The sequence below is a fragment of the Rhododendron vialii genome, chromosome 3a (assembly GCF_030253575.1).
Source record: "Rhododendron vialii isolate Sample 1 chromosome 3a, ASM3025357v1".
Lineage (NCBI taxonomy): Eukaryota > Viridiplantae > Streptophyta > Magnoliopsida > Ericales > Ericaceae > Rhododendron > Rhododendron vialii.
In genome coordinates this window covers 19,366,125-19,438,213 of record NC_080559.1, presented here as the reverse complement: position 1 = coordinate 19,438,213, position 72,089 = coordinate 19,366,125, and the positions used below count along the sequence as shown (strand labels likewise).

At 39.2% G+C, this 72,089-nt stretch overlaps 2 protein-coding genes and 3 pseudogenes across 4 annotated transcripts; all 5 read left to right on the top strand.

Moving 5' to 3' along the window:
* The first annotated feature begins 14,467 nt into the window (after positions 1 to 14,467).
* Positions 14,468 to 32,144, top strand: LOC131321424 (uncharacterized). 2 transcript variants are annotated; one of them, XM_058352437.1, is made up of 11 exons: positions 14,468 to 14,684; positions 15,455 to 15,512; positions 16,228 to 17,145; positions 17,249 to 17,373; positions 25,178 to 25,387; positions 25,483 to 26,455; positions 27,343 to 27,816; positions 27,902 to 28,230; positions 28,845 to 28,943; positions 29,049 to 29,174; positions 30,024 to 32,144. In XM_058352437.1, the coding sequence occupies exons 1-11, from the start codon at positions 14,550 to 14,552 to the stop codon at positions 31,809 to 31,811; spliced, it is 5,235 nt and encodes a 1,744-aa protein (XP_058208420.1). In that variant the 5' UTR covers positions 14,468 to 14,549; the 3' UTR covers positions 31,812 to 32,144. The 2 variants fall into 2 exon arrangements, with proteins under 2 accessions (XP_058208420.1, XP_058208421.1); XM_058352438.1 differs by lacking the exon at positions 15,455 to 15,512 and having other exon boundaries at positions 14,545 to 14,684.
* An 8,574-nt stretch (positions 32,145 to 40,718) lies between these two features.
* LOC131321422 (elongator complex protein 1-like) lies at positions 40,719 to 50,856 on the top strand (annotated as a pseudogene).
* Positions 50,857 to 51,566: 710 nt separating this feature from the next.
* LOC131321423 (small ribosomal subunit protein uS8z/uS8w-like) lies at positions 51,567 to 55,135 on the top strand. Of its 2 annotated transcripts, none has more exons than XM_058352435.1 (4): positions 51,567 to 51,716; positions 53,924 to 54,070; positions 54,187 to 54,347; positions 54,897 to 55,135. In XM_058352435.1, exons 2-4 carry the CDS (start codon positions 53,938 to 53,940, stop codon positions 54,993 to 54,995), a joined length of 393 nt encoding a protein of 130 aa, XP_058208418.1. In that variant the 5' UTR covers positions 51,567 to 51,716; positions 53,924 to 53,937; the 3' UTR covers positions 54,996 to 55,135. The 2 variants fall into 2 exon arrangements, with proteins under 2 accessions (XP_058208418.1, XP_058208419.1); XM_058352436.1 differs by lacking the exon at positions 51,567 to 51,716 and adding an exon at positions 51,775 to 51,826.
* Positions 55,136 to 59,558: 4,423 nt separating this feature from the next.
* LOC131319518 (KIN17-like protein) lies at positions 59,559 to 61,238 on the top strand (annotated as a pseudogene).
* Positions 61,239 to 62,716: 1,478 nt separating this feature from the next.
* On the top strand, positions 62,717 to 62,830 carry LOC131321455 (small nucleolar RNA snoR100; annotated as a pseudogene).
* Positions 62,831 to 72,089: the final 9,259 nt, after the last annotated feature.

Below are 72,089 nucleotides of genomic sequence, written 5' to 3'. Positions count from 1 at the left end.
TCCCTGAACAAAACGTGCCTTTTACTCCAAGAAAAGGGCAAAGGCCTGAAAAATCCTTCTTCTTTGTATAAAACTTTGAAAAAGGGCAAAGAAAATTTCAGTTCCTGCAGTATTCAGGCCATTCTGGGCCCCCCACAGCTGCAGACCAATACTTCACCAGGCCTTTCTTATCATTTTATTGGACCTTGCATAATTTGTGGGCCCTCTAAATCCTCTGAGGTTGATCTCTCACGAAGAAGGATCCAGAAACTACGGATCAACCAGACCTGGATGAGCTGCTTGTGAGCAGCTTGCTTAGGTCTGCATGAATCATTCACCAGCAGCTCCAAGGGCTGCATGTGCGCCACCTATCTTTGGCCTTACTTTATGCTGAAGGATGGGGTCCACTCAGACCTTGAGCTGCTTGTAAGCAGCTTACCCAGGTCTGCCCAGCAAGAACATTCTAGGCCTTTGAGCTGCTTGGGATGTCTCCATGCATGGCTGCCACGTGTCCTTGGTCTGGTTGAGCTGCTTGCGTGCATGGATGCTTGTAAAAAAGGGATATTTGGGCCCACCAAGGCCAAAAAACGCAGGCCTGGTTGAGCTGTTTGAGCAGCTTGCTAGGGAGAAGCTTCTAGGCCTTTGAGCTGCTTGTGAGCAGCTTGCTTCCCAAGCATGACTAGGCAGCTTATATGGCCTTTTTGACTTGGTCAGTTTTAGGCCTAAATAAATCTAAAAAACTGGGCCCAGACCTGAAAAATGAATCTTGGCCTTATTGGGCTAGATAGGCCTGAAAAACTAGTCCGGGCTTTGATTAGTTGGGCCAAGGCCTAAAAATGGGCCTAGATCTGAAAATCAATTTGGGCCTTGACTAATTAGGCCATGCTCCAAACATTATGTGGCCTAATCAATTTTCAAACTCTCTCCTGCCTTTCCAAACTCAATTTGGCCTAGTTATGGCCACTTTAAATTCTTCCAAAGGCCCAATTCTGCAGGTGACTGATTCATAAGACTTCTCAAGGCCTGAAACTACTTCCAAGGCCATTCTTTTATTCTCTTTCTCATTTTGGCCGAAAATGGGTGTAAACACAGTCAAACTCCAATCGATGTTCATGACTTTCCTTCAACAATCACAGAGCTGTTTCTTCGGTGGATTTCCGAAGTATTGTGGAAGGCTTGAGGAGTCAAGGCAGCGGCAATCAAATACGGGGTGTGGTGAACGAGGAGTCGGCAATCATCTTAGGTCAATTGTGAGGAGTCTCAATTGTGAAGTAAGGTTGATTGTAACCACACAAGTTAAATATAGTATTCGATTCCTTCTCGTGGTTTTTACCCATTTTTGGGGTTTTCCACGTATATCCGTGTGTTCCTCATATTGTGTTCTTTTCGTATTTGTGGTTATTTTCGGATTGGAGTATCTCGTAGGAATTTCATTTGGTATCAGAGCGGGTCGCTCGTAATCTGTAGGAAGTCTTGTTCCTGAGTGGATCCTGAGTTACGATGAACACCAATCTGAATATGCATCACCCTTCCAGTCGCACACCAATTTTGGACAATGAGAACTTTGACTACTGGAAGTCCCAAATCAAAGCAATAACGAGATCTGCAGACGAGGAAATATGGAACTTGTGCGTAACAGGGTACACACCTCCCACAAAGGTTGTGGATGGGAAAACTATTCCTAAACTAAGCTCTGAACTGTCTGATAAAGAAAAGGCTGTGTTGCAGGCTAACAACCGTGCCTTGGACATACTTTTTAGTGTTGTGGATGTGACAGAGCATCGAAAAATCACAAATTGCAAGTTTGCGAAGGAAACATGGGATATACTTGTCACGTGCCATGAGGGAACCTACGTGGTCAAGCAATCAAAGCTACAGAGACTTACAACTAAGTTTGAAATGATCAGAATGGAAGAGGAGGAAACATTCAATCAGTTCTACTCCAAGCTGATTTCAATCGTCAACAGTTGTGAAACCTTGTGTGAGCCCATTCCTTCATTTAGAGTTATTAAGAAAATTTTAAGATCTTTGCCTGACCGTTTTAACACAAAAGTCATTATGCTTCAAGGTGAACAGAAGCTTAAGGACAAGTCTGTCGAAGAGGTTGTTGGGATCCTTCAAACCTATGAGGCAGACATTTTACAATCTGAATCTCATAAAAATAAAATGAAACCTTCGGCTAAGCCGATTGCCTTTTCAAGTTTTCAAAGAGATAATAATGATTCAGATAGTGACTGTGACCTTGACTTTGAAGCTATGGCCTTATTTACCAAACAGTTTTAAAAACTTTTCAAGAAGAAACCCACAGAAAATGAGTTTAAAAATAAAAAAATGAATAACGGAGGAAAAGGCGAAGCTTCTAGTGAAAAAGGGAAAAGGGGGATAAAGGGACCGCCACCTGGTCCTAGGTGCTTTGAATGTCAGGGATATGGTCATTTGGCCTGTGAATGTATCAATAAGTTGAAATGGAAGACAAACTATAAGGCTAATATTACATGGGATGACGACAGTGACTCTGAAATATCAGAGGGAGGAAAAGAAGAACACACAAATTTTATTGCATTTGGTGCATCCTTACACTCTCAAATTAGTGATAAACCCATAAATAGCTTTGAACAAGGGTCTTCAGATGATAGTGACAATGAGGATGGCGGTGAGTTTGAAGGTGTAGATGACTTGAGAAAGTCGTTTGATAGGCTATACCGCGATAGTGTTAGGATCAACAAAGTGAACCTCAAACTTACTAGAAAGTGTCAAGATGTTAATGTGGAGCTGTTGAAAATGGAAAAACAATTGGGTGAACAACAAGGACTTCTTTTGTCGGTTACGGAAGAAAGGGATAAGCTTAGAAAGGAAGCAATTGACCTCAGAGAGAAAAGTAGTGCTTTGGGAGAACTGAACACTGTGTATGAAGGCAAAATGGACAAATTGAAAAATGAGTTAACCAGTGCTAACTGTTTACTTGAACGTTTGAATGCAGGTTCTAAGGCTTTGGATGACATGCTCAATAGTCAAAGATCACCTAGTGACAAGTCTGGACTTGGTTTCTATGGAACACCACTTCTCACAAACAGAGAGAGAACGTAAATGAGAAGAAACCCATGGAGGTAACTTCTAAAATTAATGTTGCCCTTGTCGCTCAAATTTATGCTAAGAAAGTTCATAGCATTAAAGCTGTTAAAAATCATAAGTTCATTCCCACATGTCACTTTTGTAATGTTAAAGGTCACATTAGACCCAACTGCTTTAGACTACATGGTTATCCTTCTTTTGCTAATAACAAGGTTAAGTACAACAATATTGTATACAATAAAAGAATAAACAAACAAGGGAATGTATCTGGGTTAGGAGTCATGATTTGCGTTGTATGGTAGTGCATACAGCTCTTAAAGCCCGTGACTCTCACATGTGGTATCTTGACAGCGGCTGTTCGCGTCATATGTCTGGAGATAAATCAGTTTTTGTCAATCTTGAAAAATATAACGGTGGCATAGTAACTTTTGGTGATGGTAGCACTTCAAAGGTTGTGGATAGAGGAACCATACAAGCATCGGGTCTAACTCACCTTGAGAATGTTTTATATGTAGACGGATTAAAAGCAAACTTGATTAGTATAAGCCAGATGTGTGATTCTCATCATGAAGTTCGTTTTTCCAAAAATGATTGTTATATTGTAGATGAGCAAGGAAATAGTGTCATGCATGGTACTCGTACTCCTGATAATTGTTATGGCATATTACCTGATAATGAGATAACCTGTCATTCTATTCAAGTAAGTGACACTGAACTCTGGCACCAACGTTTTGGTCATATTAATTATAAAGACTTATCTATATTGACTAAACGTGAATTGATTAGAGGTGTGCCGAAGCTCAGCAAGCCAAAAAATCATATTTGTGGTCCTTGTCAACTCGGTAAGCAAATCAAGGCTGCTCACAAAAAGACCACGGGGATAGCTACTAAGAGACCTCTCGAGCTTCTTCACATGGATTTGATGGGTCCTTCCAGAGTGGAGAGCATTGTAGGTAAAAGGTATATTTTTGTTATTGTAGATGATTTTTCTCGCTTTACTTGGGTTAGGTTTCTTCGTGAAAAATCTGAAACTTTCTCTATTTTTAAAGTTCTAGTCAAACATGTTCAAAATGAGAAGGAAATGAAAATCGGCTGTATTACTCGTATTCGCCCAGATCATGGAAAAGAATTCGAAAATTCTGAATATGCAAATTTTTGTGACGAACTTGGTATTAGACATGAATTTTCAGCTCCCAAAACTCCGCAGCAAAACGGTGTCGTTGAGAGAAAAAACCATGTTATTCAAGAAATAGCGCGGGTTATGCTTCATGCAAAAAAAATTGCTCGCAGATTTTGGGCCGAAGCAGTTCATACTGCTTGCTATGTTATTAACCATGTTTACCTTCGTCCAGGTACTTCAAACACTCCTTATGAGCTTTGGAAAGGTAAGAGACCAAATGTTAAATATTTTAGAACCTTTGGGAGTAAGTGTTATATTATGAGAGACAGAGAGAAACTTGGTAAATTTGACTTTCGTAGCGATGAAGGTATCTTCTTAGGATACTCCACAGATAGTAGAGCTTTTCGTGTGTATAATAAGCGTACTCAAAGCGTCATGGAATCTATAAATGTTGTGGTGGATGAAAACCCACTTATTGAAACTGATAATGGTGCTAATGACTTGAATGAGCCTCTATTTGAACAGGCAATGGATGATGTGCCAAACTCTAGTTCTAACGACAATGAACATGATAATGAAGAGCCAAAAGATGAGGGACAAGACAGTGATGAGGAGGATAGTGAACAACCTGATGAGGAGCAAAAATTGGAACCCTCAGCTCGAGTAAAACTTAATCACCCAACAAGTCAAGTCATTGGAAAAGTCTCAGACCCAATGAAAACTCGGAGGCAAACTCGCGATCAGGTATCATATACTTGCTACCTCTCATTAGTTGAACCTAAAAATGTGAAAGAAGCCTTAATGGATGAATGTTGGATTAATGCAATGCATGAGGAGTTGCACCAGTTTGAGCGAAACAATGTGTGGGAATTAGTCCCTTGACTATCACACACAAATGTTATTGGCACGAAATGGATTTTTAAGAATAAGTCTAATGAACAAGGTGTAGTTGTCCGTAACAAGGCCCGCCTAGTTGCACAAGGTTACACTCAAATTGAGGGAATTGACTTTGACGAGACGTTTGCACCTGTAGCTAGGTTAGAATCCATTCGTATTATGCTTGCTGTTGCATGTTGTCTAGACTTTAAATTATTCCAAATGGATGTAAAGAGTGCTTTTTTGAATGGTGTGATCAAAGAAGAAGTATATGTGGCTCAACCTAAAGGGTTTGAAGACCCTCATAACCCTGAACATGTGTATCGTTTAAATAAAGCATTATATCGGCTGAAACAAGCTCCCCGTGCTTGGTATGATAGATTAACTACATTTCTCCTAGGTAATGATTTTGTTAGGGGGAGTGTTGATAAAACTCTGTTTGTTCAGCGTAAAGGTAAACATATGTTAGTGGTTCAAATCTATGTGGATGATATTATTTTTGGTTCTACATCTCACTCCCTTATGAGCGAATTTTCAGATTTCATGCAAAAGGAATTTGAAATGAGTATGATGGGTGAACTTACTTATTTTCTTGGGCTACAAGTTCGACAACTTGATCATGGAATTTTTGTCTCCCAAACAAAATATGCTCTTGGTCTTGTTAAGAAATTTGGATTAGAATTTGCTAAACACTCTCGCACACCCATGAGCACTACCACGAAACTTTCTAAAGATACTGATGGTCTCTCAGTTGATCAAACTCTGTACCGTAGTATGATAGGCAGCCTTTTGTACTTAACCGCTAGCCGCCCTGATATAGCCTTTAGTGTAGGAGTGTGTGCTCGTTATCAAGCTAATCCTAAAGAGTCTCATCTTACAGCTATCAAACGTGTCATTAAGTATGTGAGCGGTACTGTAGGGCATATTTGGCTGTCTAGAGATACTAATGCCAACCTGGCGGGTTACTCCGATGCCGACTGGGCTGGTTGTGCAGACGATTGTAAGAGTACTTCTGGGGGTGTTTCTATATTGGGAACAATCTCATAGCTTGGCTAAGTAAAAAACAGAACTCGATATCCTTATCTACAGCTGAAGCTGAGTATATCGCAGTAGGGAGTGCGTGTACTCAATTACTTTGGATGAAACAAATGCTAGAAGATTATGGTCTGCCTCAAGGTATCCTCACCCTTTATTGTGACAATACGAGTGCCATAAATATCTCTAAGAATCCAGTTCAACATTTGCGAACAAAACACATTGATATCCGACACTACTTTATTCGTGATCTTGTTGATGAGGTCATTGTCTCTCTAGAGTATCTAGACACTACTAATCAAAAAGCTGACCTTTTCACCAAACCCCTTAATTATCTCCACTTTGACTATCTTCGCAAGTTAGTTGGGGTCTGTTGCATTGATTGAAATCTTTCCATCAATTCTGTTTTGCTTTCTTTCTCTCCTTAATTTTCTTTGGCATATTTTTGTTTGTCTTGTCAATATTTCTTTTATCTTTAAAAAAAAATATCATATGTTAAAATTTTTTTTTTTGTGTTTTGGGCTGCACTATCTATCAAATTGCTTTCATTAATTTTCCATGAGCATAGACATTCAGGATAAGGCATGAGCATCCGATGTGTTGTCTCTATCTTAGATACATTTAGATGGTGAGTGTTGCATACTACATGGACATGTGTTTTCCACCATCTCACGGAAATGCTAGATTGCCCCTTTTCTCATGCGGTTAGTCTCATGTACGTGGCTATGTTCTCGTGTTCATCCCTCTTTGAGATTGACCTATGGCTACCATTCCCTCTGTGCTGTTATCGTTGTATTTGCTCCTCTCCTAAAAAAAAAAAAAAACTCCTTTCGGGTATTAGTTTATTCTCTACCTATCCGGGCGTTCATTGAGTAGCCGGGCAATTGGAGTGAGGTATTCTCCTTCTAAGCGTTTGCGTAAAAAGATGGATAGACCTTGTGAAGGTATGCTTGTTGGTCCACTTGCTTAGTAACCAGGCAATTGGAGTGAGGTACTGTCTCTCTGACTGTTCGTGTCAAATGGCAGCGGGGTAAGAAAGAATTCCTTTGTTTGATTATTAAAAGAAAAAGCAAAAGCAAAAGAAACATTATTATAATGAAGAGGGGGAGTCTGTTCTTGAGGGGGAGCATTGCCTTCTAGTCTAGCTGAACCACATTGTGGACGTAGCTCGGTTTGACTTCTTGAGGAGGAGTCGTCTTGAAACTCCACGTGTACATGAGAACCGACCCTTATGTTTAATTGAGCTTGATATGATTTCCGTGATACACACACACTTTGACATTCGGCCATGTTTTGTGTTACATTCGTCCTCTCGATATCTCTATGATGAGGCATTTCATCGGTTGTTCATGTTTTGCTTTTGATGTGTGTGTTGATGGCTGTTGATGATCGTGATAAGAGCAGGTGTGTTGCTCAAAATTTACGGACGTTCATATTGATAGTCTTGCATACAAGTATTTGTTTCTGGGCCTAAGCTTTGCTTCTATTGCACTCAGTCAGTTTGCCCATCTGCATTTGGTCATAAGCTACTTTGTCTTCTTTTCACTCATACAATTCATAATGGACGGTTTTTATTAACTGCTTTTTAATAATAATAATAATAATAATCAGAATCAGAATACCTAACAATATTTTTTTGTGATTCGCATTTCCTTTTTTATTTTTCTCACTTTCCATTCTCTCTTCTCTTGCTGACTAAGCCCTATCCCTGGTATGGAAACCCCAATCCTCCATGATAAGCACCTCTCCAAAGAACAAATCCTTCCATATTTTGTTTTCCTAAATTGGAACCCAAGCCTCTTTTTTAAATCCTTCCTTCCAGTCACATTCCCACGCACCTCTGGTTTCTCTCTTCCTTCCTTTCTGTTGTTTGGCTGTCCTCTGTGCATTTCATAATAGTTTATTAACATGTCGACGGGTCGTGCTGCAAAAATCACAGGCGTAAAGTCTTCGAGATCTCAAACCTCCCTCATGCGTCACCGTTTTCAGAATATGGAATGCCAACTAAGGTTTCAGGACTCATTCGTGAACCGCACTGTTCATCTTGAGAGGCCTGTTGATTTCTCTTCTTTGCCGAGCTCCTCATTTCCTCTCTGGCTCTGAAATCAGCGGTGGTAAGCTCTTACTACTCTAGAGGGTATGGTTAATCGTTCTTTGGTTCGGGAATTTTTCAATAACATTTATTCTTATGATGAAAACTCCGAGTGTCTGTCCTCGTGGGTCCATGGTTTTGATATTGCGGTCAGCCCATCTATTTTAGGCTCTCTTGTTGGTCTTGCCCTGTTAGATGAGTATGTTTATCCTTTTAAAACTGTCCGTCGGAGTTTTAATTTGACTACCAAACAAGACATTTCTGTTGATCTCACAAGCCGTTCACTAAATTGGGAAAATGGGGTAGTGCGTCAAGGTCTACTTACTCGTGATTTCTGCCTTCTTAACTTATTTTTCTGTCATAATGTTGACCCAAATTCTCATTCTTCTGAAATCTCACCTTCACGCGGCTTCGCACTTTAAGCTATTTCAAAAAATCAAAAGGTTGACTGGTGTCGTGCAGCTTTTATGTCTATCACTAAGTTTGGTTATCGTAACACGAATATCTCTAGCGTGCTTCCTTTTGGGATTCTTATCTCACATCTCTTGTTGAATAATCATGTTCCCGAATATATTGGTGATGATGACGGTGTCCCTTCCTTGTCCCTTTCTCCTTTCATTGATTCTCACATTGATGTCTTAAGTTCTGCTCATGTATCCGCCAACGGTGATGGAGTTGCTGAGGCTACCGATGATGAGCCGCATCATGGCCGCACCCTTGATCCAAATTTTGTTAACCTTCGGGGTCAGTTGGCTGCAATTGTGGCTACTGGTCGCCGCCTTGAGGAGATTGTGACCCACATGGAAACTCGTCAAATTGCCATGCAAGATGAACAACGTGCTTTTTATCATGCTACTAATCTTCGCCACACCGCTACTCAATTGCACGAAGGAGAGGTCAGAGAGTTCATCCGGTACACCCGTCTGTTCTTCAACAAGCACCCAGATTTCCACCCTGCTCTACCCCGTTAATTGCAATATTGTTCTCTCTGGCTATATGCTACTAGTTGCTTTATCTTTAGTCGATGTTACCTTAGTTTCTTCTTTTGTTTAATCATTGGTTAGCCTTGCGTGGCTGTTTTGCTTTGGAGACTTACCTGTCTTTAGGATGGCTTACTGGCCACATTTTTTTTCCTTTAGTTGTGTTGGATCTTTCTATGAGTTTTGGATATGGCTTTATGGTTTTGGTTTCTGCATCTTTGTTGTGTTATCAGTTATGCTGTTATTAATGCTCCCTTTACCATACTCTTCTTGTTATTGGGCACAACTTGTCCCATTGGCCTCCAATAATTATGTGCAGGTTTTTAACCTTTGTCCTTCCAAGACAAAAAGGGGGAGTAGAAGCATATTTCTCTAATCCTTGAACTTGGTTGAGTTGTGTTTGCAGAGTTTGCGTTTGCAGACGATTAACGACTCAGAGATACAGTATTATATTTTTGTGGTTTTGTCATGAAAGTGCCAAAGGGGGAGATTGTTAGCAGATAAACTAAGGTGGAGGAATAATCGTCAAAGCAGAGAAAAAATTCAAGAATAACGATTGTTTCGATCATCATGTACTATCAAACTCACATAGAGAAGCTTGACAACGAACAAAATAATGAGCACTCAAATTCTCATCGCATTAGAACTAAGACACTTGTTCATGTAATCGCATACAGAAATTAAAGAAAAGATAAGAAGTATACTTCGTCAAATAATGTGTCTTCCACCGGCAATCCTCAATGATCTAATCCCGCCGAACAACAATAGAAATAGTCAGAATAAAATCAATACTTGGTATATAGGAATCCTCTTTGAACAAAACTCCATAGAGGAAAATGAATTATAACTACAACAAAGCCAATGGCACACACAATAACAGGAAGATGATATTCCAACATAATGAATTGATCACTCTTTCAAGGCCTCATATACGTTCGTGGTGGAATGGCAAAGCTCTACAGGGAGCGCAAAATCATCTAGTGCTTCGTCCGTCGATATATCAAAATATATGATCACCCCAAGCGTAGGGCTAAAACGTCACTTGAAGCATAATAATCCGGAAGTCCGGGATCGTACCCAAGAGAATATCATCATGGCTCGATTAGATTTGTAGAAATAAGATTCACGGCCTTGAGACGGCCAACTTTAGGAATCGTTTGAATAGTTTGAAACGGATAAAATGTGCACTAAAAGTGTTTTTTGAAAACGATTTAAACTAAGTGGTCAGGTCTAGGGGATTTCAACACCCTTGATTTGAATAGCTCTGTATCTTTTATACCCAATATAGTCTTTTATAATCAAAATAAAAATATTAGTCTTCACTAATACCCGACGTAATCCTTTATAATTAATGACTTGCTCTTTTATACCCCAGACAATAAGGACAAAGGTTCTCTTAGAAAATATGACATGATCAATGTTAACAGAAAGATTGATTTTGCATTATTGTTTATTGGAATTATTAATTCATCTTGATTGGGTGTATAAAAAAAGTAAAAAATTATTTTTAATAAAGTAAAAAGTAATCTAAAACATACTTATTTTCCGCTTATTTTTGTTTCATTGAATATTATGAACAATATTTTTTATTCTTTAGATTCCTCTCGTTATGATGAACGAATAATTGACGAAAAAATTAAACACAAAACAAAAAATGCGGAAAAATATGAACAAAGATGAAAAAGTAACTCAAATGTCACTGAAATAGGCCGTTTATTTTTTTTAAGTGGCATTTTAAAAAGTAATTCAAAATTAATGAAGAGTTTAGGTTGTATGTTAAAAGAGGAGAGAGACGTCTAAGACAGTAAAGGAGGAGAAAGTTGTTGGCTTTTAAAGAAAGGGGTAAAATCGTAAACTTGCAAAGCCTTACCATGTTTTGGTCAATATTTATGGGACGTGCCATGTTTTTGTGATTTCAGAACTCAGTACCCTCAGGTGGTGATTAATTCCACCGAGCTCCACTATCCCGTGATTCTCCCGAGAGAAAATCCATGTGAAAGGCAGGAAGACGAGGGAAGGACGGTGGGGGACGATACGTTAAAAAATTAGGTTAAAAATAGGGAAGTTGGTTTTGGTTTGTGCCAAGTAAAGCGGGTCGGGTTGAGTATGACTTGGTCTATATTCGATCCGATCCATTTTAATCCGTTTAATATTGACCCATATTTAATCTGTTCATATTTAATCCATAATCCGTTTTAACCGGCCCAAACACATCCAAACCCGCTCATTTGCTAACTTTATTCTCTAGTAATAAAAAATTTAGTAAATTAGAAGCCAACCCTGCTTTTTAGGTTCGTTTTCATCCCAATCCTCAAATATTTTTCCGAACCTGTATAGGCTCGGTTATGCTGCATAATGACATTTATATCCCCAAGCCAAGTCGAAGCCCTCACTCTCTCTAAATGCTCCGACATCTCATCTCTCGCCATCCACAACCACAACCGAGACCTCGACTGCCAACACCTAGAGCCAGATTAGCATCATCGTTGACTTCTCCGATGAGTCCGTCTTCGCCCGCGGCAAGTAGAGTCGGATCCAACAAGTGCAAACCGGGCAGCGATGATCATCTGCTGCCATATCGAATCGGCGTCGGGCAGCGAGATGGGAGGCTACGCAATTCGTAGGCGAAACTTAATTTTCCACCATATGGTGAGAGAGAGAGAGAGAGAGAGAGAGAGAGAGAGAGAGAGAGAGAGAGAGAGAGAGAGAGAGAGAGAGAGAGAGAGAGAGAGAGAGATTTGAAAATTTTGAAATGTTTCTTTCTGAAAAAAAGAAGAAGAATTGCAATAGTTTTCACTAGAGTTTAACAAGTTGAAATGATAATAGTTTGATTTCGTGTGCGAGAGTTTAACGAATGTATCTATGAGAACTGTATTTTTTTCTATGAGAACTGTGTATTTTTCTATGAAAACTGTGCATTGTCTATGAGAATTGTGTATTATTTATGAGAACTGTATATTTTTTTAATGAGAAATGTGTATTTTTCATTTGAAATGGCTATGAGAACTGTGTATTTTCTATGAGAATTGTGTATTTTTCTATGAGAAATTGTGTGTTTTAGTGTGTGGTTAGACAATTTGAACGGTGTATTTTCTAGTTCACATAACCATTTCACATGAAAACTGTCTATGAGAACTATGTTTTTTCTATGAAAATTATGTTTTTTCTATGAAAACTGTCTATGAGAACTGTCTATGAAGCAATTTGAACGGTATATTTACTAGTTCACATAGCCATTTCACATGAAATTTTTTGTTTTTGATGTGAAAATATAGGTGTTTGTACTGTTTCTCTAATGAGTTTTATTATTTGATTTTATTATTGACTATGTTGTTTAGTGTGTATTTGGGGTTATGTGAACGGTGAATTTTAGGGTGTTGGAGCTATGTGAACTATGTATTTCTTGTGTATTTGGGTTATATGAATTGCGTAGTGAATTGTGTGTGTTGGGGCAATGTGTATTTTAGTGAATTATGTGAATTGTGTGTATTTTTTCTATGAGAATTGTGTATTTTTCTATGAGAACTGTTTATTTTTCTATGAAAATTGTGTATTTTTGTGAAAACTGTCTGAAAATTGTGTATTTTTCTATGAAAATTGTATATTTTTCTATGCGAATTGTTTATGAGAACTGAGTATTTTTTATGAGAATTGTGTTTTTTCTGTGAGAACTGTGTATTTTCTATGAGAATTGTGTATTGTCTATGAGAATTGTGTTTTTTCTATGGAAACTGTATATTTTTCTATGAGAACTGTGTATTATCTATAAGAACTTTTTATAAGAATTATATATTTTCTAAGAGAATTGTGTATTTTTTATGAGAACTATGTATTTTAGTGTGTGTTAAGGCTATTTGAACTATGTATTTTTCAGTTCTCATAGCTCAGTTCACATAACTGAGCAGTTCTTATAAAACTAACTATAAGAATTGACAATTCTCACAGCCAAAGGTATTTTTCTCCAAAGTTATTTGAGCAATTGAATTGTAATCAGTGTATAGCAAGGCTTTGGCGCACATAAAACTAACTAAAAATTCAATTACACGAAAAATACACAGTTCCCCTTAGATCATTTATAACTATATTTGATTTTGATTACCTTTTTGTTTTTGTTCAATTTTTTTTCGTGTGTGTATTTTCTATGAAAATTGTGTATTTTTCTATGAGAATTGTTTATGAGAACTGTGTATTTTTCTATGAGAACTGTGTATTATCTATGAGAACTGTCTATTAGAACCATATATTTTCTATGAGAACTATATATATTTTATGAAAACTGTGTATTTTAGTGTGTGGTAAGACTATGTAAACTGTGTATTTTTCAGTTCACATAGTCCAGTTCTCATAATCAGTTCACAAAGCTAATTCTCTATGAGAACAGTCACTTCTCATAGCCAATTCTCATAGAAGTGACTATGAAAACTGGTAGTTCTCATAGAATTGACAGTTCTCATAGCCAGTTCATATAACTAAGGGTATTTTTGTCCGAAACAGTTTTCATAGGGACAGTTCTCATAGAAATAGTTCTCATAGACAATTCTCATATAAACAGTTTTCATAGAATTTTCTCATAGCAAATGGTATTTTTTTAATCCTTCATAATTTCATATTCAATATGGATCTTGTTTAGTAGATATCGTCGATTAGGTTCCAAAAATATAATTTTTAAAAAAAATGAATATCTACAACAAAAGATATGACTTTTTGAAATTTAAACAATGTTTTAATGGTGCACCAGTGCTCATGGAGCATTGGATAATTTTTCTATACTAGATGCTCTCTAGTTCGTTCTGTGCGCTGATGCGCGTGAAGGGGCAAGGTTGGAATAAAAAATATAAATAATTGTACATTACTAAATGAAGACCGAGCCTAAGTTTTTGGGCCGGCCTAAAAATTCCCCTAAAAAATTTCATAATGCTCTCATGTGACGTGTTTACGTGAAGATAATCGGGCCATCTGGGGACCGTGACGCCAGGAAAAATTTTGCCAAGCAGTATCACGTGGTGCCTGGTCAGTGTATCCAAGTCATCAATTATGTTTTTGGATGATTCAGATTAGAAGAGAGAAAAAAGAAAGAGAAAATGTTGGGGTAGGAGGTAAGAGAGGATTTTAATCTGAGCCATCCAAAAATGTATTGGACGGCTCAAATGTGCCGAACGGTACTGCGTGAGATATACCCACCCGGCACCGAAAAATTTCTAGTGACGCCGGTCGGAGGACACTGTTCGTAATTCAATGACCAAATCAAGGGCATATCCGTACTTCCGCGTCATTCTCTCTTGAACCCATCCACATCCACATTTTCCTCTTCATTTTTCTCAGGCATTAACCGCCATTTTAGAGAGAGAGAGAGAGAGAGAGAGAGAGAATTCAGTGGGTGGGGGGAAGAGAGAGAATGGAAGAGTGCGATGAGCTGACGATGACAGATGTAGCTACTATGCCCCCAACAACAAACCCTAGTCCCAATCTTACAAGGAACAGTCCATCGAGAACCAGAGAGGAAGGCGAGCTCTCTTCGTCTGAAGACGACGTAACTTTCTTCCCAAACCCTAATCCGTTTAGCGTTTTTGCTCTAGCTCTACTTCTCTTCTTTTACGGATTGTCCGTACTTTTAATTGCATGCTACACATGTATGGTGTGTGTTACGACTTTTGGTGTTGATTATACTGGGTTTTCTTTTTCACTCTGAGATAGTGTTCAATGGTTTATCCATCTGGGGTTTTCCTCATTGTCGGGCTAAAGCTCTGTCTTGTCCCATTTAATTTTTTTGAACCCATATCAATGCGTGGATTTTACTTTCATGGAAATTATTCTTAGGCATATTTTATTTTGCTTCACTGGGTTCTGTCGGTTTTCTAGTCGTGTACATGTCTGTTGATAGATGTTTATTGTTGGTTTTGGAAAATGCTAATAAGAGCCCAGTGGGCTTTTGTTAGGGTTGAAAAAGTATATTGAAATGTGTGAAAAGTGTGTAGAAAAATGTAAAAAGTGTGTTCGAGTTTGTGTTTTTTTGTCATTTTGTTTAGCTAAATGTAAGCCCAGCGGGCTTGGGCTTCTGATGGTAAGACCCTTCTCTTTTTGTTTGTTATAGTATCTCTTGCTTTGTGACCTTTATCATATATCTGTCCATTTTACTCCTTAACGTTGATTTCATTTTTGGTGATGCAATATTAATATAGATAAGTGCACTCTTACTCCATTCATTTTAGATTGTTATCCCTAGAACCCTTGTGATTTTTTGTTCACGGTGCTAAATATGTGAATTCTACCTCACGGTTACTGGCTGCTCGTGCCTTACAGTTCAGCGGTACTACCGCTGCCAAAGAGGAGCCCGTTCCAGTTGAAGGCAACAAGGCAGGTAGGTGCCATGGGCTGTTCTACCCCAATACTTTCCGTTTTTTGTACTATTACTATTAGGCTGAATCTATTCATTCTGTTGGTGGTTGGCTGGATTGGACAATTGATGTAACCCATATAACCGTTGATTCGTAAAATATTTTTCGAATATATACCATGATATATACCCCAATACTGTATTTTGCCAGTTTAAACTCTTTAATTAAAACACATATGTATGCGTAATCAAAAGCAAAGACTAATTCAAGATACGAAGGAGTTATCGAATTGAAATGAGCTTTTCCAGAGGAAGGTGAAGGAACTGAAAGTCCTAATTGTTAGAGAAAGGAGGGAGGCAGTTATCTTCAGATTCTTCAAATAGAAATCCGTTAAATGCACTCCCTGGTTTCTTTGCTAATTGGACAACTCAATAGCTAGATTTCTGCTGGTACTGTGCCCCTAGTGGCTAGTTCTGTTGCTTAGGTTGACTTGGTGAAATTTTTGATGGCAGTATGACTGTAACCATCTAATTTCTGGTATCAATCTTGTTTGCTTCGCAAAGATACTTGGTTAACTCTTGTGCTATATTTATGTATGTTCTGTAATTTGTATTGCTGTAGCTTGTTAAGAACGGTTGGCTTAAGAAAATGGGCTGTTTCTGTAGTTTTGCAGTATTGAGCAGGTAAGCAGTAAGCTGTGACAGTGTCACTAACCTTTTGTTGGATGGTACTTTGCAGGAAGATGCAATTCCACAGGCAATCCTAAAAGCATTGGTCATATACCTTCCAAACCTTCTGTACATCCAAACAGTGAAAAGATCACTGAGAAGAATCGGGCAACATTTGTGCCATTTGTGATAAGCTTCTCAGACGATGACAGTGGCAGTGAGTCTGGAGAGTTCAGACAATCAAAAGTCTCAGAAGCTAAAGGCAGTGCACAAGGAGTGGATGGGAATCGAAGACCACCTTCTTCTTCCATGCTTAAATCACAAATGGTACACCAAACACCAAAAAATGAAGGCAGTTCGATGCCCAAAAAAGCAGCTTTGAGCCTCACATTTGTCTCATCAATGACCAAAATCAATGGACCCAGGAATGGCGGACGCTCATTGGTTGAGCAAAGATCTCATGTTAGAAATTTTAATACCCTCAACAAAAAGTTAGCTGCCCAGGAAAATGGAGGTAACCACAATATTCATTTGAACACTAGTAAACTACAAGACCTTCGTCAGCAAATTGCAATAAGGGAAAAGGAAATAAAGCTCAAGTCTGCACAACAAAGTAAGGAAACAGTTTCTGGTTCCTCGAGGGACTATAACGTTACAGACCTAGGCTATGAGGCATCCAAGAAATGCAGAGTAGCTTCTGCCATACCATTTGAAAACAGAGATCCAGACAAGAAGCGCCAAAAACTTAGTGAACCAAATCCAAGTCAGCTAATTTCAGATGTCTTGCAACAACAGCCCCATGTGCAGTCAGACGTGCTATCAGAAAAACGTGTGGCGGAGAATGCTGGTCAGCATGGCATTAATGAGCATTGCCATCGAGACGAAGGGACTTCTCTGGGCACAATGCTTAGTGGAGAAGCTAAACAGAGAATGCAAGGTGTTACTCATTGCCCTCTTTCTTCTGGCGAGCGATCTACTGATGTGAAAGGTGGTGAAAATGCTGCGAATTTCTCTGGATCCGCTATTCCACCCTTTACTTTTTTGTTGTGACCCTGAGGAGCCTTACTATTTTGGTGCTTATGGCTATGCAGGTGCTGATGTCATCATTAATGGCAGTCACTGTGACCAGAATACTAAGCTGGTGGATCCTTCTATTTCACTAAAGCAAACCGGAATGATAGGAAATGACATTGCCAAGACTTTCTCAAAGAAATCAGTAAGTTTTTTTTTTGATAGGCAAGAAATCAGTAAGTTACCCGACAATCGACTGATCTTGCTTAGGGTTCTTATGCCTAGCACTTTTCTTTGGAATTCTGTCAGATCCTTGAGGACTTGCAACATGTCTGATGCTCAATTAATCGTTTTTTAAGACCTTTTTATTGTCTTCATTAGAAGAGTTTTATTCAATGTCTGCCTGCACTTTCGGGATGAAATTTATGTCAGATTGTTATTGCTGTCCCCTTTAGTTTTAAAATCTCTGGTCTTGACTTAGGGGTTTTATACATTTCTCTGGAAATCTGTCAGATCCTTGGGGAGTTATAACCTTGTCCAACGCCCATTTAGATATTTCAAAACCTTTTTATTGCCTTGACTTGCCCAGAAGGAGTGTTATTCAAGGGCTTTCTGCACTTTTGGGAAGAAATTTATCTCGACAGTTATAGTTGTCACTATTAGTTTTAGATAGCTGGTCTTCCTTCACGACATACTAGGTAATTTATGTATGTTTAGGGGAATAATCCCAGATATGCAAATTACATAATGGCTATGCTCGATCTTTAGATGCAGGGGACTGCCCTTGTCAAAATACAGAACATAGCCACTATTTAAACATCGTAGCTTATATCCAAAGTTTTACATGGATATGTGTGTGTGTGTGTATGTATATATATGTATGTATATATATATATATATATATATGTTTCTTGCTTTTCTCTGCCATGACTGAACTGCAAATGAATTCAATGTTAAATACAATGAATGCTGCTGAGAAAACAATTTTTAATGCTATAAAGTAATTTTATGTTGTGCTAAATAAAAATTCTCTAGTAAGAAAATCTGGAATGGAATTTTGATCTCCTTTAATATATTCGATATCAAAATCAAAAATACTTAAAATTGACTGCCATCTAGCAAAGATTTGTTTACTAGCAATATTTTTAACATCTTTTTCTAAAACATACTTTGCACTTTTGCAATCAATTTTGACTAGGAATTTTTGGTTTAATATATCATCTTGAAATTTTGAAATACATAAAACTAATGATAAAATTTCTTTTTTAATAGTACTGTAATTGCTTTGTGTTTTATTCCATAGACCAGAATGGAATCGGACATAGAAAGCAGGACATGACCATGGTGATTACATAGCTATTGAGCTATTGGATCGACTTAATTCTCTGATTCTCAGAGGAGGGTTTACTCTTTGTTGATCAAAACTTATCCTGACTGTACCATCTAAGTATTGTTGAATATAGTCTAGATCAATTATGTCATTTTGGAGTTTCTGTGGGAAACTCTCATTTTCACTAAGCCAACTGGTTGGTAACTGGATATCATTCCAGGAAATGGTTTTGGGTACTTGTACATTAGCATTTGTGCTACCTTGTATAAGTACAGTTTTATCTTTGGGACTTTTGACTAATGCATGAATATTTAAATTAGTTTTCATACATTTATAGTAAATACGGTAAATTAATGCAATTGACTGACTACCTTCAAGCATTTGAGTGATTGCTCCGGCAGTTTGAATATTTAAAGTTAATGCTTTCAAAATATTTTTATCTTTTAAACTAAGGGGTAAATCGGGGTAACAGTTAAAATAAACTGGACCATTATGTAGACTTGACTCCATTAATCCTAGGAGACTATCACTATAGACTGTGAATCTACTATCTCTTAAAGATAATAAAACTGAGGAATTTAATCCTCTTCTTGTTAATGGTTTAATTGCAACTTGTATTAATCCTACATGAATATAATTATATCCTCGTTCAAGGTGACGTTTGACTGATTGTTGACTAAGGAGAGAGCATCTCTCTTCTTGTTTAGTAATGGCATAAACATGTTCAGCAGTTTTAGTAACTTGATCAGTACGAAAAGCATCATCTAAAAAACTTGATTTATAAATTTCATATATATATATATATATAACACATAATGACACTCCATCTCAGCCATCGATTTCAATGGTTGAGATTAAAACTTAACCCACCTTCTCTCTCCTCCCACTAAAAAGGTTAACGCCGTTCTCCTCACCTCTGTTCTCTTCTTCCCCACGCCTGTTCTCCTTCATCGCCGTTGCCGTCCGACAAGGTGCTTCCTTCTCCGACGATGAGGCTTGCTTCTCCGTACTACTAATGCTCAACTCTTGGGCTCTATCTAATCGAATTTAAATCAAGGATTCCAAGTTCAGTTTCACCAATAATACAAGCTTAGCGGTTCGTGATAGTAAGTTGATGAAGGATCGGATTCCAAAATATCTAATTTTACATTATCGTTTTAATTTTTTTTGTGAATAGAACTCCCAAACTAAAAAGCTGAAATTCATAACAACAGAAACACTTTTGGGGAATAACATCAAACACTTGGTGCCCATGTGCATCCATTTCATGAATCCCAAAACTAGATGAAACAAATTCACCCAAAACACCCTAAACAAATTCACTATGCGTCAATATCAACTAAATACAGATACAAATGATTCTGAAACATCTTTGATTCAAAAAAGAAAAAAAAAAAAACTAATTCTTAAACCCGCACCATCGGCCATGGTGAGAATCATGATGACGACATCAATGGCGAACGGAATTTCTCTAAGATTCCTTGACCACCAGAAGCTTCAGGCTCATCGAAACCCATTTTTTCCCCACGAAGAAGGTCCCTGACTCCTGAATCACAGCAATTGGATGAAGGCAAGACCGAGAAGTTGTTCGGTGGAGCAGCCATGTGCACAAGGCATGGGAGGGCGAGTACGGAGAAGCAAGCACCTCCTTGGACGGCGGGGGCGGACGGCGGTGGTGGTGTGGCTCGACGAAGAAGAACAGGCGTGACAGTGAGAGAGCATAGAGGTGAGGAGAATGGCGTTACTTTTTACCAGGAGGAGAGTTGGCGTTAGTAGGAGGAGAGAGAAGGTGAGTTAAGTTCTAATCTCAGCCATTGATTTCAATGGCTGAGATTGGAGTGTCATTATTTGTGTTAAATTTTGTGTGGATATATATATATATATATATATCTTTCAATGGAGCAGATGAAAGGGTTTAAGTGTAAAATTCCCAACCTATCCCCCAAGACTCCACAAAAGGAAAAAATGGAATTTCGCTCCCTTGTTACCATCAATTACCTGCATCGCATCTGGGTAGTAACCGTGGATACTCCATGTTAGGCAAAAAATTTGATGACTTTGCTAAACATACTCTCACTTGCATGAAAAGAAATCATGAGTTTTTATTAATTGGTTTGGACCCATTCAAGATATAGCATCTATCTTAATTACATCTCTTTAATAAAAAGAAAATCCTTTGATTCCGACTATTCTTTATCGTCAATCTCTTTTCATGAGAAAGAGAAAGGGGAATTGAGTTCTATTTCTTTTAGGGGTTGTACCAAGATAAAAATCTAGGCTGCCTACGTACCCATGGTTTGGGATCAAGCCAAACGTAGTTCATGTTTACATGATTTTTTTTTAGCGAGCCTATGCGACTCATTTAATAATTTGGTAAACCTTCAAGATGCATTTATAAAATTTTAGGATTTGCGGGATCATTGTAAATAGAGAGCACATCCCAACTAGGTTGGCACCCACTCCTTTACCAATCACATGCCAATCCTAAATCTTTTTAACTTTGTGACTACCCCCATTTGAGTAGGTTGCCTACGTATATGATTGGTCAAGTCCAGCTTGAAATGGGAATAAGTTTGAATCAAAATCAAGTCATCCGTAGTTCTAAATCTGGAATTTAGTGAACATTTGGGATTCACAATGTTTGTGATTGTGCCCATTTAAATGGGTTGCCTACTGGTAGGTCGTTTTCACACCAAAAATAAATAATTAAAACTGAGCGAAAACCTCAATTCAAATAGAATAGTAATTTAAGTCCAGGTATCGTACCACGAGGATCAAGAGGCTAAGTTATTTATTTCTAAAATTGATTCTTAATTCAATTCAAGAAAGAGTGATTGGAGTTTGTTTCACTAAAATTATCTAAGTAATTAAAAACAAGGGAGATGTAAAATTCAAATATGGAAAAAGGTCTTAGGGTTTCGAATCCACCCTAACTTCGTAACCAAACGATTATGTTAATTTAAGAAACCGACTACCAAAACGACATTGATTCACTAAAAGCTACAAGCCCTAGTGATATCGCCAAGAAAATTGCATGTGATTGAAAACCGGACATAATCTATCTTCGGTTGGCACGAATCGTCTTCGATTTTATAACTAATTAATCTAGGCACGATTCGTCTTTCCTAGGCATAGATTATTCTAATTCTCAATTTCATGCACAAAGAATATCGGTGTATAACTATGTATTTGCAATCACAGAAAACAAAAACATAATACTAGATTGGAAGAATAACAGTGAATCATAAAAACAAGTCTCAATGTTATACAACCATCGTTTCGGCAATCGAAATCCAAAATCAACATAAAAACATAGTTACTTGGTTAGGATTTCATCTACACCCTAAGAAAGATGATTAGTTGCCCACGGACCGGAGAGAATCAGAAGACGTTGGGTTAATCTCCATCGTCAGTAGGCTTTGCGTTCAAAAACCCACACCTCGAAAGCTTGCTCTTTCCATCCACGGTGAACGATTTTCCACGGCAGTAAAAAACTGCTGAAGTCAGTAGCGTAATAGGCCTTATATAGTGAGGGTTTTAAAGCCTTAATTACTCGAAAGGTTCCTTAGGCTTCATGTAATGACAAACCAACGATCCTTCTTTAAACTCTTTGCATTTTAACCCCAAACTTCTCTTAACTTCTGCTTTTATCCAAAATCTTGGACAGCGGGCTCGAGCAACCTATAAACATAAAAAGGACAAAATAATTATCAAGTAACTAAAATAAAAGACTAATAAATGTAGTTTGGAGAGCCAAAATATGTATATTTTGGCACTTATCACTGACGTATCCGAATTCAATTCGGAATCGAGTCTAACATAGTTCCAATTTTGGAATTTGACTTTTGTTGGTGAACATTTGAAGTTCCAAAAATTTGTGACTGCCCATTTGAATGGGTTGCGTATGTATCCGAGTTTGATTCAAAATCAAGTCAACGGAGTTCGGAAGCGGACATTTTAAGAATTAAATCCCTCATTTACAGAAATGATGAATTTAAATGAAGTTTAGCTCCCAGTTTCATTCTTTTTTTTTCTTTCTGGAGCATGAGGAACAAACAGTTTTGGCGTGCAATTAGAAAAGTGATTAGCGTTTGATGGAACATGTCTCAGCTTTCCAATTTACTGACTTAGCCATATTGGTTCAAAGAATCATTCTACAATGCCAAAGTTGCGCATTGGCCACTGTTATGAACAAAGCTTAGTATAATTGATTTCAAATCATTTTGGGTTTGGAATTCCTAAGTCCACTAATGGCTAATTTGTGGACCAAAGGAGATAGACCACAAGGGTTGATTTAAATGCCAGAAAAGGCTGTCATGGCAAAGTTCCAGGTTAATTTGGAAAGTTTTTGTAGTCTTCAAAATGACCATTTATAATTTGAGTCTTAAATTTCAGGTTTCAAGGAGCCTTTTGGGAGACCTTCAATTTAAGGTCATGAATAGGGCACCAAACCATGATCATTTACGTACGAGGTCATGCATAAGCAAGGCCATGCGAATTCAGCTCTATATATAGAAAACACGAGCACTTCAACTCGAGTTCAAAAGAGCAAAATTATTTTGGCCACCAAGGGCTGAATTTAGAAGCCACGTGGGGCAAATGTTGAAGCCCTTGAGTAGCAATTTTCTGAGGCCGCAAAACACCGTCTGTTATATGGCCACATGGGGGCGTAACGAACAGGTTCTTTAGGACCGCAACACGCCGTTCATCATATGGCCACATGGGGGCGTAATGAATGGGTTCTTAAAACCACAAAATGTTGTTCATCATATGGCTACATGGGGGCGTAATGAATGGGTTATTAAAATCACGACATCCGTTCATCATATGGCCACATGGGGGCGTAATGAACTGGTTCTTAAAGCCACAACATCCCATTCATCATATGGCCACAGGGGGCGTAATGAACCGGTTCTTTGCGGGCTTAAACAAACCACCCTCGGATTGGATTCCTATGATTCATTTGATAAAGTATTTTTGATGGAGAAAATGGAGACTTTTTGGGAAAGAGTGCGGGAGAAAGAGAAGGGTTGAGAACCTACAAAGTCTGATGAAGATACACAAAATTCTTGTGCTTGCTTCATTCCTTGTCCTCCACTATTTTCTTCAATGTTGAAGACTTGGAATTTGCTCTCTTGAGTTTCACTCTCTGTATTTTTTCTCTAAGTGAAGCTTTCCTCTGTATTTTGTCCTCTCCGAAATTCTCCCCTTTGGCTTTGGTCTGCTATTCCTTTTATGGAGGAAGGTTGTTTCCACTTTCCATGAGCAGGAAGTGGACGAAGTGGGTGGTTTGTATTTTTCCCACTTTGTACATGGATACCATATATCCTTGCATGACCTCTTTTTTTTTTGCTTCAACATATACATACGCGTGGGTGTATAACTAGATTTTGCTAATCTTCACAACTCCATTTGTCTTTAGCATGCCCCATCAAGGACATGTTTGTTGACCCCATTTTTTTTGGTAAGTGCAAAATATCCACTACACACATTGGCTAATAATGTCTTGGGCCAGGTAGCATAGTTAAAATTGACGGCTCAACACTCCACCTTTTGTTGATTTTTTCCCCTCCACCTGATTGCTGCTGCTTTCTCTTCTGAACCATATAGCCATAGGGAATAGCCGGGTTCTCCGAGACAATCTCGGTTCCAAGGACATTCTCTCCTCTTTCCGCACCCTACGTCTGATCTACTTTTGTTAAGCCCAACAATTGATCCAGTAGGTAAGTGTGTGGATCTTTTGCGATAACATCCGAAATTCCTTATTATCTTGGATCCGAGATAAACACATGTAATTTTGTTGCTGAATTAATGTAGATCTTATCTTATTGTCAGTTTCATGGAATTTTGGTTGGTTACGTGCCCAAAAGAGCTATCATTTTGTTAGCATTAAGTGTGGATTTGTTGGTCATTTTGGGACAATCGATCAGAATTGAATTCTGTTTATGTACATGTTTTCATATCTAGGTTAGGTTGATCATAACCCTTCTTCGCTTTTCAACTTTCCAACTTGAGACCACATGACACTGAATCAGTTAACATCTCTAAGAGCTACAAATTTGTGAGTGTCCTGCTTTTCTTCTTCTTTTTCTTGTTCTTTTCCCTTCTTTTTTTTGAGGAATTGATTGGTTCATTTTTCATTTTGGAAACTAGAAGGCTATACATGCTAGCAATGAAAGCTTTCCCCCAAACCATTGACCATTGGTTGGGAGGAGAAGTGGATTCGGGAGCTTTACTTTTCGAGCGCCTGTTGGCAAGAACTGGGCTTCTTGTTGTACTCTTTGAACACAGAAAGAGCACCCATTTGGTTCAAAATGGTGAATTATAGCATCCTCAGTTTTTTTTTTTTTAGTTTAGATCCATAGCAATTTTGTAGGAGATGGTAAGTATGTAGGTACAACGTTTACTATGTTCCTTGGAAAAACCTTGCCATCTAAAGTTTCCTCACATGGTTGTTTAGTTTTTTATACTATCTGCTTGTGAGAATAGCTCTCATGCTCTGTGCTTGTTATGAAGTCAATCTTTTAGCTCTTCGAGTTTTGAAGTCAATCTTTTCAAGGCTTTTTATGACACTGCATGCACACAAGTATATGCTGAAATTAGTGTGAATTTGGTAAACTGACTATCGATTGGTTTAAGTTTTATGGCACTGATATTGTTACACTTCGTGATTCTTCAGTTACAGAGCACCATGGATTTGAAGCATTCTAGCGAGCTTAATTGTCATCTTTCACGAATCTCAGACAAAGCAAACTGTGGAGGCAATCTAATAGGAGAGGGCGAGCTTCATGAAATTAGATCTGCTGAGAAGGCATTTAGGCCTTCGTCAAACAATAAGCAGCAGGCATCCTCTCTTTGTGTTCCAGCTGGCAACGTAGAGACCTCGGATGTATGTTTTAGACAGCATTCAATGGAGTACTCTTGTTCTTTCGAATTGAGGATAAGTCTGATAATTGAGACTTTTTGTTGTTTTCTATATGTAAGGTACCACTCGGCAATACAAGCGCCTATGGGTGTTTAGGTACATTAAGCATCTCTCAGGGCGATGACATGGATATGCAGTCATTACTCGACGTTGAAGAATTGCATGACAAGGAGCTGGAGGAGGCACAAGAGCATCGCCACAAGTGTGAAATTGAAGAAAGAAATGCTCTTAAAGCTTATCGTAATGCCCAAAGGGCTTTGGTCGAGGCTAATGCTAGATGCTCCTATCTCTATCGTAAAAGAGAACTCTACTCCTCCCACTTCCGATCTCTAATGTTAGAGGATCCTAGTTTGTTTCAGTCCTCCAATCTGCATAATCGTGGTTGGACTGGGCTGGATTTCTCAAATGGCATGTTGGAAGATCACATCCATCAATTGCCCACATCCAATCATCGAATGCAGGCTGAATTCAATGATTATAATCAACAAGGTCATCCGTCAAATGTGAAAACTGCTGATGGTTCTCTTCAAATTGTGTCAGATCAGTATAATATGGGGCAACATTTGGCTTCCGATCCTAGCAGCGAGCCTGATTCTAGTACATCAGAGCCACATGAACATGAAAGGATGGCAGATGGAGTCTGCTCTCCGTCCAGTGATTTAAATGAATCAGCCGATGAAGAAGATGAAAAGACATTTCGATTGAACCACAAATCTCTTCACTCTGGCCTCAATTCTCAGGGAAAGGAGGAAAGTGATGGACAATGGGCAAAGCACGGAAATAATGAAGCGAAAAGAAAGTTTCCTCATGATAGCTCTCAAGATTCTTTACTTCTTGAAGAAACCTTAAGGTCTCAATTGTTTGCAAGGCTAGGAACAAAAGCATTGTCAAAAAAGAGGGGACCAGCTCATAACACTAAACCTGCTGTTGTATCTGGTGTTGAACATGGTGGTGCTGCAGAGCAAGCTGAGATGAACTCTGAGGATGTACCATTTCCAGTGGTAGAGAAAAGTCAGCAATCTGGCTATGGAGGTAGCTTTGTTTTTGGAAGTCTACTTTCACATAGTCCTTTGGTATATAGAACTCTACTAGTAAAGTCCGATATTAGCCTTGTATGCTCAGTGCATGAATATAGAGGCAAAATGTCATTAGAGTCGTATCTTGTTCACTCATGATTCTTTAGCTTTCCCATTTCTTTCTTCCTATGTTGTCGGAGATATTCGGTGCAACTATCAGAATAACTTGGTATTCGGTATAGTATACTTGCCAGACCTCACACTTCCTGATTGAAAGAGATGAAGCTATGAATGCACCACTTATCGCTTCTGTGAGTTGGAATCAATGGATTTTGTCGATCTCCTCTTCTTTCACGACCTCCTTGAATTTTTTGCGAATTCATGCTGACTCTTTTGTTTTTGTGTGTGTGTGTGTGGGATTGACTGCTTAAGCTTAAAATGCTATATATCGTCGGAAAGAGTGATGGATCTAGGACCATTTGTTTGAGTTCCACACCAAGTCTGGTCACTTTTCGTTATGTTTATATGCTTATGCGTTTGAACTTCACAACTACATTTGTTTGTTGTTTTTATTTACTTGTTGGGGTTTGAGGGAAGGGGTGGATATTGGGAGTTGGAGGAAGTGCAACACTGTGAATGCTTGAGAGCCTGTGCTTGTTAGTGCTTCCTATTTTCTAAGGTTTTGGAGTGTGTCTCTAGCCTGTAGATCTTGATTATCTGTTCGAAGGGATGGTTTGTGAACTCCTATTGGTGCGTTGGGTATTCGTAATGGTGACTTGTACTGTTTACCCATCGTGGATTAGTATTTCAGAATTCCATAGGTATTGAAATATCATCCTTTTGATTGTTTTAACGCTAACATTATTCTTATTTATTTCTTATTCATTTTGTTCAAAAATTTAGGTGCTCACGGGGAGGAAAAGATTATATCCGAGCTTTCTATTCAGATGAACATGGGCTATGTTGAGAACTTTTCTTCTAATTATGCATCTCCTGCTGCTGATCCTTTGGACAGCTATTTCTCCACAGAAGGTGACCAATCATCAAGATCTGTTACCTTTTCATGTCCCATTTTAAGGAGTACATATGGTCACCTGAAGGTCACAGGGCAAATCCGTTTAGTTGGTTTACAGTGTCAACGGATTGGAAATTATGATATTTCAAATGAAGAGAGCAACAGTGTGGGCTCTACTGAAATCACGTCAAGCATTTTGAGTTCAAGCTCCGGAAAAGTTGGCTGTTACACCTCCACTTTAGCAATCGATCCATTTTGGCCGCTTTGCATGTTCGATCTCCGAGGAAAATGCAACAATGATGAATGTCCATGGCAACATGTAAAGGATTTCTCTTGCGAACTTGAGAATTCTGATAATGCCGGTATGAGCACTTGTATAATCTGAATGGAATCTGGAACCTGAATTCCATTGCTTTGGAGTAACTTTGAGTTCATTTTATTTTGAAGATTGTCAGGTTGGATCATCAAACCACAGAGGAAAACTTCATGGCTCAGCAAATACTTCCAAGGGCAATGATTGTCAAGATTTGGCACCACCAGCTTATCTAGTGTGCTTAGAGATGCTGAAAGGTGATTTTCATACCTATGGATCTGTTCTTGCACAAAGTGGTGGACAGTGCTGGAAAAAGTGTTTCAGCTCATCCATGGTTCTTTCAAGTTTGCTTCCTCCTGATTCCCCTACAAACGAACCATTCTTGCATGGAACTGAAGCTCGTATTGAGGTCCATAGGAGTTGGAATGGTCAATCGCTTTTTCATAGTATAAATGGCGCAATGGTTTGTTACAACACTCTTTTCTTCTCAGATGCATTAATGTAATTGTCATTTTTTATTTTTTTTAACTGCAGAAACTTCATTAAAGATTTGCCTCCAAAGAGGCGTCAACATTATATATGGAAGAGAACATACGAGGGGAATTAGACACCCAGTCAATTGGGATGGTTCGATTCAAACACGAAGTCGCCACCCAATGCGCTGCCCTATTACAAACTCTATGAACCCAAGCTAAAGAAAAATTGAAAGACTCAGCTAACTTTTTTATATCACCAATAATTGTTGCACGAGGAGGAACATTTTCAGTGGAGCAAAGATGGATCACTGTTCTGTTGTCGTTCTCAATGATTGCATTAGAGATGTCATTCGATTCGAGTAACCAACCAGCCAACCTCACTCCAACGCCTCTCCTTGTAGAGTGGAAGAAGAATTATACTTTCTTCGCATTATACGATTTTTTGTTAATGTTTTTGGTCTGCAATCAGATGCCTTTAATATTCTCTTTACTCCAATGTTTCCCTCTACATTAGTTTCATGTCATATTTACGTATGGCTGTGTTTTTATCTTTTATGGCTACCATTCGTCTAACTTCCTTTATCCACATGGTTTTACTTAGAATCAAGTCGATCAATGTTTTGCTGATAATGAAAAATCACTGGAAACGGCTCTTCTGATTCTCAACCAGGAGGTTAATAAGAGAAAGGGTAGGACAGAGGTGATTTTTCTAAAACACTCAGGATGCCAATATTTAGTGTCAGAGATCATAAATATTTTGATTCTTATTGTCGTAGTATGCTTGTTTAATTTCTGGAATATGCAGGCTCTTATAGTGCTTGCTCGAGCTCTTGAAGTCAATCCATCTTGCGTTGTTCTATGGGTTGTTTATTTGCATGTTTACTATAGCACTGAGACGTCAATTGGAAAGGATGACATGTTTCTTTTTGCGGTATGTTGCTATCTGTCTTGTTCTTTATCTTTTTATGAAGAAAGAGGGACTGGAAGACCTGTATTAATCAATTTTCAGCCTCACCTGGTATCTAGCCCTGATGTCAAAACCTGATGATAGGCACTAGTGGGAAACTCTCTGATTCTTATTTGGTGGTTCTATTTTGAGACGAATGATTACTGGCTAATACTTACTGCTAGTACGCATTTGCTATCCGTTAAGGATATAAATAATAAAGTTGCCCCTCTCTCAACAGCTTAAGCTTTTAGATGAGTTGGTGGTTAGCAATCTAATATGGTATATCAGAGCAGGCAACAACTCCTGTGTTCGAGCCTCACTGCCTACTTTATTATTAAATTATTGCACTTGTTTAGCCCATTTATGGACGAGAGCCTGGGTGCACGTGAGGGGTGTGTCCAGGATATAAATAATGAAGTTACCCCTTTTTCTAACAGCTTAATCTTTTAGATGAGTTGGTGGATAACAATCTGATACTATTTTTGTTGAACTAAATATTTACAGTACTTCTTTTGAGTTCATATGTCAAATATTCCAATAGTTAATGCTTGACTGATTTCTTTGGGTTATGAACATGCTCCAAGGACAGTCTCGCCATTTTATGGTCTTGGTGGGGCCCTTATATTGCAGTTTAGATTTCATATTGAACGTAAAAGCAAGCGCACCATGCTGTTTCTATTCAAGACCTTCTTACCATCATTTTCATTGTGATGCAATTGTTGTGTGCTCTGCGTTTAAGCAGTCAGAGTACTCATTTAGTATATACTACTGTGGGTTCTCTTTGAAATAAGAAAGGTGACCCTTTGTAAGACTTACTGATTTTTTCTACAGGTTGAACAGAATGAAGGATCTTATGAACTTTGGCTTCTGTACATTAATAGTAGAGTACAACATGAGGATCGGTTGGTTGCATATGATACTGCACTCTTGGCTCTCTGCCGCTGTGCATCTACCACTGAAAGTGATGCAATTCATGCAAGTGCAGTCATCTTGGACCTTTTTTTGCAGTTGGTGAATTTTTTGTGCATTTCTGGAAATGTTGGCAAGGCCATTGAGAAAATCTGTGGACTTTTTTCTTGTACAAAGAATTCAGAAGACTCCCATCCTCTTTTGCTTTCTAACATCCTTCCATTCCTGACCCTTTATGACAAGTGTATTTTCTGGCTCTGTTGTGTGTACTTCATAGTGTACAGGAAACTGCCTGATGTTATAGTCCAGCAGTTAGAATGTGAGAAGGAACTTTTTGAGATAGAGTGGCCTTCTGTTCATTTGACAGTTGAAGAAAAGCAACAAGCAGTTACTCTGTCGGAGATGGCAGTAGATTCTCTAGCTCTGTGTATAGACAACCAATCTCTTGAAAGTGGTAGTACACTTAAGGCAGCACACATGTTTGCTGTAAACCACATTAGGTGTATAGCTGTGCTTGAAGGGTTAGAATGTAGTAGGAACTTAATGGACAAATACACCAAACTGTACCCTTCATGCTTAGAACTTGTTCTAATGTCAGGGCGGACCTGGGAAGGTAATTTTGGGGATTTGAGTTTTGCTGGGTTTGAAGAGGCTCTTAGTAACTGGCCGGAAGAAGTACCAGGAGTTCAGTGTATTTGGAACCAGTATGCTGAATTTGCCCTCCAGAATCATAAATTTAAATTTGCGAGAGAACTAATGAGCAGATGGTTTCATTCTGTTTGGCAGTTGCAAAATTCTCCATATGAAGTAGATTCCATGGGAGGAGAGAACTCCCTTGGCTCTTTAGTTTCAGCTTCAGCACTTGATATTGACGCTTGGATTTGTAATTCTAGTGGGAGAGATGTGGTGTTTGGCCTGCTTAATCTCTCCCTCCACAAGCTATTCCAGAATGAGCCCATCGAAGCTCGCTTAGCCATCGACAGGGCATTGAAGGTCGTGTCTACTGAGGATTACAAGCACTGTGTTAAAGAGCATGCCTTATTTTTGCTTGCAAAAGGTTCCCAATTAAAGGAAGAAATTCCAAGCGGTGAATTATCAAATATCCTGAAAAGTTATGTGATTGACGTCCGGACGTCTTTCACCACCGCTAAACCACTGACTAGAGAGTTCATTGAGAACATAAGGAAGCCAAGAGTCCGGCAGCTTGTTAGCAATATATGGAGTCCCATGTCATCCAATATCTCTCTTGTGAACTTGGTTCTTGAGGTTTGGAATGGCCCATCTCTCTTACCGAACACATTTTCCAAACTGAAGGATATGGTGGATTTTGTCGAAGCAGTTATGGAAATTCTCCCATCCAACTATCAGCTAGCAATCTCTGTTTGCAAGCTGTTGAGTGAACGATCTGATGCTGCTGACATGTCATCTTCTAGTGTTTCCTTCTGGGGAAGCTCACTCTTAGCCAATGCACTTTTTCGGGCGGTTCCGGTGGCAGCAGAATATGTATGGGTCGAAGCGGCTGCTGTTTTGCGGAATCTGACAGAGATTCAGTCCATTTCTGAGAGTTTCCATCGGAGGGCTTTGTCTCTTTATCCCTTTTCCGTCAACTTGTGGAAATCCTATCTTGATTTATCGCTGGTTTCAGGAAATTCAACTTCGGTAATGGAAGCAGCTAGAGAAAGAGGAATCAAACTCGAATTGACATTATAAGGATATGAAGAAGGCTTAGGTAGCATTCAAAGTGCTCCACAGAAACTTTGGGCGACTTTTTTGGCGGAAGCTCAATTACCAGAAGTTAAGAATTCAATTGTAAATCTCTGTGAATGTGGATTTTGAGTGTATAGACTTCTAAGTTTTTGATACTACCATTATAGGAACCAGAATACTGATACTGTGTAGGAAGATATAGGTTAGGTTTTGTAGGTTGTTGCCAATTCTTAGATGTTTTGGTGATGGATTTTGGAAACTGAGTAGGTTACTGCTACTGATGTTTTTACGGAGACTGTCAGATATATTTTGAGAATGGGATGAAGAGTTGTTTCATATTGTTTTGACTGTCATGTCTTCTGGCAACTCTTCTGCAAATAGTTTGGAACAGAATTTATATATCGGAATGGGAAACATTTACTGTAGAAGATCTCATATGTGCTATCTTATCTGTTGTGCTGTGCATTAGTGTTGTCTGAACATTTCGCTCGTAACCTAACCTTGATCAAGTACTATATCAGGCCTTGAGTTTGTTTAGATTCGACGGTTTTTATCTTGCCCTTTATGATTGAAACAGCGACTAGCCATTTATCTGCACCTGCAAACTTAAACTTGCCCTTTAGCTTTTCTCTCCTGTTTACTCTTTCCTTGTTTAATTTCCTTTGCTTGTGTTGCTTTTTCACCCCAATCGAAGGCAAAACACGCACAGATAGGCACTTCCCCTTGAACTCGTACCTTCCAAAGATGGATGATAATTTCATCAGGAAAAAAGTGTAAAGACCTGAATTTTCGACCAAATTATTTCAAATAAAATTTAACATTTTATTTGATTAAATCATTTTGTTAATTATAAAGCTAAAACCCTAGATTGGTATATACACATATATATGTCTTCTATACATAAAAATATACATGCATTCAAACCCTAGACCTAAAACCCTAGCCCTTGATTTTTTTTATCCTAAAATCTAAAGGAGGTATAGAGAAATTTCAAGAATCTAGGAGAGATTCGGAGACAATCTAAGAAATTTCATTTGGGAGAGGGTTAATGACAATAAATCTTCCTTACATATAAACCTTGTACTTTCATAATCTTCAGAATCTCAAAATCCTAGCCATCATAAAACCTAAATTTTGTTTGGAGAACAAGTAAAAGAGAGAGATATGGTGGGAGATGGAGAATGGTGGATTTTGATAAATTTTACTTACACAAGATCCTGTATCTCTTAGATGTACTTACGCCAAACCTAATTATAGCCCTAAAAATCCTAGGATTTTCTTGTACCTCTAAATCCCATGAATCTAGGAAAGATTAATGAGAGGGAGAGATGGAGAGAGATACCGTGAGAGTGAGAGAGAGATGGATTTCAAATCTTATACTTCTATCCTACAACCATGGAAACCCTAGTTTTTAACACAAACTCTAAGATTCTTCATAGATTTCTTGTTAGGTTTTTCATTAAAATATTGTTCTTAAAATCCCATGAATCAAGGAGGATTAATCAAGGAATTGATGATAATATGAGAGAGAGAGAGAACCTTTGCCTATAAATTCCTCTCCATCCTTCACCATTTCACCACACCTCATTCCATACCTTCCTTCTTTGCTTCCAAGAGTTAGTTCAATTGGCGAACAGAGAGGTGGGTACTAAGCAATAAAGAAAGAGAAGGGAGAAAAAGCTTGAGAGTTAATTTTATAGCTAGCTATTTATGTTTTAGATGGTGGATTTATTCTCATGAATATTGGCGGGTCAGTAGCGTATTTAGTACGAAGGTGGAAAAGTTTTAAGGCATCGATAATGACGATGTAATCCGTAGGAGTAACGGCCGAACATGTTTTAAGGTAATTCGGGGAGTATACGATATGCTTTTCACTTCTGAAATCCTTTCTTCATTCTCAATTTGTACTCCAATTGATTATCTCGTAATATTTGTTAAAATTCTATGAGATATTGTTGAAAAGTAGAATAATAATTATTGATTATGATATTGTTGGCCGAAAAGAATTGAGTGACCTTACCAATATTCTATCCAAACTTGATAGATGGGTAGGCTAGGTGAGAAAGGTGCTGATAAGGGTTACTGATCATGTATTGAGGAGAACGTGGGCCCCTTGAGATTGTTTGCTTGGACTTGGTAGTCGATTATCGTTATTAATTCCACTTGATTCCGAATATTTTTATTCTGTTGTATCGTATGCTTCCTGGAAAATTTATTTTTCAGGTGTGGAGCTGGATTAGTGAAGGTTGAATTGGAGCATATAAGAATTGTTTGGAGAGACTTGGAAGGTCTTTCTCTTTTATTTGAAAGATGTAAATTTATATACGGATAGAATGGGGCCTGAAAGTGTATAAAATATAGTGTATTTTGGAATTTTATTCTAGAAATAGGTAGGGCATTACAAAAAGTGTTGGGAAAAACACGACGTAATTGGCGAATTCAGATAAGAAATTCTTATTCCATTACATGAAAATCATAACTAAAATTACAGTTAACGAAATGAACATAAAAGGAATGATCAATAACAATAATTTTTAAAACATATTCGCCGCCTACTGTAACCGAAGGTGTTGAGGTTGAACCGGCTTCTGTCTCTCTGGATAATCTGGCAAGAACCATAACTCAAGAAACACTATCGTGAGTAGTCTTAGCGGACTGAACTTCGTCTGCTTCTCACACACACAAGAACGAACTCAGAATTATAAAGTATGAAGTCTTAAAAACTGTGTGGAATGCTAAAAACATGATTTTGGCTCTTCAAAATTAGCAATATTGGATCAAAAAAGTGCTCACATTGAAATAAACAAATAATTTTTTTTTAAAATTGGCAATGTTGGATCAAAAAAGTGCTTACATTGGAATAACAAAAATAATTTTTTTTTAAAATTAGCAATGTTGGATAAAAAAAGTGCTCATATTGGAATAACCAAACCTAGAAACCTCTTAACAACTCATCAAATTTTGACTATTCAATAATCAAAGCTAGCAATATTTTGTCAATAACCAAATCTTATCTCTACACCAACATTACACAAAAACCTTCTCTCTCTTCCATTTTTTTTTTCTCTCTCTCTCTCTCTCTCAACAACGTTTTTCAAAAAATAATTTTAAAAAACTGTAACTTTCAGATTTTTTTTCTGTTTTTTAAGAAACTTTTTTTTTTACAAAAAACAATTTTTTCAAAATTTTTGAAAACTGCAAGTAAATAAAGTGTGTTTTTCAAAAAACTGTTTTTGAAATTTCAAAACTCTTTTATAGAAAACTGTTTTTTACACAAAATATGTTTTAAAAAGACTGTATTTATAGTTTTTAAAATTTCTAAACTATTTGTGTAAATACAATTCTTTCAAAATTGTATTTACAGTTTTTAAGTGAACAAAGTGTGTGTTTTTTGAAAAACTATTTTTTGTTTTGAAAAACTATGTTTTTTGAACTATTTCTAACATAAACGGTTTTTTTTCCTTCAAAAATCGCTTTTTCAAAAAATATGCGTAAAATGAAGATAAAAAGTTTGGAGGGCCCATTAGTTTGATTATGGACAAAAAATAACCAATGTAGGATTTGACATTGCTAACTTTAGCAACCTCTAAATGGATAATCAAAATCTGATGTGACATGTTTTGGTTATTCACATTTGCTTATTCCACTATTGATACTCTTATATAGTCTAAGTTATAAACCCCCTTGAAGTGCTGCCCTGAAATGAATTTGGGCAATGTGGCGCTTAGAAAAACTCCTGCTGAAGAGGGGAAGTGAAGGTGAGAAGAGGCCCGGGAAAGTCAATGGCCTCCCAAGTTCATTCACATCTAAAAATTTCCATAAAAAAGATGTGAATTTTACAGAGCGGTATTTCTTTAGTCCATGACATTGAGAGCAGTCAAATGAGATTCAATTTAAGAGTAATTCTGTGGACAAATTCCATGTCCCTTTTCTGTTGCTCGGCTCTTAATTTTGTGATTGAGATTAGTTCTATGAATTATTCACATCTGTAACGACCCTGATTTTTGGTAAATAAAAATTTCGTTAAATATTTAAATTTTATCTTAATTACTTGGATTTGCTACTAAAAATTTCTTTTTAATTTTTATAATCCATCATAATTAGATTTGAAACTTATAAAATTATATCTTTCACGCCGAGCAATCTAGTCATTTTCTAAAGACAAGTATGCTTGTAGAAGCACTCGTATTTTTTTTTCTAGTGAGTTAAAATAAAATCTTTAAATTATATTTCTTGGCTAGAAATCCTACTTGGCAAGTAGAATTAGTTTTCAACCAATTCGTTAGAAAACCTTAATTACCGTTTCAATCTAGTTACAATTTCCTAATCCTAGATGGACCTTTTTGACCGTCTTTGAGCCTTTTGAACCCCCGAACCCTAATTGAACCATTAGACTATAGGAGTAATCATTTTATTCCTATGTTTAGTCATTTCACTTTACCTAGCATCATTACTTACCCTACCTATTGGATAATAAAGGCAAGGGAAAACTTTAACCTTTGGTCCATAAATGTTAGGGAAAATATTATCCCTTGGACAATAGATTTCCATGACTAGTCATATCAAATTATTACCAATATCCCTTTACCCCTTGGTCCATAATTGTTAGGGGAATTTTTGTCCCTTGGTTATTAGACCTTTGACTTGCCTAAAAGCATGACAAGACAAGTCATACAAGAATCCCATCATTTTGCTTCAACCTTAGACTTGCCATAATGAGAACCTAGATTTGACTAGTCATTCAAGCTCATACTTACCTTCTTTAACCAATGGTTAATAAATGCTAGGAGAATTTTTGACCATTGGTTAATAGCAATTAAGTTGCCAATGAAGCCTTGATTTGACAATACAAAATCATGGGCTAAGGAATCTCATCATTTTGCTTCCAAGGAAGCAAGGCTAGCTTTGCCATGCATGCACACCTATGTTCTAGTCTTAAAATCCTAGACTTACTTTCCTAGATTTTCTTGGATGTATATAGATACAAGAGAGAGAGAGAGAGAGAGAGAGAGAGAGAGAGAGAGAGAGAGAGAGAGAGAGAGAGAGAAAGGCCGGATGGAGAGAGTGGGGTGGAGTGTGTGCATGAGTATTGATTACTTACACAAGCAACATTTATAGCCTTAAGCCTATTTTTTTGACTACATGCCAACCCATTTCTAGTCTTCCAAAGTACAAAGCTAGGCCATCATTATATTACTTCTTGCAAGCAACCTCCCCATAGACTTGACAAGTCCAAAACCCTTCATGATGACCTAAAGATTTGGCCAACAAATGGAAGTGACAACTCATGGAAGACTTGGCATGCTTTCAAGCTTGATTGGACATGACAATGGAGCAAATCCATGGGAGAAAGGAGAGAAGGGGGGGGCCGGCCATAGAGGAGGAAGGAGAAGCTCAAGTGTTGGCTATAAATAGCACCCCATGCCTTCCATTCAACTCACACCTTCACTTCTTGCTCTCACTTCTCTCTAGAAACCATTTCTGTTTTTCCAGGCAGCTTACTGTCCTCCACGAATCTCCATTTTTCTCCTGCTTAAAGTGGTTTTTAGAACCAACTCCCTTCGAGAAAGTTGTAGAGCACTTCGAAACCTTCAAGTTAGACCCAAGAACCATCCAAATCGGTGAAGAAATGCCAAAGATATTGGCATCCGAAGTTCAGTAAAAATCTCGGATTTCCATTTCCTGACAGCATACTGTCTCTGCCTTTATCACCATTTTTCTCCTACCTAAAGTAGTTTCTAGGATCAACTTCCTTCACGAAAGTCGTAGAGCATTTCGAGAGCTTCAACTTCGACCCAAGAACGATCGTATTCGGCCAAATATTGACCAAGTTACTGCCATCCAAAGTTCGGTCCAGATTTGCAAGTTCACCGCCCGTAGAAAATCTTCCAACTAGCTTATTCGGCACCGACTAAGTTTCGGATCAAGGTAGATAAATCTCTACTCATTTTCCCTAGTATAACTTTAGTTATTTTGCTTATGATAAGGCAAGTTAAAGTATTAGGAATAAATAGCAAGCTCGTTTTACAAAATTTTGAAATGACATTACGATCATGTAGATTTTCTCTACTCACTTCCCTAAGTATACGTAGAACCCTAGTCCAATAACTCTACGCATAGTATAGAATTTACGTTAGAAAGTAGCATGTTCTTGATTCAAAGTATCAATATCGTAGATAAGATTATCTATTGTTTGGTTTCAAGTAAATAAGCTTATCGTTTAAAATGCATGATTGTCAATAAGTTTATCTCACTAATGGAGGTATGAACATGTTGGATAAATGACTTTGTCTTAAATAAACATATGTTGTATTGAATTTCTCAAAAAGTAAGATATAACGATTTTCGAAAGGTAAGATTTTAACGCTTGATTTGAAGTATTCATATTTTGATCTTTTCGAGCATGCTTAGCAATATAGAATTGGATGATCTTGTTAGATTACAATGAATGATTTATGGTTGCGTATGTGAAAAGTCCTACCGCGGAGTCTATGCATGAGAACAAGACACAAAAATCGAGAAAATAGAAACATGACACCTAGGGTGTGGTTAACAAGAAAAAATATGTTCGAAGGAGGAAATATTTTTGAAACTACATAATGACCGATTTTGATGGCATTATGTGAAATGTGTGTGTGTAAATGTGTGCCAATGGGAACCCGGGACGGCGGAACCATTGTGAGGATACTCGGGAGACCGGAACGGCGGAACCGAGGTTGGGTGTGTGGCTTGGTTATCCGCGTTACGGAGCCAATGCAATTGTGTGCCAATGGGAACCCGGTGCGGCGGAACCATTGTGAGGATACTCGGGAGACCGGAACGGCGGAACCGAGGTTGGGTGTGTAGCTTGGTTATCCGCGGTACGGAGCCAATGCAAATGATTTTGAAAGGTTGGGTGTGTAGCTTGGTTATCCGCGGTACGGAGCCAATACAAATGATTTTGAAAGGTTGAAATGTTGACACGGTCTACGATGAGTCGCGTAGGAGAAACACGAAAATCTTGGACACCAACGATAGATGATTAACGAATGTGGATGTGTCATTGTTAGCTGTATATACATGTATCATGTGGAAATCGATGATTGTATAACCTGTTGTTTGTAAGTTATGGGTTAGCGGGTATGAGTTTGTTCTATTGAGCGTTGTAGCTCACGGTGTTACCTTTTGGTGACCCTGACATATTATATCGGTGGCGACGCTGGTATAATGTGTCAGACTCCTTAGATGAACAGGATAAGATGTACATCGTGGAAGCTTTTGGAGCAGAGGAGCTTGCTAGGATGGAAGAGCAAGCAGAGTAGTGTTAAGAACCCTAGTTTCCTTCCTTGTTGAATAAATGTACCTTTTCCTTATGATGTATTTATGATGTAATAATGAGCCAGACTCTTTTTATTATATAATAAATGCCTCATTTAACGTACCCAAAATTGGGGGCGTTACAACATCACTCACATTAATCTAGTACTATGATTTTTCCTTTTTCGTAGATATCAATGCCTTTTTACACGTAATTTTAGGACAGTTGTAAATAATTTTGAATTCTATAAATAAAGTGTTTTCTTTAGAAGGAGAAAAGGACCGCTCTAATCTTTTTTACTATATATATGTTCTTTGCTAACATATAGTTAGATTTCAACCCAAAGGGTTTCGACTATGAAAAAGTAAATACTCCGTAAGTGTTTATTTTTTATGAGATCACATGTTTAAATTCAAAGAAGACCAAATATTTCAAACGTTAGGATCATTGGAGTGTTTGCTTGATTGTTAATTATAGGGTCTGGAATCAGGGCCCTAAACTAGTTGAGTTGCACGTAAGCTAACTTAAAAATCCAATTATATATCTAAAAGTAGGTTACACTACCATTTTTTATTACCACACCTTCTTTTTTTTATCCTCTTGGTATGTGAATTTGCCAAATTCACCATTCATTTGTATATATTTTCACATTTGGAAGGAGGACATTGTAAATCCATATTACAAGAAGACAAATAGAAGATGTAGGTATAAAAAAAAAAGTGAAAATCACAACATATCGCTATTATTATAAACAACAGAAGGATGTGGGGATACGTTGTTAAAATGACTTAAATTCATTTGATCCAAAGGCTGTAGTACATCCTCTCACTTTCCGGTTAAGTGTCCATGATTTTCACATAAATCATACAATTGTCATCCCTCTTCTAATTAGGATACGTAGTGCCGTAGGTACGAATTAACACTAGTAAACATATACTTTATTAGATTTCGTGACTGCTTGATGGTGTTTCACATATTTTTCAAGGAGTCCTGCTACATACACAGCAGATTTGTGCACAGATTGTGCACAGATTTTGTTGTGGGGCCCACCACGGGTCCCACACAAATCATCCGAGCCGTTCATTAAATGTAAAACATTTTTTCAAGGGTTCCCGTAAAAAATAAGCTCAATTCAATACCAATAGATGCTTCATCCAACCATTTAACTTTTCATTCAGATTTTCGGATAATGAAAAGTTATATGGTTGGATCGAGCACCTATAGGTATTGGATTGAGTTTATTTTTTACGGGAACATTTGAAAAAATGTTTTACATTTAATGAACGGCTCGGATGATTTGTGTGGGACCCGTGGTGGGCCCCACAACAAAATCTGTGCACAATCTGTGCACAGATCTGCTGTGTGTAGACTTTCTGTTTTTCAAGTTTCTTTACATCTGTACTAGCATCTCCAATTCCAATTCAATACTTCAATTGAGAGTATCAAAATAAAATCACTTTATGAATTAAAAAAAATCTTATTTTGATACTCTCCTATCCTAAGGATATAGTTGATACAAAAATGTACTCGGTTAACCTAAAACCGCACTTCCCTTCCCTCATCAAAACCATCTTACCCATAAAATAAAACCCTCGAAAACGAAGCTAACAGCTCTCTCTCTCTCTCTCTCTCTCTCTCTCTCATCAATCAACAGCTCTGTGGTTTGGCTCTGTTGGTGCATAACACAGTGAACTCGTGGGTTGAAAGATGAATAATCTGAAGCAGTCTCGGGAGCTGACGTGGAACCTTCAGTTGCAGTCGGAGGATGAAGAAGCCCTTGGGTTTGCCACATTCGACATCGAGCGAAACCTATTGTTCTTCGCTTCTTCCTCCAACTTCATTTACGCTACTCAACTTCCTTCGTCCCAAGTAAACCTCATTCACTTGTGCGCTTTCTATTTATCCCCTTATACATGACTGCTTTGACAAGCAGTGTATCCTTTAATGCCTGTACATAATAAGCACATTTTACCTACTTATTAGACATTATTTCAATAATTTCCCAACCTCCTGATTTTATGTTCTTGCTCTTTTATGATTCCACTCTGTTCTCTGTTTGGAAATTGTGGAAACAAAAGGAAGAGGAGGGAAAATAATTAAGAAGGAAAATGGGAGAAAAGGAAGGAGAGAATTTTACTATTCCCATAACTCTATTTTTCCATTTTCTCTCTTTCTCTCTTTCTCTCAAAACCAAACAAGGGGAAGGAAAATTTTTCAATTTTCTTTCCTTTTCCCTTCCTTTCCCCATGTTCCAAACAAAGCCCGGGAAAGAAGAAAATGATTATGAAGAAAATGAGAGAGAAAGTGAGAGAAAAGTTGAACTTGGATTTGAAAATTTCCCCTCTTTTGTTAGAACCAAACAAGGGATTCCCTTCCTTTCCACATCTTTCCACATCTTTCCACAATATAGAATTGAAGTCTGGCCGTATAAGGAAATTCGGGATTTGTATTTATGATAATGTCCTTTTAGTCGAACCTTTAGAAATTTGGTCAACAGTCAGAGCTGACTCAGAGGAAATACTCTTTTGAAATGTTGCAATTTTTTAAAATGTTGCCGTAAATTTTGAAGACAGGAGGAAAGATATGTTCTGATGTTTTTTTAAATTTGGTGGATTTTTTTTTGAAAACATGTTTAGAGTTCTTCATATTTGATTTTAGTAGTTGGGGTTCCCAAATGCTTGCGTCTGGGTCTCCAGTTGGTTTAACCATCTTCATGGCCATCCAGACACATTTTACCTCGTTAAAATTTACGTTAAACGGAATTTTAAGGGATAGAAATAAGGTCAACTGCGATACAGTCTTGATTCCTTTGACATTTATTGAGGATTTGGCTTTTCCTGGAGGATGAGGATCCAATTAGCAACCCCAGTGTTTGAGATTAAGGCTTGTTCAGTTCAGTTTGAGAATCTGAGGTTGAACTTTGTGGTTGTGAGAGTCCTAATGCCTAAACTGCTAATTTCAGATGTTGAACTTTGTGCTTGTGTGTATGTATAGTCTGCACTGAAATTTTATTTTTCCATCTTACCGAAAACGTATATGCAAGATCTGTCAAGATAGTTGTAGAAGTATTGGCAATATTTTTCAGTGGAGATTCAAACACTTGTCTGGAAGGTTGCACATAAGTTTGTGAATATCCACTTATTAGTTCAAGATTTTCTCATGTGGTTATTTATTCTTTTGGGAAAACTCATGCAAGTTTATGAATGTGACAGGATGGCATAGCATGGAGAAACACCTCTTTGTCTCTGGCTGCTGAGCCTATTGATTTAGAACCTGGGATATCATTACTTCCTTTGATTATTTGATGGAGAAAGAAGCACTTATAGTTGGGACCTCAAAAGGACTTCTACTGCTACATAACGTGGAAAAGAATATAACAGAAATGGTGGGTAAAGTGGAAGGTGGTGTCAAGGAAATCTCACCTAGTCCAGATGGAGATCTGCTTGGTGTAATTACTGGTTATGGCCAGATATTAGTGATGACTCAAGATTGGGATTTGTTGTATGAGATGGCACCTGAGGAGCTTCCTGAAGGTGGTGACGTGAGTAAGGACTTCTTTCCATTGTTTGTTAACGCATTTCCCTGTCACATATAATGTGCTTTGTTGATATGTGGTGTTTTTTTTTTTTCTAGTTTGAAAACATTCACATGAAGAGTTGGTTATTGGAATTTTGCCTCATCATTGTATGAATAATGAAGAAGAGAAGACAAACTCTGGGAATTTTTCTTGCTTTCTTCTCTTCTTTCTCTCTTCTTTCTTTTTTCTCCCTGAAAGAAAGAATGATGCTGTTTTCTGGTGATGTATGCTAGAAATGAAGCGGAGGGCTGAATGGTAACTGAATCAAGCACAATATACTTTTCTTGTAATGTTGGAAAAATAAACAAGAAAACTGGGCATGATTGATTAATAATTATCCCATCTAATTGACTCCATGAAACCGATTACATATCTAATTGTATGACACAAAAACAAAATTCTCTGCAATAAGCAACTTATTAACTTTTAGTTGATGTATGAACTATGAAGTACTAGTTCAAACACTTGGGTAAGTTTACGAAATATTTGGTCAGCATTTTTAGACATCACCTAGCATAGGTGAAGCTGTAAATAAGATTCTATGTTATGCCTGAAATGCTCCGTGGGATCTCCTAAACGTCATTGTATTCAAGAAAGTATAAAACATAATGCACTAAGAAACTCGAGTATTTTGCCATATGCCCTTGAATGAGAGTTGATGAATTTGACACATGGATACATACCTTCACTAGACACCCGTACCTAACCCCATGTAACATAGAAGATAAAGGAACAATCGCTACACTGAAGTACTGAACTTCTAGCTTTAACCGATTATTGTTCTTGCTGCAGGAATTGTTTTAACATTATTGACCTAAAGCAATGGAAATATGCACGGTAAAGCAATAAAAGCTAAAATGCCATCGCTCATGGGTTACCATGTCATTCAGTGAAAGGAAAAAACTCTGGGGAGTCCAAGTCTTAGAACATACAAGACTCTGATTCCGCAATAGAATGTTTCTGTTGAATTGCCTTCAAGTAAAAATTTTGATGAGTCTAGCAGATTGCAACACATCAGAGACAATTTGAATTTATATTATCCAAAAGGAAATTATGATAGATGTTCGTTGTAATTTTGTTTGCAATTCGATGTACTCTTACAGCGGTTTCCTGGAAAAAGTATGTGGCTCTGTCTTTTCAACATGTTCTTTAATTTCTGTAATGGGAAACTGTGTCCAGGTCTATGATACAGTTTATCGTTTTATTTGCTTAATCAACAAAAGTTTTTAGATATGGTTGATAATTTTCGTCATCTAGTTTTTCTTAGGAGTCTGGATTTTGGTTTTAGGTGAACCAACATCTAGTGCCAATTATTCATTTGAGTGTCCCATGTCATGGCGAGGTGATGGGAAGTACTTTGTGACACTGAGCATGGTTCACAATGCTACTTCATTGGATAAGAAGATTAAAGTTTGGGAACGAGATTCGGGGGCGCCGCACTCTGTCTCAGAATCAAAGTCCTTCATGGGATCAGTTTTGGAATGGATGCCGGATGGAGCGAAAATTGCTTCAGTTTGTGACCGGATGGCAGAAAAGAAGTGTCCATCAATCATCTTCTTCAAGAGGAATGGGTTAGAAAGAAGTTCATTTAGCATCAATGAGGCGATGGACTCAACTGTAGAATTCAAAAGTGGAACTGTCATTCAGATCTTCTTGCAGCTGTTGTCAGATGTGAAAGATATGATTCCCTTAAGATCTGGTCCTTCAGCTACAATCATTGGTACTTGAAACAAGAAATTAGATGCCCCACACAGGATGGAGTACGATTTATGTGGGACCCTACGAAACTGCTGCAGTTGATTTGCTGTACTCTGGGAGGCCAGATCACAATCTTCAGTTTTGTTTGGCTTACAGCTGTCGCAGAGAACTGTAATTGATTGCTCCGAGATACAAGTAACCCCTCTTTCCATATCTCTAATTCCACCTCCTATGTTTCTACTCAATCTAAGATTTCCAAGCCCTGTTAGGGACATAGCTTTCTGGTCCAAGGGTCTGAGGAATCGTTTGGCTGCATCTTTGTCGAACTGCTATTTGTGTGTTGTTGAGCTTCCTCAACTTGATTTTTTGGAAGAGCTAGAAGGAAAAGAATTCAATGTTGAGGTTTCATAGTCAGAATCTTCAATCGGATCCACTTTGCATCTTGTATGGTTGGATTCACATGTACTTCTTGGTTCTTCTCATTTTGGCTTTAGGCACAGTGATTGCTTGCCAGAAACCTGTTCAGGAAAAAATGGGCTGCTTCCTGGGTATTATATACAGGAAATTGAGCTTGTGTGTTCCGAGGATCATATCCCAGGTCTGGTGACATGTTCAGGTTGGCGTGCAAAAATATCCAGTCAAATCTCACTTGAAGAGCAAGTAATTGGTATTGTACCTAATCCTTCTAGAAGATTTCCAGCATTTGTTCAGGTTGATGGTGGAATTATTTCCGAGTATGCGTCAGAGTTGTGTGTCACAGGAGAAGTTTACATGACAACCTTGGATTCTTATCATCCTGCCCCAGGATGTGTGTGGCTTCTATCGTTCACTCTGGGTCATCAAAGTCTTTGATTTTTGGGCTTGATGACAGCAGTAGGCTGCACGTTAATGGAAGGATATTAAGCAACAACTGTAGCAGTTTCTCATTTTACTCCAATTTTACTGATCAAGTGGTCACTCATGTTATTCTAGCAACTAAACAGGATCTTCTGTTCATTGTTGACATTGGGGATGTGTTGCATGAGCCCTTAAATGCTAAGTATGACAACTTCGTGCCTGTTGTCAAGAAAAGAAATGAAGAGAAAAGGAACTGTATTAACATATGGGAAAAAGGTGCCAAAATTGTAGGTGTCCTGCATGGAGATGAAGCTGCTTTTATACTCTCGAATGTATATATCCACATAAACTGGTCCTGTCCTCAATTGTTAATGCATTGATTCAACGACGTTTCAAAGATGCACTCCCCATGGTAAGGCGGCATCAGATCGATTTTAATGTTATCGTCGATCATTGTGGTTGGAAGGCGTTTCTTCTATTGGCTCCAGAGTTTGTCCGACAGGTAAGCAATCTGAGCCATATTACTGAATTTGTTTGTTCCATGAAGGAAGAAAATATCATGGAGACGCTTTACAAAAACTATATATGTCTACCTTGCCTAAAAGGCGCCGACGTTGTTGAAGCCAGAAAATTTGAGGGTTCTGATGCAATTAACAAGATATCCGCTGTCCTTATGACCATAAGAAAAGCTCTTGAGGAGCAAGCCGTGGCAAGTCCAGCTAGAGAGCTTTGTATTTTGACCACCCTAGCGCAAAGTGATCCCCCAGCTCTTGAGGAAGCTTTGAAAAGGATAAAAGTGATTCGGGAAGTGGAACTATCAGATTCTGATGATCCAAAGAAAGTATCTTTTCCTTCTGCTGAGGAAGCTCTAAAGCATCTTTTATGGTTATCTGACGGTGAAGCTGTTTATGAAGCTGCTTTAGGTCTTTACGACCTGAACCTTGCAGCCATTGTGGCACTGAACTCACAATGGGACCCAAAGGAATTTCTTCCATTTCTCCAGGAACTGGAACGCATGCCAACTCTTTTAATGCAATATAGTATCGACCTCAAATTGCAAAAATACGAGAATGCACTCAAGCACGTATTATTGCAGGAGATGCTTTTTATGCTGATTGTATGAATTTAATGAAGAATAATCCTGAACTTTTTCCGCTCGGACTCCAACTGATCAGTGACCCTGCCAAGAGGAGACAAGTCCTTGAGGCCTGGGGAGATCATCTCAGTAACAAAAAATGCTTTGAAGATGCTGCAGCAACTTATTGTGTTGTACTAGTTTGGAGAAAGCACTGAAGGCTCATCGCGCTTGTGGTAATTGGAGGGGGGTGTTAACTGTTGCTGGTATCATTAGACTGGGAAAAGAGGTCATGCAACTGGCACATGAACTCTGTGAAGAACTTCAGGCTGTTGGAAAACCAGGAGAAGCTGCCAAAATTACCTTAGAATACTGTGGAGATGCGAATGCTGGGATCAATTTATTTGTCAGTGCTAGGGATTGGGAGGAGGCGCTGAGGGTTGCTTTTATGCACTGGAGAGATTATTTAGTTTCAGAAGTGAAGAATGCATCTCTTGAATGTGCTAACGTGCTGATTGGTGAATACGAGGAAGGATTGGAGAAAGTATGCAAGTACTTGACCCATTACGTGGCCGGTAGATAGCGGAGATTGTTGCTTGCAGCGAAGCTCCAGTCAGATGAGCGATCAGTTAATGAAGTCGATGATGACACTGCTTCAGAATCTAGTAGCAATTTCAGTGGAATGAGTGCATACTCCAGAGGGTATGACTTCTACATTTGTAACTCGTATTTATTGCAGTTAATTGTGTTTCGCTAAAGCTACTTTCCTTTGGCAAATAGTATGTTCATAGTTGTAGCTTAATAGTAGTGACTTCAGTGGCAGGAGTGCATATACCAAAGGTTGTGACTTTTACATTTGTATAGGGGTGGCAAATGGGCGGGTTTGGGCCAAAATGGGTAAGTTGCAAGTGGTTTGGGTCTTTAATGGGTCATTGACCCATTTAGAACCCATTAATTATGAGTCCAATTACCCAACCCGACCCATTTATTTAAAATGAAACCCGCCCCGCCCATTAACCCAATTACATACTATATACTAAAATTTAAAATGACTAAAATATCAATTTACACTAAAATGACCATATTACCCCAGTAAATCTAAATGACTAAGATACTCCATATATACTAAAATTACCATACAGAGGCATGTAGCCAATATTTCATTGCGTTTTTCCATTTTTTGGTTCTTTCAACTATTGACAAAATTGTTCTACTTTTTTGTTTTTTTCTTTGTTTGTTTTAGATACAAATGGAAACGAGAGAGAGAGGGAGATGGGTTCAACCAAATCTTTCACCCCAATCCACTTACGACAGAAACAAAGGAAATACTTTATCTGAGAAGATACCAACATAACAAATGCTTACACATACAGCATGTCCACTACTTAGCTAATTTCAAACACTAAAACAAAGAGTACTGATGTGAAGCAGCAGCAGAATTGAGTGAAGCAAAGTAATCCAAGTTTCCAAGCAAAAAATCTCCACCCATGGACGCCAAGTAGAAAAAAATCTCCAAATCACTCGAATCCGTCTTTCTAGCTACAAAACACTAAGACTTGCAAGAGCCCTAAACTCAACCGATTGCCAATTGCGTCGACTAAGTTAGACTGAATTTCCAGGCATCCAAAACACTACGAAACACGGATGAGAGAGAGAGAGAGAGAGAGAGAGAGAGAGAGAGAGAGACGATTCAAAGTAGAATCAGGAGGAGATCGAGGATAAAAGGATTTTTTTTTTTATGGTTTATATGCATGACTTATTGGGTCATTTAAGTGGACCCATTAAGATCCAATTAATAAATGGGTAAGATGGGTTAGACCCATTCTGACTCAATTAATTAATGGGCTGGGTTGGGTTTATTTTTTAGTGGGTGGGTATGGGTTCAATTTGCCACCCTTACATTTGTATACTTGGCAAAAAAAAAAAAAAAAGACTTTTACATTTGTAGTTGAGATAACTTCTTTTAATTAAACATGTCTCACTAGAGCCACTTTCCCTCGGAAAATATTCCGTGGATGAGTGAAATCATGTCGCCTATAGGTAGAGCTTCTGTTCGTCATTTGTGTCTCTCTTTATGTTCTTTCTATCTAACCAAATGATCCTTATAAGTGGCCTTAGTTGCTTTGTCTGTAGAAGTTCTAGTCTTATTCATGTTTTGTCATCTCACATGTAGCAAAGCTAGTTCATTATAACTCATATGGAGTGCTGACTTAGACGAAAATAGAGTTCGGAGGGCTTTGTTGAGTCACAGTTGTTGTTTTTCTTCTTCTTCTTCTTTTTTTTTCTTGAAGTTTTTCCTCTCTTCTTTGTGGGTGAATGTGTACTTCCTAATTAGTTTCTAAGTGTGTTTTAAAATGATCTTTGACAAAAAAATTGGATGGCCTCAAGTGACTGTTTATATGAGCAGGACAAGAAAGGGCTCTGCTGCTTCCATCAGCTTAAGTACTTCTAGTAAGGCAAGAGACATGAAGTATCAACGGAATAAAGGGAAAATCTGTGCTGGCAGGTATGCAAGTTATTCCTCTTTTCGTTTCCTTTTGCTCCATAATCTCTTGCTTTTCCTATCCTTCTCATAGTCAAGGGTGTTATAATGAACTGTCTTTCCAGCCCTGGTGAGGAGATGGCTTTGGTGGAGCATTTGAAGGGGAGTCTCTGACCACTGGAGCAAAGCATGAGCTTAGATATTTATTGGTTTCCCTTCTTACACTTGGCAAGGAAATTGCAACGTATTGGAGAAAACTTTCAACTGTCTCAAATGGCAGCAATTAAAGTCACAGACGATGTAGTGTCCAGTGATATTATTGATGAACAAGCACATTCCTTGAATTGTTACATCCAGAAATTGGGCAAAGAGCTGCAGGATTCGGACACTTTCTCTTGGAGGTCTATAGTGTTGCTTTCGCCTTAACAGGTAACAGTTGCCTAAACATGTAATTCACCCACTTGTTCCTATGCTGCGTGCAAGTTTTTATTCTTGAGTGCTGTGATCCACGGTTGCCTGGATGATACCCCTGGACATCTTGTCACCCATTTGGCCACGTGAATATTTGCTTTACGTAGTTGCACATACTGAGAGATGTACCAGATCAGTACATGGGTGGTTAATGGCTTAATGCTGGTGGCCAAAAATGGGTGGCGCAAAATGAGCCAGAGTGTGGCTTTTGGGTTATACTGTTCTCTTTTTCTGACCTCATATCCCTAGAATTATTTGACGTATCCTCTTTTTTTTTTTTTCTTCTAAAGTTTTCAACGACTTATTAAATACCCTACTGATCACCAGTGGTTGTGTCCATATAGTGAGCTTTTGGCTGTGGAATTTAAAAGGTGGTATTGGTTTTTGTCTCTTGTCCTTTCATTTTTGTATGTTTACCTATTTTTTCCCTCGATCGAATATCGACAGAGATTTTGGAAAACAAAGTCAACAACAAAAATATGGGCAATGCGGCTTGTCTCCAAAGATGAATCCATGGTTCCACGCAGGGCCGGCCCAAGGGCAAGGCCTGAGAGGCCCGGGCCTAGGGCCTCAAATTTTGGCCCACAAAGAGGGTGCCTCGTTACAAGGAGTAGTAATATCTATGCAATAAAACAGAGCTGCTTTTGAATTCAATAGATAACCAATGCTCAAGATTTATCACTCCTGCATAAATCTCCACCTTTTATTCAATAAAATGGTGTTTTGGTAAATACTTTGCTTTTTATCCCGCCTTTATGAAACGAAATCTGCCATACTAAGATTACATTCCATACTCTAATCCCATGACTTGCGAGAATTCCAAACTGAAATGGAAACATAAATCATTAACATGGCAAAGTCATCCTATAATTATTATCCTTGCAGCAGCATTTTTCCAAAGAAAACAGTAGGAGTACTCCCTATTACCATTTAAAGTAGTTTCTAAAGGAATCCTTTGTAAAATTTGGTAATTAAGATTCCGTGATTTTCCTTTCCCGTGATTTTGTGGGGTCAGATTTCTAAAGAATAACCTCTCTTTTTTTAATTTCTCATTTGGTAATAACAGAATTGGTTACCCCTTTTTTTTAAAAGTGACTAATTTTTAACAGGATTGGTTACCACATCCCATGATTTTTGATTTATTTGGCAATTTGGTTTCAAAAGGAAACAAATAATTGGAAGAGCTTATGAAGAAAACTCTTTACTAACAAATCTCTTCTTTATTTGAAACATATGTTTGATTTGATTTACAAAAATCAAAAGGTCTCTTTTATGCATTAAGTCGTTTAGACTTTCTATATTTTTCCCTTTGTTATTGAAATCTATATCGTCTTTTTTCTACATTAGTCTTTATTTTCTCAGAGCAACTAATAATTTTCTTTTTATTTGCTATTTGCAGATTCGTAGGAGTGACGACATAAAATGGAAGCTTATGGAGGCATGATAATTTCAAGTGAATTTTCCTGCAAAACTGAAACTGAAACTTCAAATTGCTGTCAAAGTAATTTCAAGGGATTTTTTTTTGCAAAACTGAAACTTTATATGAAGAATTAGCGTTGTAAGTATTAACAATATTCCTATTCTTATATGATTTGTTTTTATTTCTACTTCCGTTTGATCTTATTTAGAACTGATTATCCAAACTTCTTATTTTTATTTTTGCCTTTGAAATTTGCAAATGGTTTCTTTGAAAATCTGGACATATGTTTTGTTAACTAATTTAATTTTATAGGCTTTCGAGAAAACGCGTTCATTACTTTTTTGTTTACTAATCTTTGAAAATCCGATAGGCTTTCTAGGGACAACAGATAGCACCAGATAAAAAAATTTCTACCATCTTATTTTTTAGCCATGGTTTTCCATTTCAGATAATCAAAATTACAATGTGCTCCGGTCTCGTTCTAACGATCAGAAACGTTCACTTCGTAGAGCTCATCGACTTAAACATGCGTGTAAAAAATCAGCTTGATCGGAAATCATGAAGTGCCTAATCGAAACCTTTTTGTCTTGAAAAGAATGAATCCAAATCACTGGATCAAATCTATTAGAATCCATTATTGGCAAGTTATATGTGTTCCGATCAGACACTTCGTGATATCCGATCAAACTGATTTTTTACACAGTTGTTCAACTTGATAAGCTCTATAAAGTGAACGTTTTCGATCATTGAAGCAAGATCGGACCGGGGCCCCCTTGGCCGGGACAGCACGCTGCTGTCCCTTGAAGGGACAGCAGCTCCCCCAGTCCCCGTTAGGCCCATTTCCACCGAACCGAAGTACTGGGCCAAGTGGTCAGCGACTCTGCGCTGCCCACCGAAAGTCTTTTAATGGGTGTTTTGGTAATTTCGAGTTCCAGTACAAGACCTAGGGTTTCCAGCTCTCTTATTAAATCCACCGAGAAACCCTAGGGCCCTTTCTCTCTCTTCCCCCGTCTCTCTCATCACAGCTTCGGAGGCGCTTCTCAGCCCCGTGGTAAACCCATCTTTCCAATCAGTTGAAGTCTTTGGTTTTCTTTGTATTTTTGTTCGGCTCGTTTTAGGGTTTTGATTCTTGGTGTTGAATCTGATCTTCTTTGATCTCACGTACTCCATTTCTCCAACTTTTAGTTGATTTGTAGTTAGAATTAATCATGCCTTGCTCTTTATTTGAGCTTTCTACGTATATAAATACTAAATAGAGAAAGATAGATTGTATCTATGAATGCGTATATTCTTTCATATGCCTACGTGCTTGAGTTTCAGTGAACATGTCAGTCTTCTATGCTTCTTTCATTTGAGAGTTCGATTTATGATACTTAGCCATTTTGACCATTGATTTTCTTAAAACACCTGCGTATACCTGGAGTGTTAGTTGCATTGTTTATGTGGCGATTGTTGAGCTATTGAGCGGTTCATGAACTGTTGAGAGTGTTTTGATTGTTCTTGTAATGATAAGTGCGATAGGTTTTATGCTTGATTTGATTACTCTACTAGTTTGTTTGTTTCATTGCGGTGTCAATAATAGGTTTGAGATGGCCGAAAATCTTGATGGAAGTGTTAGAGCCCGTTCCATAAACGAAATAAGAACTTATTTTTTGTGTAATAAGAAGGCTTGTTCCTGAAAATAAGAAGGCTGCTACTTATTTTGGAAAGATTTATATAGGTACCGGTCGGGGAGGGAAATCGTACCTGCAGCCGCGCCGGGCCGTCTCTGGCCACCGGACGGCCGATCCGAGCCGTCGAAAAATTCTAAAAAAAAAAACGAGGGGGCCAACGCGGGAATCAACGGCATCCGAGGTGTGTAGGGTGCTTGATCCGAGCACCCCTTATCCGTGTAAGGTGCTTGATCATATATACACGGAAAAGGGGTGTTCGGATCAAGCACCCTACATGCCTCGGATGCCGTTGATTCTCGCCCGAGCCCCCTCGTTTTTTTTTTTAGAATTTTTGGACGGCTTGGATCGGCCGTCCGGTGGCCGGATACAGCCCGGCGTGGCCGCCGGTACGATTTCCCTCCGCCGGCACCCATTATCATAGCAACAGTCTTATTTTTTGTATAAGGCAACTTCAAACTCAAAAATTATGTGTTTACGCAAATAATTTTCATACTACTATGGAGCTTGTTTGATAGATTTCATAATGAGATCTTTAATACGGTGCAAAAAAAATTGAACTTTTTTTTTCATTTGCATATTTTTTGAGTTTGAAAATGTGAAAGGAACTTTTTATTTGAATTTTGTGGAATGACCCTTCTTATTTTTGAATGAGAAGTGGCAAAATAAGTACTTATTTTTTAAGAAGATTTCCGGAACGGAACCTTAGTCGAATGGAAATAGATTGTTTGCAGGCTCTACATTTGTGATAAAGTTCCTGGGATTTCAAGATGAGATAGTCAATGTAATGTACACTCGGAGGGTTCTAAGTTGTTGATGAGCTATAAGCTTAATTATTATTTGAAAAATGGGGTTGGGCCACTTTAGAACTATGTGAGATCCTGAGAAGCAAGTATGCGGGGACGAATGCGGGCACCCGTATTTGTACGATACAGATATGTCGATAGAATGAAAGGTACGGGTACAGTTGGGGTACGGCTATAACAACTGAATTTTTAAAAATTAGAGCAATGTATTACACGTAATAGTTACACTTCAAATAAAAGAAATAGCTAAATTGACTTGGGCAATGAGGAATCCAACATCAAATAACAATTTAATGCCAAAAGAACATATAGACCAAGATTGTAATTTTACAATCATGCTAAGCATAGAAAAAGAAAATCTTATCAAGCCTAGTTTCATTTTTGAGTTGAGTATAGTGGGGTACTTCTCGGGTACAACAGAAGTCAGAGAAAAGTTTTGGTTGGTGTTTAGTGCACCTGGTACGGATTTAGTAGTACCATATAAAGTTCCAGTACCCGGTACGTTCCGGGTACGAGTACACCAGGGTTTTAGAAGTACCCGTGCTTAATAGGTGAGGTCTGTTTGTTTCCCAAGAAGTTGGCTTTTCAATAAATTTGACTTTTTCTTACTGCGTACATTTGTGAGGACTGAGGAAGTGGCCAGAATGTCCCCAGGGATAAACTGGATTAACTGCAACCAAGGTTTTCAAGCATCTATACTTTCTTCTCCTGATCTTTTTTTCGACATGTGATTTGCCGGATGATATGGTACGGTTTTATTGATCACTTGGATTTGGCTGCAGTCTTATTTGCAAAGATGGTGAGAGTTAGTGTTCTGAATGATGCTCTCAAGAGCATGTACAATGCTGAGAAGCGGGGAAAGCGCCAGGTCATGATCAGGCCTTCATCAAAGGTGATCATCAAGTTTCTTCTTGTGATGCAAAAGCATGGTATGCTCCTATTACTTGTATTTGAAATTTATTTATTTTATTTGCTGTTGTTTTGTTGTTCCCCATTATACTCTGCATTTTTAGTGCATTTGCTAACCTTTTAATTATGCTCTTAGGGTACATTGGAGAGTTTGAGTTCGTCGATGACCACAGGTCTGGGAAAATTGTGGTTGAACTTAATGGGAGGCTAAACAAATGTGGTGTCATCAGTCCTCGATTTGATGTGGGTGTGAAAGAGATTGAGGGATGGACTGCTAGGTTGCTTCCTTCAAGACAGGTTAGCACCCGAATTGTTAAATACCTATTAATCCTCACAATTTTGTACTGTCATGGTCCAAAATATACTTGCTCACAATGGTATAATCAAACTTAGCAACCCCTTAACCAACTACCCAATTTTACTCTTTGGATAAGCAAAATTAGCAACCTTTTCTCTTTGGATAACCAAATTTAATAGAGACCACTCTCCATCTCTCTCTCTCTCTCTCTCTCTCTCTCTCTCCTCTGATCCATAGTTGTCGAAGGCATGCCTAGGCGCACCCCAGGCGAGGCGACTTGAACAAGGTGCAGTAAAGGCTCAAAAAAGTGACAAGCCGAGAAAGGCGCAAAAAAGTGCGCTTCAAAATCAACCAAAAAATACATGTTTGATTATGGACTAAGACTTCACATTGTTAATTTTGGCAACTCCATAAATGGATAAACAAAAGATGATGTGCCAAGTTTTGATTATTCAATATTGGTTATGCTATTGGAGATGCCTTAATAGTATATCTTCTTGATGATGTGGAAACCTCTGATTAGACTGTTACTGGCTGGCTATGTGCAGTTTGGGTTCATTGTGCTGACGACGTCTGCTGGGATCATGGACCATGAAGAGGCAAGGAGAAAGAATGTTGGTGGAAAAGTGCTGGGCTTCTTTTACTAGGCTGAAGTAGTCCAAATATGTTATAATCTTTCGCTCGAGTTTTTTTTTTTTATGTACTAAACTTGTTTACGAGCAAGATAGTTCATTGTTGGGTTTATTACCGATTTTGCTTCAAATGCAAATTCCAGCATATTTCTTAATTTTTGCTATGGGTTTGTTTACTTTATTCAAGAGATTGTTTGCCATGTTTGATGATTATCTCCAAGCTTGACGCTTCTTGTGGAGTGCAAGTTTTTCCAGTATTTGGACCATAAAACAGAAGTGGGTTTATCAGTTTGTGCTATGGTCATTCCATTCTTAGTTTATCCAAGGTAATTTGCAAGTTACATGAATTTTATTTTTATTTTTATTTTTGATTATTTCGCTCGCTTGTATAGAATATGTACGTGATATACTAATACCATAAAAATGCACAACTGTTGAGCCAAAAAAAATAAAATACACATCACACCAAAATTATGCGTACCAGATACCAAATTTATGCGTATCATCCTCAAGAACAATTCGTAATATATACGTCCAAGGTATATATACTTCCAAGGTACACCCGTTGCGCAACTAACAAAAAATGCGTAACATACATCAATTTTTATGACATGAATCCAAATATGATTACGAGATATGCTAGGGTGTTCCCTTTAAGGGACGCGTTGTGCCTGCCTTCGAGTGCTTCGAAAAATGAGCAAGGAGCGCCACATCGGCACCTGGGTGTGGTGATAAGTGAGCAAGGGTTCTCGCGCGTGCTTGGACGAGCGCGGGTAAAGAAGCTAGCCCAGGACTATAGGATTCGTTTAGCAACTTGGAATATAGGGACATTAACGGGTAAGACTAGGGAGCTAGTTGACACCATGCTTAAGAGGAGGATTAATATAGCTTGTCTTCAGGAGATTAAGTGGTAGGGGAGAAAGCTAGGGAGATAGAGGACACAGGTTATAAGCTTTACTATACGGGTAAGGATAGACATAGAAATGAGGTAGGTATCGTAGTAGATAAACACCTGAAAGATTCAGTAGTTACGGTAACGAGAAAAGGAGATCGGATTATTTTAGTTAAGCTTGTGATCGGAGAGAGTATAGTTAATATTATTAGTGCTTATGCACCCCAAGTAGGCTTGGATGATCTTATTAAAAAGCAATTCTGGGAGCAAATGGATGACGTGGTTCAAGGGATACCTTTTGGGGAGAAGCTATTTATAGGAGGCGATTTCAATGGTCATGTGAGAGTGGATAAGCAAGGGTATGAGAAGGTACATGGTGGCTTTCGATTTGGTGACCTTAACGAAGGTGGTAGGAGGATTTTAGATTTCGCAGTATCTTTTGACCTTATAGTTGGGAATACTCTCTATAGGAAGCGAGATGAGCATTTAATTACCTTTAAGAGTGGAGCCAATAAAAGCCAAATCGACTATTTTCTTGCTTGAGGGGCAGACCTCTTGACATGTAAAGATTGTAAGGTTATTCCCGGAGAGTGTTTAGTAGCACAACATAGACTTTTGATGTTAGATATTTGTCTCAAGGGGAATAATAGAAGGAGAAAAGAAACTAGATGCCTACGAACTAAATGGTGGGGCCTAAGAGGGAAGAAACTAGAGGTATTCAAGGAAAGAATGTTTCAAGAAGTACGGTGGGGAGTGGAAGGCGATAGTGACAATATGTGGAATACGATAGCTGACGGTATTAGAAGAATATCAAAAGAAGCTCTTGGCGAGTCGAAGGGAAAATGTCCAATTTTTAAGGAGACATGGTGGTGGAATGACGAGGTTCAAACCATGGTAAAAGCAAAGAAGGAGTGCTTTAAAAAGTGGCAAAATGACCGGAATGTGAAAAATTTTCAGGGCTATAAGCAAGCTAGCAAGGAAGCTGAGAAAACCGTTAGGGATACTAAGTTAAAAGCCTATGAGAATTTCTACGCTAGACTCGATAGTAAAGATGGATAAAAGATTATTTATAAACTTGCTAAGCTACGAGAAAGGAAAGTTAGAGACGTTTCTCAAGTTAAGTGTATAAAAGATATTGATTCGGTGGTGTTGGTGAACGACGAGGTGATCAAGGATAGATGGAAGTCGTATTTCGATAAGTTGTTAAACGAGATACATGAAGGAGGCTTTGGTGGGGAGAAAGTGTATGTACCTGGCGAGAACATAGAATATGAGTTTTATCGAAGAATACAAAAGTTCGAAGTGGTTAAAGCTTTGAAAAGGATGAAACCGGGTAAGGCCCTAGGACCAGATGGTATCCCTATTGAAGTGTGGAAAAGTCTAGGTGACTTGGGGGTGACTTGGTTGACGAAGTTGTTCAACAAGATTATTATGACTAGGAAGATGCCCGACGAATGGAGAAGGAACACCTTAGTACCTATCTATAAGAATAAAAGGGATATTCAAAGTTGCAACAACTATAGAGGTATTAAATTGATGAGTCATACGATGAAGTTGTGGGAAAGAGTTATTGAGCATCGCTTGAAGATGGTGACTACGGTGTCAGAGAAACAGTTTGGGTTCATGCCAGGAAGATCAACCATGGAAGCTATCTACCTATTAAGGAGATTGGTAGAAAAATACAGAGCAAAGAAGAAGGATCTCCATATGATTTTCATAGACTTAGAAAAGGCTTATGATAGGGTGCCTAGGGACATCATATGGTGGGTTTTAGAGAGAAAAGGAGTGACCAAAGGGTATATCAAGGTGATTAGAGACATGTATGAAGGTGTCGTCACTACCATTAGATTACCAGTAAGGGAAACAAGTGAATTTTCTATCACCGTAGGATTGCATCAAGGGTCAGCCCTGAGCCCATATCTCTTTGCCTTAGTTATGGATGAATTGACTAGACAATTTCAAGAGGATATTCCATGGAGTATGATGTTTGCAGATGACATTATCCTCGTTGATGAAACCGCTAGAGGTGTTAATACGAAACTAAAAATTTGGAGAGAAGTATTAAAGTTAAAGGGTTTTTGGATAAGTAGGAGTAAAACTGAGTATATGGTGTGCAAATTTAGTCGTACCAGTGGTGCACATGAAGAAAGAGTGATGATCCAAGACCATGAGATACCAAAGAGAGATCATTTTAGGTATTTAGGCTCAATTATTAGTAGAGATGGAGAGATTGCTGATGATGTGACCCATAGGATCCAAATGGGGTGGCTCAAGTGGAGTAGCGCTACTGGTGTACTATGTGATAAGAGGGTACCTACAAAATTGAAGGAAAAATTCTATGGAACTGCCATAAGATCAGCGATGCTTTATAGGACAGAATGTTGGCCTATTAAGAAATATGTGAGCAAAATGAGTGTAGCAGAAATGAGAATGTTGATGTTGATGTGGATGTGTGGTAAGACTAGACGAGACAAGAATAGAAATGAAACAGTTCGTGAGATGGTAGGTGTAGCACCTATAGAGGAGAAGTTGAGGAAAAATAGGCTAAGGTGGTTTGAGCATATCTATCGTAGACTAGAAGATGCAGTAGTTAAGAGAGTGGATAAGATAGCTCTAAGTAGCAATGTTATGAGGAGGGGTAGACCTAAATTGACATTAGATGCTGTAGTGCGCAAAGATATAAGTATAATGAGTCTGTGTGAATAAGTGGCACTTGACAGAGTCCAACGGAGGAAACGGATTCATGTAGCCGACCCCAAGTGATTGGGACGTAAGGCTCGGTTTGGTTTGGTCTTGCTATGTCTCAATAATTCTAAACAAGTTCGTATATCAATGTATTTCTCACATATATTAAAACACTTTTACAAATATCAATACACATTTTTTCGAATATCAATGTACATTTTACATATTATCCTACACCATTTGGGTGGAGGTTATAATAATTCTTTTTTGATAACCAGGTGTTTGGCTAACTTGCGCACATCTTGATTAATTATCGGGAACCAATTCTGTTGTCCACTTTAGGAGCCCCATTTAAAGCCAAAGAAATACTCAGTAGTCTGTATGGTCTAGTTTCAAAAAAGTTGATAGCGCCAAAAGGTTTGAACTTGAAACAAGCCAATCTCAAAGTGCCAAGTCTTGGACACTAGACCAACCTTTAGGATTTAACATAAACCAGAAGTACTATAAAGTACACTAAAAAATGCAAAATGTTGGCTTTGTTTGGAAAAAATTTTATTCAGTTTTTTATTTTTGTTTTCGATATTTTTTGAAATAGGGATCATAAACTTGTTTGTGTTACAAAATACATAATCAATTTCACTAGTTTACCAAAATTCTAAAAACACAAAAAATGCGTTTTCATTTATTTCGAAAACACCTTCGGTAGCCCAAAACAAATAAACAAAAATTATTATGGTCACCAAACATGTTTTTTATTTTTATTTTTTATAAAAAACAAACAAAGGAAAGTGATTTTAACACTTTTCTTTTATCCATCGACACTCTTTTTTTTGTCATTTATTCATGTAAAATTACTAAAATAGCTTTTCCCCTTGAGTCACATTTTGTACTTGAAGGGCAAATGGGTAATTTCATGTAAATAAAAATAAAAGAAGAAGAAGAAGGGCCCCCAATCCGGATATTCCGATCTCAAAGAGAGTCAGATTCATTTCGCCAAGTACAGAAGAAGAAAACCGTCCCTCGACGCTTCGGCTGATTGCATGATTCGATCAAGTAATCTCTCTCTCTCTTGAGCACGCGTATTTGCGCGCTTGAATCAGGGTTTTCAGCAGAATTGGGTAGGGCAACCTTAGAAACATTTTGCAGCTAATCGACAAGCAAGTTGCTTGAATCAATCACTCTCGTGTATAACGCACTCGAAATCCCTAATTCCTGTTTCAAATTCTCATGGGGAAGAACGAATTCCTAACTCAGAAAGTTATCGCTAACCGGATCAAGGCCAAAGGTCTCCAAAAGCTCCGCTGGTACTGCCAGATGTGCCAGAAACAATGCCGCGACGAGAACGGCTTCAAGTGCCACTGCATGAGTGAGGGCCACCAGCGCCAGATGGAGGTCTTCGGCCAAAATCCTAACCGAATCGTCGACGGCTACTCTGAGGAGTTCGAGACCTCCTTCCTTGATCACATGAAGCGTAGCCACCGCTTCAGCCGCATCGCCGCCACCATGGTCTACAACGAGTACATCGCTGACCGCCTCCACGTCCACATGAATTCCACCCAGTGGGCGACCCTGACCGAGTTTGTTAAGTACTTGGGGAGTGAGGGCAAGTGTAAGGTGGAGGAGACCCCCAAAGGGTGGTTTATTACGTACATTGATAGGGATTCGGAGACTCTTTTTAAGGAAAAGATGAAGAATAAGCGAGCTAGGTCGGATTTAGTTGATGAGGAGAAGCAGGAGAGGGAAATTAGGAAGCAAATTGAAAGGGCGGAACAGATGGTTCCGAATGGGGCAGCGGCGGGTCAGCCTTTGGAGGCTGAGCTTAAGCCGTTGGAGAAATCGGAGAATAGTGAGAAGATTGTGATTAGCTTGGGTTCGTCGTGTAAACCCGTTGTCAAAGAGAAAGTTGGGAGTTCTAAGTTGGTTTTCGAAGAACCAGAGATTGAGAAAGTTAAAGAGAATGGAAAGTCGGTGAAAAGTGGGGGTGGGAGTAGGTCGGCATTGGATGATTTGATGAAAGAGCAAGAGAAGGCGAAGGAGCGGACCAATAGGAAGGATTACTGGTTGTGTGACGGTATCATTGTGAAGGTCATGAGCAAGAAGTTAGCCGAGAAGGGGTATTATAAGCAAAAGGGCATTGTTCTGAAGGTGATGGATAAGTATGTTGGGGAGATTGAGATGCTTGAGAGTAAGCATGTTCTTCGGGTTGATCAGGAAGAGCTTGAAACAGTGATTCCACAAATTGAGGGGCTTGTTAAGATAGTTAATGGGGGTTACTGAGGATCAAAGGTGCGTTTGCTAGAAGGGAATACAGACAAGTTTTGTGCCAAGGTCCAGATTGAGAAAGGAATATACGATGGGAGGGTGCTTCAGGCTGTTGAATACGAAGATATTTGCAAAGTTGGTCAGTGAGATCTCTTATATAGTAGATTGTGGAATTTTGTGTCCTTCTCTGTGATAAGCCCGGGCTAATTTTAGAGGAAGTATTGTTATGTTCCATTGCAAACACTTGTGTCTGGCTTTGTATCTTTCAACAAAGTTACCAAGTTATTGTGTTTTTCTTGTCTCGGAGGGCTTGATGATCCAAACACAACATTTTTATTTTGCAATTGCAAGAACCTGAGATCACATGTTTAACCTTCCCACTACATTTTAAATTATATGCCTCATTCTACTGTTTTTGCATAATTTGACTCAGAAGTATCTTTATTCTTATGAAGTCTTTGATAATTCATTGGTTTTCCAGTAATGTTATTGTTTGAATATTCATTAACATTGGCTAATCCATTATGTGCTCACCTATTTTTTATTATATGTTTCTAGCAAGTACAAGTTTCACTACTTGTTTGACTGTTTTGTTTTATAAGTATTGTGTGAATGCATAATGAACGCCCATCCCGTTCTATAGTTATTTGAGGTAATTATTGCATCGCTAATGATATTGGTACCGATTGGTTTTATCCCGAAATCATACCGATCGGCTCGTCGGGCCCACTCCGGCCACCAGACGGCAGATCCGAGCCGTCCAAAAATTCTTTAAAAAAAAAGCGAGGGGGTCGACGCGGGAATCAACGACATCTGACGCGTGTAAGGTGCTTGATCTAAACACCCCATTTTCGTATATAAATGTACGACCCCCTCATTTTTTTTTATAGAATTTTTGGACTGCTCGGATCGACTGTCCGGTGTCCGGAGTGGGCCCGATGAGCCAATCGGTACGATTTCGGGATAAAAATGGTCGGTACCAATAGTGGTACCCTTATTGTATGCATGTCTATCTATAAGTATTAGTTCTGCTAATTGCATGCATAGTATTTTTTTTGTTGTTGCTCTGGAATATCAAAGGTTCAAACAGCAGCAAAACGAAACACAAAAGCTAGAGATGAAGCACCAACAAACACACAAAATTAAAACCCTAAGGTGACCAACCCCAAACACGTCTCTTAGCACAAAGGGCTGCACAAACAATGGGTTATCTTCTGTTGTTACTACAAGAGCTTCCGACTGTTTGCTCTAAGTCTTGGTAGATGATCTGCACTTTGGTAAGCTTGGTGATAGATGTGGCGAATTATGGCTCCAGTTCTCTACAAGAGGAATTTAGAGTCCACCGAGGGTTTATGCGGATGTTGATCTGGGGCTCCTTCTGTGATGAGTTGAACAGCCATTTGGGAGTCTGATTCTCTGTTGACATTGCTTAATCCTTTCTCAACCATGATAGTTAGTCCTCCATAAATTCCCCAAAGCTCCGTTTCCAAGCTTAACTCTCACTCCAACTTCCCATAGTATCCCAGCAACCAAACTCTTTCATTGTTCCGAAATAAACCTCTGAATCCAGCTTTGTCATTGCTCTTATAACGACATCCATCAGTGTTCAACTTTAAGTTCCCAGCTCTCGGTAGAGACCAGGTAATTAGAGTGGGAGCTTTATAACCACTTTGAAGAGGAGACTTGAATGCCTCTTGGCTAGAGTTATTTCCTGTTTCATGTCTAACTTAGGAATCTCTAGATCTGATCATGCTCCTAGTCTCCTATCAATTATCATTATCATTTCCTCTTCCTCACCTTCTTTTCCTTGTCCTACAAAATTTGAAGCTTGGTGGCTTCAAATTCCTGCAGCAATGGAATTATCGTGTTTATTGTGCATACCGATGCTCTGGACTATCAATGAAGGAAGCATGGTAATGTGCACATAAATTGATTTGGGTCTCCAGGCCTGCCCTCTCTCTCTCTGATGCCATTTGGCTTTGATTTGGGGGCATGGTTTTACAACAAAACGTCCTTGTAGCTCCTCGGTTCTTGGAGGTTTAGGGGGACCACTGTTTTAGTGGTATTTTGAAAGCAGCCACTTTGTGCATATATTGCCAAAGGTTAGGTCTGTCTCCAATCATCCCCCGCCCATACCCCCAATGATTGGGGACTAGATGGGTTATGTTATGGTGGTGTTGTTATTAATGGAATTATCGTGTTCACATGTAAGCTATCAATTATACTCTTCTTTGTCTAGAGCTGTTAACATAACAAGATCATGATCCAAGTCTTGTCTTTTTGGGCCAGCAAAAGGGAAACTTCTATTTCAGTCGAGGTCAAAGTCATTCAAGCTCAGCTGCAAAGTGTTTGAGGGAACACTGCTTCAAACAAACATTCATCTTGAAAACTGCAAAGAGTTAGATCTCTGTTGCACCGGGAAGAATTTTTGTGGGCTCGAAGAGCCAAGCAACATCGGAAAGCTTTGTGGGATTTCAACGCAAAGTTTTTTCATTCAATGACCAAAGCAAGAAGAGCTAAGAATCACTTTTGGCAGTTGAAATCTCCTGCTCTCATCTTAAGTGAGGAGTCTAACATCAGAGATACTTTCCTTCCACCACTTCAAAGTCTCTTATTCATCATTATGCCATTTCCCTATTGAACCTCTTCACCCTATTTCCCAGTGTTCTAAAAATCGAAATTAGTCGGCAATTAATCACTAGTGAGGCCTATTCAGTATTCTAAAAGGCGCCTAGACGGGGTTGCCGCCACGATTTTCCCCTAGGCAGTTTGTTTAGGCGCTCGACGGGGCTAGGTGGCTGCTTAGGGGCCTAGGGTCTAGACTCTCAAAAAAAAAAAAAAAAACTTAATTGCAATGCGGCATCTAGGTGTAGATGCCCTATTCTAGACTGTCCAGATTAGTTTAGTTACGGTCTTTGATTCCCCGATGATGATTAAGGTCAAGAACACCCTGAGATTGTTGGAGTGTCTGGGCTTTGAGCGTCCCAAATCTCATTCAAACCCTTTCGAACCCCCTTTCAAATCCTTCGAGCCAGAACCGAATGGCCTCAGCAAAACCCTACTTGCATACACTGGTACTTTACTGGCTTGCGCTGGTAAGCTGTCACGTTTCAGTCATCGACCGTTGACTTAGTTGCCATTGGTGCACGCAGGTATAGGGCTGGCGTATGCCAGTCAAAAGTCACTGTTCAACCACGTGCACAAGACTTTTGCGGCCACCCAGTACGCTGAACAGTCTCCTGATGATTGTGAGCGTACCGGGATGTTCCCCCCTCTCCTACAAACCCTTTCATGCAAGTCCCATGCATTTAATGCATGGAGACTTATCTCCCTAACCCAACCAGCCCTAAACCAGCCTGGTTACTACCCTCTTACCAGCCCTCCTTGCCTATATATACCCTCCCTTGCATTTATATGCAAGAGGTTAATCACATACCCTCCTCTCATTATTTGAAAGAGTAAGCAAACATCTCTATCATATACCACAGCACCCACATACCCACCATCCATCTATCAAACCTCAAGTTCAAAGCTCAAACACTCCATCAAACTCAATCCGAAGGTATACCACCTTTTATTCTGTAATCTGTTCTGACCCCTGACGGGGGCTGGTAGGGTCAAGGCTGGTAATCAATACCAGTCCTGACCCTAAAGCGGGCAATGTTTCAAGGATCATGCAAGGCTATCAATGGCGCACGCCAGTAAGGCTAAGCCGTACGCCAGTCATGACTATATGTGCAACACTGACGTGGGGATTACTGATCAGCTATTTTCTGTTCTCTTTCTATTTTCATCACCTTATTGCATGCTAAAAACCAATTTACAGCTTTCTGTATTTTAGAATTGTGTAGTTGTAGCATTCAATATTTGTTTATATCTGCTTTGGAATGCCTTTGGGATCTTTCTGGTCATGTTTCAGAGCCTAAAAGATGCAAAGCCAAACACTGGACAAAGAGGTATAACTGGCGTACGAGGCCTTATGATTGGCATACGGCAGTCATATCCAGCCCAGTGGCAGGCCCTTGCATGGCATTTAGGCCTTGGCCTATATCTATTTCCCCACATTATTTATGGGGTGTTCTTTTCATTTTATTTCCTTAAATCTATTCCCGCTGTCTGTATCTGTATATATCCTGTTATATAAACTGCGTGGTTTATCCTAGGTGTGTGCTGGTCCTTTCTAGAGCCTAGAGGGTTGAGAATAGAAGCTGTGGGTTTGGACTTACCGGCGCACGCCAGTCTTGGAGTGGAGTACGCATGTCATTTCTGCATGCAGTGGTATCACTAGTGCATGCAGGTTTCCTCCTGTGTACGTCATTTCGGATCAGTGTGTTCCAGTTTGTTTAAAACATTCACAGGTGCTTGTTCTCAATCTATTTTACTTGTTTCAATAAAGCAAATCATCCATCACATTTCGCTGCATAAATGCAACTTGTTACAGTTTTAATTTCCTTTAACTGTTCTTCCGCCCTAATTGGCTAAAAAAATGATTAATGAGAGAAAAATGCAAATGTTTTACAAAATGCCCGAGTAGAGACCGATCTCCGTATTGGGTGAGAAGGGTGCCATAAAATCTTTCCCCTCTCGTAACCTGGCTCCCGAACCTCAGATATCGAAGGTGATGACGGACCAGTCTATGCCTTTTCAAAATCAAACAATGTAGCAAACGTTTCAAGTTCGGTTCCTTGGGTGCTTCACAGCTAAAACCTGAGTGACGACTCTGAATTGTAGCGTTTTGCCGTGCTTTTCCAAAAAGGGCGCACCGGATTTTATACATAGATAAAATTTTTAGAGTGTGTGCCCACAGTGGCAACTCTGCTGAAGACTCATTGCATTAATTGATATTTGGAAATTAATACGTAAATGAACAATCTTTCAAAAGTCTGTCAAAACAGTACGCTCCGTGTTGTTGAAGAACGGAATGGTAACGTAACAGGATCTCATATCCGACCAATCCAAACTGGGGCTTTTACTATTGTTCACTTGTGTAGTTTTCTCCAAGTATCGATTAATAAAAGTGAGCCAAGCTTAAAAAGGCATTTTTCAAAACGTTGCATTTCTGTCTCATTCCATCATTCTTCGGCATTCTTCATTTGCATCGATGGTGGTAAGCCTCGTTGAGGTGTTTTGGGTAACCGACACAATTTATTGGAGCCCGGGGTCCTCGAACGCCCAACAATCTTGGACGATGATGAGTCATACTACCGTTCGACCGTTGCCTTGCTATACGCTTTGCAACGGGAGGTATATCGTGGCTCTAGTCAGAGGAACCCTTTTAAACCAAAACTGGTCTCTACATGTGTACAAAGCAATAGAACCTTCCAACCTAGGACAGGAACCCGCAGGGTAGGACTTCTTGCATCTAACCCCATATACATACATTCATACCGTTTTGCGTAGGAGCATGCTAGGGCGGCTTTTAGGTTGTCTCTTGTCGAGTCTGTCTTATGCCTATTAGGGTGCTACCTTGGCCCGATGACGAGTCGTGCATCTCGATGTTGCACGCTATCAATTTTCAAAGTCCTTGGATCAACGAGACTTTGGAGAATTAAAACTTTCTAAGTCATTGACTAAAGTCCGATCGAGATTTCAAACAGAAAACTATGAACAACGGAGAGAATGTCGTGATACTTACACCACCAAGGTTAAAAGTGCTAATCACTTACACCGCTCAGGCTCCGGCACAATGCTGCTTACGCCGCCTCGGTTATGGTATCATGTCATTTACACCAAGTTGTTCCATTCCAGCATTGAAACTTCGAGAAAGGAATAACCAAAGTCTTAGACTGTTTTAACATCTCTTAGTGATAGTCGACCCCAATAAGGATACATTGTCGAAAACAATATCTGAGGATTTTTGGCAGCATTCGAATATCACGAGACAGACTCTCTTTAGTTGTAGAGTCTAGGAGGACACCGACGACGTTGACATACGCATTTTCCATTCTTTCAAATAAATTGCTATAGGCAGTCACTGAGCTCGTGTACTTTACTGTCTAGCTGTCGCACCGCTAGGGAAATTTCTAAAATCAAGAGCCAAACCTACTTGGAAATGTCCGCTGGGTCTGTCTAAAGATTTGGTTGGGGGTTTGCTTCTCAGTTAGTCACAACGAAAGCTTTGGCCTGTACTTTGTCAAGGGAGGATTCATCGCCAACTACTCCGCACGAATCTTCTCCATCCACTCCATCTCCACCTACATCACCGAAGCTTGTCAAAACAGAAGTTCTAGTCATGGCTGATGTCCCACCTCCGGACCTTGCTACTGTCTTGGCGGATCTCTAGCACAACCTGGCTATCATGCAACTAAGGGCCAACCAGGCCGATGCTTCCATGGCCACTCTGCGTGCCTTAATCAATGAACGACTCCCGGCAGGAGGAGGGGGCGATGAAAGGAGTGAACGCGAGCCTGCAGCCGAAGAGGTTCCTCAAATCGAAAATCCTGTCCCAAACCCCGACATGGCTACATTAATTGCCAAGATGGCAAAGCTTGAAGAGACAGTCTCCAATTCCGAAAAGATTGGTGCTCGTAGTTTGGACATGGACCGACTTTGCCCATTTTCGAATGCTAGGCTGCCCAAAAGGTTCAAGATGCCAGACTTTGCGAAGTTCGACGGAACTGGTGATCCGAAGACTCACCTTTTGGCTTATCATGGTGCGATGAAATTGCATGGGGTTGAGGAAGATGCAATGGCTCAATTGTTCCCACAAACACTCTCTGGCCCAGCATTCCAATGGTTCCTATCTCTTGACGTCTCCAAAAGAAGGACATGGGAAGATGTCGGCACAGCTTTCAATGCCCAGTATAGGTACAACTCTCAACTCAAAATGACCACTCGAGAGTTGGAATCAACCAAAATGCACGCAAAAGTCTTTTGCGGTCCTCATCAGGAGATGGAGGGCCAAGGCAGCTGTTATGACCAATCGCCCGAGTGAGAAAGACCAGATCTGCATCATCTCTCGTAATCTGCAACCTGACTTCGCCAAAAACCTTGTATTAGTCCAGGGAGCAAACTTCAAGACTTTCTTCGACTCCGGCCTGGCTATCGAGGAAGCTCTCCAAACAGGAGTTTTGCCAAGGAGTGACACTTCCTCCTCTACCTCAGCTCCAAAATCTAAGCCCCGTGCTTACACCGGGAACAATAATACTGCTCTATTTAGCGGTAACAACTACACCAATGCAACTTCTGCTAGCAACAATGCCACTACTCAAAGCTCCAACCACATTGCGGATGTTAACCAAGTGCAAACCCTAAAACCAAAATCAACCCCGAAACTTTGCCAACTTCGAGGCACCGCTTTCCTCAGTGTTAGAGAAGTTAGTCAAGACTGGTCACCTCAGGCCCTTGACTCCAACCCCACTTCCTTAAAATCCACCTCCCAACCATAACCCAAATGTCTTCTGTGCCTACCATCAGATGCCCGGCCATCACACCGACTCTTGCGATAAGTCTTCGACATGCGATACAAGATTTGGTGGACAATGGCACCCTTCCAACTCCACCTGCTAAACTCAATGTCATCTCTAATTCCTTACCCAATCACAATTCTAACCCCCAAATTAACCAGATAACCCTCAGCTCCACCATAATCATCCCTAACTCCACCATGTTCAACCCCACTGACCATATCATACCAGAAAACCACCCTAAACCGATTGTAGCCATCTCGACCGAACTTGGTGTCAACATGCTGGTAGTTGGTTGGAATATGGAAGACAAAGCAGAAGAGTGGAAGGAACTTTGCGCATATTGGAATGAGCGTTACGACTTGGGTTTCCTTGCAACTCCACAAGTCGATCAAGAGTGGCTGGACCATTGGGAAGGGGAATGGAATGCAGCGTAGGCAGATCCTTTGGATGGCTTATCTCTGTTCATGCTCTTCTATCAGCCTAATCTAGTCATTTCTAAGGAAGAAGTCGAAGAGTACGTTTTGGGACCCACAGCCCGATGCAGCGCAGCTAGCATGGAATCACAATTTCAACATGAGTCGAGTTGATTCCGACAGCGACATAGACGAGCAGTACTTGAACTTCTATGTTGAGGGAGAACTTATTTCCAGTGAGAGTCGCCAGCTTAGGGCTCTTCTTCCTCTCATAGACTCGATTTCGAACGCTATTCATGAATGCATTCCCGAGTGCAATCCTACCCTTAATGTAGTCTCAGTGGAAGAATCGCGTCCGTAAGTGGCTCCTAGCGATGATTGCTCTATCATTACTCTTGACGCACCACTCAATGACTTATTGGATGTGGATGAGATTGTCGACATTGGTAAAACTCCACCACCTGCTGATCTTTGGGATGTGGACAAAATTGTAGATTTGGACATGGGAAACGAGGTGTGGACCATCAACACTGCTCTTATGGATGGAGGATTTTGGGATGTTCCGTTCGTCACTAACCCGGGAACGCCTTTCGAGGAAGTTGCTGCTCAAGACCCTATTTTTTGGGAAGGTTTGGTGATGGAAGATTTGGAATGCGATCCAACTTCAGAGCAAGATTTGTCAGCAACGATTGCGTCAGTCAACAAGGGAAAGCGCAAACTGGGGGATGTACCTACCGACCTATGGGATTTTGTTGATGCATCTTTTTGGTGGGATGTCGCTAATGTCACAAGGAGCGGCCGAGTCTTTCAGCCACCCAATTTGCAGGCCGGAAGCTCGTCTAATCCCCCTGTTCAGAAGTCCACCGCTCTTATCGCTCAAAGGAATGTTCCAATCGTTCTTAGTGGAGTTCCGGAGGATGATGTTATCCAGAAGCAACTAGAACGGATCCCTACTGCCGTCTCTATTTGGGGTTTGATATCTTCGTCAAAGGAGCATCGTGAAAAGTTGTCCTCAGCTCTAGTTCGTCTTAAAGTATCGACCGATATCACACCTGAGGCTATGATCGCTTTCGTACTCCCGCTTCTCTCTAAGCACTCTGTTACATTCACCGAAAGGGATCTACCTGTTGAACGGACTGCTCATAATTGCCCATTGCTCATTACCGTTAAATGTAGGGGACATTGGGTGTCAACTGTGCTCATTAACAATGGTTCCGTAATCAACATCTGTCCTATGAGGGTTGCCTACAGTCTTTGACTTACCAAGAAGAACCTTACACCGTCTAACTTGGCGGTCAAGGCATATGACAGCATGCGCTATGTAGTAGAAGGGATCCTAATGCTCAAGCTCGACGCTGAGGGTTTCGAGATGGATGTGGAATTTGATATCCCTGCTACTTTCATTCTGTTGCTGGGTAGGCCATGGCTTCACAAGCCGGATATCATGACAGTGCCTTCAACTTTGCACCAGAAGGTCATGTTGGGACTCCCCGCTGGGACTTTGACCATTTGCGGAGACTCTGGGATCCGTCCGCACACACCATCCACCACCGAAGATGGGGTACCGATCTTGGAAATCCTTCATGGGGAGGAAGATTTAGACTTTGGGGGTTTCTCTTTTGACACATTCGGCTCGGTCCTCGCCATTGCCGTGGATGACGATTTTATCATAAGTTCTACTGCTCTCGAAATGATGAGGAAGTTGTCGTTCATGCCTGGTTTCGGACTCGGGATCAACTAGCAAGGGATCGCCAAATTCCCTATCTTTCCTTTCACCGAAGGCCGCTTTGGTCTGGGATACGTTCCCCTTACCAAAGTTGCCAAAAAGAGGAAAGATGCGGGAAAACCTCGAACTCTTTATGGTAATCCCGACAGCTACTTTGTCCGCGAAGGAGGAGGCACTACTTACTTGGGACAGGTCGAACCATTTTGGGATCAGGAGACTTGCACTTGGCTACCGGGTTTTGAGATCTTTGCTGCTGACACCTAGTCCGACAGCGAGGAGGAAATGGATAAGGAAGAGCTTGCCAAGGAAGAATTCAAGAGGCAGCTGGCTGAGATCAAGGAGAAGGCTGACTGGCTAAAGACTTTTGATCAGGGGAGCTTGGAGATGTTGTTCTCCCAAGTAGGTTTGGTAGGCAAGGGTGAAGAGGCTGAAGTACTGATGTTTGGGCCCGACTCTCCAAACACTCTTTAGGATCCAACCTCTCTCATCATGGAAGCAAAGGGTAGTATTAATAACTGCATTTTTACTCCACGTCTAACATGCATTAATGATACATCTAACATAGAGTCTGTCAAGTCTAGGTCTAGCTCAGAGTCGAAGTTTGTACCTCTTGGCCCTCCACGTCATAGCTTTTATTTCGAGTTCGAGTCATCTGTACTTGGCAACCCTATAGGGTTTTATGAAATGCATGATCCTATTTTCGACTACTTTGCTAGCTTGTACATAAACTGTGTCAACCCCGACAATGAAGGAACAGACTTCGACGGGAACATTCCGGCTGAGTTGCGTTCCCCTATCGAAAAGGAAGACGAAAGGCATGCTCAGCTCTAAAAGAAGAAGTAATTTCTATAAATTTAAAAGACGAGGATGACCCCCGTATGATACAAATTGGTTCAAACCTGTCCTCGGAGGACTGCGCTGTGACTAGGGGTGATACCGGTCCGATTTCGACCGGTTTGGGTGTATTTTTCGGTTGAAACCGGTTATCTGGTTTGAGATTTTTAGAAACCGAAACCGGTTGAAATAAATCGGTCCGATTTCGACCGGCTCAACCGATTTCGGTCCGGTTTATCCGGTTTTCATTCATGGGCCATATTTTGGGCCCAACACATCAAAAATTTTACAATTCAACCCATAAAATATCAACCAAAAATCTATAATTCAACCCCTTTTTTTGGGCCTAACAAAAAAAGATCAATTTTGAGCCCAATACATTAAAAAAAACCCATAAAAACAATTTTTGTATAATAAATATATTTATTAGACCAATATACACCACAAAATATCAACTAAAAACCCATAATTCAATCCCTCCCCTATGTTTATATATATATATATATATATATGTATATATTATACATATATATAACCGGTCCGGTTTCAACCGATTTTTAGAACACATAAACCGGATCGAAATTATTTTTCCGGTTTGTAAAATTTTATAAATCAAAACCGGATCGAAATTATTCAACCGGTTTAAAAAATTCGGTCCGGTCCGGTTTTTCCGATTTCGATCGATTTTTCGGTTTCGAGTAACAGCCCTAGCTGTGACAATCGAACTGCTCAAGGAATTTTTTGAAGTCTTTACATGGTCTCACAAGGATATGCATGCATTGATCCCGAAATAGTGCTGCACCGAATTCCGTTGGCGCCTGGGGCTATACCTGTCAAACAGAAGCTCCGTAGAATGAGGCCGGACTGGGTTCAGAAGATCAAATAGGA

Excerpts from the sequence above, each read along its gene's own strand:
- LOC131321424 (XM_058352437.1), top strand. The coding sequence starts at position 14,550 with ATGGAAGAGTGCGATGAGCTGACGATGACAGATGTAGCTACTATGCCC. Across the intron at positions 15,513-16,227 it reads AGTTGAAGGCAACAAGGCAG|GAAGATGCAATTCCACAGGC; the intron begins GTAGGTGCCATG and ends GGTACTTTGCAG. Across the intron at positions 28,944-29,048 it reads AGAGAAAGGGTAGGACAGAG|GCTCTTATAGTGCTTGCTCG; the intron begins GTGATTTTTCTA and ends TGGAATATGCAG.
- LOC131321423 (XM_058352435.1), top strand. The coding sequence starts at position 53,938 with ATGGTGAGAGTTAGTGTTCTGAATGATGCTCTCAAGAGCATGTACAAT. Across the intron at positions 54,071-54,186 it reads TCTTGTGATGCAAAAGCATG|GGTACATTGGAGAGTTTGAG; the intron begins GTATGCTCCTAT and ends TTATGCTCTTAG. Across the intron at positions 54,348-54,896 it reads GGTTGCTTCCTTCAAGACAG|TTTGGGTTCATTGTGCTGAC; the intron begins GTTAGCACCCGA and ends GGCTATGTGCAG.